Source organism: Schistocerca piceifrons, chromosome 7 (genome assembly GCF_021461385.2).
Source record: "Schistocerca piceifrons isolate TAMUIC-IGC-003096 chromosome 7, iqSchPice1.1, whole genome shotgun sequence".
NCBI lineage: Eukaryota > Metazoa > Arthropoda > Insecta > Orthoptera > Acrididae > Schistocerca > Schistocerca piceifrons.
This window is the reverse complement of record NC_060144.1, coordinates 75547354-75619442: the sequence shown is the minus strand read 5'-3', so window position 1 is coordinate 75619442 and position 72089 is coordinate 75547354.

Below are 72089 nucleotides of genomic sequence, written 5' to 3'. Positions count from 1 at the left end.
TTCCCCAATTTTCAACAGGACACTAGCAGAATTATATCAGAAGAGCTTCATAAATACTTCAGATAGGTTGAACATCGAAATTCAACTACAATAGATGAAACAAAGTTAAAATGTTAAAGCAGTGAGGCATGACACTTGGCAAGGAGTTGCTGTACAGAACCAGTCTACAATTTCAACACTTGAAACACATATTGCATGGGATAAAGCAGAATCTTGTTAAGTAAAGGGGCCGCTGATATGTTGTGACCGGAGAAAATTTTAATTTTTATTCTTGCTTTTGTGACCATAATAAGAGTCCAGGCTCCATAGGCAAACAGCCAGCCGACATTAAGAAATAGTCCACCAGGATGTAGGGACAAGATAAGCGGCGGCGGCTGCCAAGTATGGCTTGTTGATCAAATATCTTAGTGTTTGACTTCCTGCCAGAGGAAGCAACATGAATCAAACTTGCGCAATGAAAGACGCGTCCGCAGCTCGTGGTCGTGCGGTAGCGTTCTCGCTTCCCGGCCCGGGTTCCCGGGTTCGATTCCCGGCGGGGTCAGGGATTTTCTCTGCCTCGTGATGACTGGGTGTTGTGTGATGTCCTTAGGTTAGTTAGGTTTAAGTAGTTCTAAGTTCTAGGGGACTGATGCCCGTAGATGTTAAGTCCCATAGTGCTCAGAGCCATTTGAACCGTTTGAATGGAAGACGCAAACACCAGGGCGATAATACAGCAAGAGAGTGTGTCAGTCACATGCGGAAAAGACTCGTGTGGAACCAAATAAAGTTGTGTGCAGCTAGAAACGAAAGTGTCGTGCGGAACCGAAGGCATTCTTGCAAGCCGACCAATTAGAAACGAGAGTGTCGTGTGGAACCATAGGCATTCTTGTGCAATACGATCACTTAGAAATGAAAGGGTCGTGTGAAACTAATTAATTCGTGTGCACCCAAGTAAATGAGAAACGAAATAAAAGGCCAGGCAGCGGAATAGCTAGATGCAGATTCAGAGACAGTGGCGGCAGTTTGGAGACTCCGCAGCGAGACGCCAGTAGGGCCGAGTAGGCCCGTAGCAGCCGATACAGCTGATAAAGACTTCAGCTACGAGAAGACGGTGATAGACTCTGGTGGACACTCAGGAACTGCAGGTCGAGTAGAATTTTTAGAGTTTCATTGGAATAGTATTGAACAAAGGCTGTCAGTCTTTGTCTGAATTACTTAGAGAGATTTCAGTGCTAACCGGGAACAAGTGATTGCTTTGTACTTGTTTCTTATATGTACCGGCAATTAGCTTTGAAGTAGCAAGTCCGAATAAATAGACTGAAGCTTACTAAGGGGTTTATGGTCCAACACCTGACATAAGTACACTCCTGGAAATTGAAATAAGAACACCGTGAATTCATTGTCCCAGGAAGGGGAAACTTTATTGACACATTCCTGGGGTCAGATACATCACATGATCACACTGACGGAACCACAGGCACATTGACACAGGCAACAGAGCACGCACAATGTCGGCACTAGTACAGTGTATATCCACCTTTCGCAGCAATGCAGGCTGCTGTTCTCCCATGGAGACGATCGTAGAGATGCTGGATGTAGTCCTGTGGAACGGCTTGCCATGCCATTTCCACCTGGCGCCTCAGTTGGACCAGCGTTCGTGCTGGACGTGCAGACCGCGTGAGACGACGCTTCATCCAGTCCCAAACATGCTCAATGGGGGACAGATCCGGAGATCTTGCTGGCCAGGGTAGTTGACTTACACCTTCTAGAGCACGTTGGGTGGCACGGGATACATGCGGACGTGCATTGTCCTGTTGGAACAGCAAGTTCCCTTGCCGGTCTAGGAATGGTAGAACGATGGGTTCGATGACGGTTTGGATGTACCGTGCACTATTCAGTGTCCCCTCGACGATCACCAGTGGTGTACGGCCAGTGTAGGAGATCGCTCCCCACACCATGATGCCGGGTGTTGGCCCTGTGTGCCTCGGTCGTATGCAGTCCTGATTGTGGCGCTCACCTGCACGGCGCCAAACACGCATACGACCATCATTGGCACCAAGGCAGAAGCGACTCTCATCGCTGAAGACGACACGTCTCCATTCGTCCCTCCATTCACGCCTGTCGCGACACCACTGGAGGCGGGCAGCACGATGTTGGGGCGTGAGCGGAAGACGGCCTAACGGTGTGCGGAACCGTAGCCCAGCTTCATGGAGACGGTTGCGAATGGTCCTCGCCGATACCCCAGGAGCAACAGTGTCCCTAATTTGCTGGGAAGTGGCGGTGCGGTCCCCTACGGCACTGCGTAGGATCCTACGGTCTTGGCGTGCATCCGTGCGTCGCTGCGGTCCGGTCCCAGGTCGACGGGCACGTGCACCTTCCGCCGACCACTTGCGACAACATCGATGTACTGTGGAGACCTCACGCCCCACGTGTTGAGCAATTCGGCGGTACGTCCACCCGGCCTCCCGCATGCCCACTATACGCCCTCGCTCAAAGTCCGTCAACTGCACATACGGTTCACGTCCACGCTGTCGCGGCATGCTACCAGTGTTAAAGACTGCGATGGAGCTCCGTATGCCACGGCAAACTGGCTGACACTGACGGCGGCGGTGCACAAATGCTGCGCAGCTAGCGCCATTCGACGGCCAACACCGCGGTTCCTGGTGTGTCCGCTGTGCCGTGCGTGTGATCATTGCTTGTACAGCCCTCTCGCAGTGTCCGGAGCAAGTATGGTGGGTCTGACACACCGGTGTCAATGTGTTCTTTTTTCCATTTCCAGGAGTGTATATGTGAGAATAAACTTGATAGAAACTAACCAATCTTTTCTGCCTATTGCAATTCTGTAACCTATTTTCAGGAAACTTATTTGCTTCAAACCAAGGATATTCTCTCCCTCTCATCTCTGATATAAAGGTTGGCAGCAATTTATAACCAACCCATTGTCGTTAACGTCCCAATTGCACTACGCATTTCGCACGTACTTCATTCTGGTATAGTGAGGCTGTGCTGGGACGTGACAGATACTGCAAAATTTACTGATTCTTCCCAACACAGAGTACAAGTAATATACATGATAAAAACAGCAGGCTGGAAGTAGCTTCAGATATTCTTCTTCAGGAAAATACATGTAATTTAAGATAGGAAGATAAACTATAGAGACTCTTCAAGAGTCACGAAGTTTTAATAAAAAATACAACAGTGTCCAGTATCGCAACAATACAGCTTTATTACTATTTATGTTCTCGTAGTGAGTCGTCTTCAGAGGTTTGCACAGCCCACATACTTCGTTTTAATTTCTCTTTCTTGAAATGCATCGATTGATGTAAGTGGGAGTTACTTTGCTTCACGTCACACTTCTCAATTATTACTACTAAGCTAGTGTCAACTAAATTTATTAATTGTTTTCCGCACTGTTTGTCTCAGTTTTCCTCACCATCTAGTGCCTAAGATACGGAAGACCTCTTTGTACTGTTCAGCATAATATGTTTCTTGAGTGCATAACTATCTGTATTGTCGTTCTGGACTGTCTGCTGTAGATATTTCCAAGCATGAATATTTGACTGTATTTTAATTAATTACGAAAACGAATGGTTTGAAAATGTCTGAAACTGGTCACCACCAATAAATAAAAGATACTACTTAATGCGGCTTTCGTCAGAATGCCAATTTCTTTTTTCAATAAAGCAAAGGTTGACCTACTTCACCAGCAGCTTGCCAGAGGTGTGTAAAAAAGTTGAAAATAATTCTTTCCTTCGCATTCGCTTATTGTGCATTTGGAAACGTTTAGCGACTGCCTAACTTCACTGCTGTGAAGATATTCCTCAAGTCATGGATTTCACCATCTTCTGGCATGGTATTAAGGAATTCCGAAGTACCTAAATTTTATTAGTCATTTGATATTTTGTTAATATCCTCATAAAACTGAATAAATATAGACTTTCGACTCTACACTTTCTAGCTCTGAAACAAATTACTTTCATTGTTACAGAATTATACTATAACTCATTTAAGTGTACGTAAAACCACTTTTTCAGCGATATTCATTATTAGTCATACATACTAGTTTTAATAAATTTTTAAAATTTTCAAAATATATTTCACTGCTCGTGTATAGTAAGAAGTAACGGTACGAGGTGGTGCAGTGGTTATCACACTGTCCTCCTATTCCGGATATCCTGCTTTACGTTTTCCGTGATTTCATTAAATAGCTGCAGGCAAATGCTGGCATGGTTCCTTTCAAAGGGCACAGCCGACTCTCTTCCACATCCTTCCCTAGTACGATGGGACCGATGACCTCGCTGTTTGGTCCCCTTCTCCAAATCCACCAATCAATCTAAGACGTAAATGTTGAGAATCAGATTCATTGTATTCTTCACCATAAAATATGTACAATAAATAAGAAAATATTCTGCCGTAATCAAATGTAAAACGTTCAAAGATGTGAATAACTTGGGAGATGTACGTAGAAAATATCATTTACAAACTAATGACACGTTGTACAGTTGAAATAAAACACTTATTTTTTCAATAATCATGATCAATCATTGAATATCAGTGATGCACGTGCTTACAGTACCATGTTCTTGTCAGCTGGTAGGTTTCCTGTGACCGGTGCTATCGGACTTGTCAGAAGGGAAATATACACTACGTCATCAAAAGTATCCAGACACCTGGCTGAATATGATTTAGAAGTTCGTGGCGCCCTTCAACGGTAATGCTGGAATTCAATATGGTGTTGGCCCACCCTTAGCCTTGATGACAGCTTCCACTCTCAAAGGCATACGTTCGATCAGGTGCTGGAAGGTTTCTTGGGGAATGGCAGCCCATTCGTCACAGAGTGCTGCCCTGAGGAGAGGTATCGATGTCGGTCGGTGAGGCCTGGCACGAAGACTGCGTTCCAAAACATCTCACAGGTGTTGAATACGATTCAGGTCAGGACTGTGAAGGCCAGTCCATTACTGGGATTTTATTGTAATGGAACCACTCCGCCATAGGCCGTGCATTATGAACAGATGCTCCATCATGTTGAAAGATGCAATCACCATCCCCGAATTGGTCTCCAACAGTGGGAAGCAAAAAGGTGTTTAAAACATCAATATAGGCCTGTGCTGTGATAGTGCCACGCAAAACAACAAGGAGTGCAAGCCCCTTCCAAGAAAAACACGACCACAACATAACACCACCGCCTCCGAATTTTTCTGATGGCACTACACACGCTGGCAAATGACGTTCACCAGGCATTCGCCGTACCCACACCCTGCCATCGGATGGCCACATTGTGTACTGCGATTCGTCACTTCACACAACGTTTTTCCACTGTTCAGTCGTCCAATGTTTACGCTCCTTACACCAAGAGAGGCGTCGTGTGGCATTTATCAGCGTGATGTGTGGCTTATGAGCAGCCGCTCGACAGTGAAGTCCAAGTTTTTTCACCTCCCGCCTAACTGTCACAGTACTTGCATTGGATCCCGGTGCAATTCGGAATTCCTGTGTGATGGCCTGCACAGGTGTCTGCCTATTACACTTTAAGAGGCTGTTCAACTGTCGGCGGTCTCTGTCAGTCAACAGACGAGGTCGGCATGTACGCTTTTGTGCTGTGTGCGTCCCTCCACGTTACCACTTCACTATTACATCGGAAACAATGGACCTAGGGATGTTTAGGAGTGTGGAAATCTCGCGTACAGACGTATGACACAAGTGACATGCAATCACCTGACCACATTCGAAGTCTGTGAGTTCCGCGGAGCACCCCTTTCTCTTCTCTCACGATGTCTAATGACTACTGAGGTCGCTAATATGGAGTACCTGGCAGTAGGTATTAGCACAATGCACCTAATATGGAAAACGTATGTTTTTGGGACTGCCCGGATTCTTTTGATCACATAGTGTACGACGTTGGTGTACTCTGCTCTCGCTCGGTGGCGTGGAACGGAAAACATGTACATCATTATGTAACTTAATTCAAAGCTAGTAGATAAAAGACATCCATTAAAAAATTACACAGACTTATCAAAAGTTACTCAGCTATCCCGGAATGTAGTACACCCAAAAATGGTATCGCATTACAAACCAACCGTCAAAATCCTGTTTAAGTATCGGTAATTCCGTTTATTTCGATGTGTCAGTCCAAACTTTATCTCTACCCTTGTAGTAAAGAATACTGACTGCATTTACATCATCTCCTCCATTATTAGTTAAATATAAGAATCTCGGATACGACCAACAAACAACAACATTGTTGAAACTTCCTGGTAGACTGAACCCGATCATATAACTTTATTTTTTTCGGACGTAATTTTTACACAGCGAGTTGAGACGACGGGTCTTATTACAGCCTGGATGTCTCAGTCGGTAAGGCTGTTGCCCACGAAAGGCATACAGTCGTAATCAGCCAGGAAATTTCAAAACAGTTGACCGTTGTAGAGTAGAATTCTTTTTTCGGGAGCAACGTGGTTGAGCTAGAAGTGGACGTTTCGGGTTAGACTTAACCATAACTTCTAGTGATATCGAATGAAACAATAGGTTTTCTGTCACTACTCACAATTTATTTATTTCTACGACACGCTTCAGAGGTTTAAACATCTATCATATGGATTAACGCTGCGTAAAATATTTCATTCACCTTTAGACGGCCGAACTTACGTTACCTACCCCAATTGCAGGTGATATAAGTCGGGATGTCCATTTTAGGGTGAATTAAATATTTTCTGACTCGGTGTTATTTTGCAGATTACACATGTGTTGTGTGTACGACTCGGGGTACTATGTGGAACTGTCTCAAGTGGTCGCAGATTCTTTTCTTTACAATAGCCACTCCAACACATTCTTTAAAACTGACGTGGGCAATGATGTCATCTAGATTCTAGACGCAATCTTTGCTCGGATTTACGTTAAATGTATCATCACATTTTTAGATAAGAGAAGTGTGTTGGTGTATATGATGTTACACGACAGAAAAAGGAATCTGTGACCACTGGGGACAGTAACCCTGAAGTCGCATAAACACTTACTTGTATTGATACATCTACATCACTTGATGCTGATGGTTCACATCTGTATCTACATACAAACTGCGCAGGCTTTCTCTTTCCTGTTCCTCACGCAAATGGAGCGAGGGAAAAACTACTGACTATACGTTGATTGGTTGGTTGGTTTGGATAAGGGTCCAAACAGCGAGGACATCCGTTCAAACGAATTAGGGAAGCCGGTCGCTGTGGCCGAGTGGTTCTGGGCGCTTCAGTCCGGAAGCGCGCGACTGCTACGGTCGCAGGTTCGAATTCTGCCTCGGGCATGGATGTGTGTGATGACCTTGGGTTCGTTACGTTTGAGTAGGTCTACGTTCTAGGGGACTGACGACCTCAGATGTTAAGTCCCATAGTGCTCAGAGCCATTTGAACCATTTTTGAATTAGGGAAGGATGGGGAAGGAACTCAGTCGTGCCTTTTCAAAGGAACCGTCACGGCATTTGCCTGAAGCGATTTAGAGGAATCACTAAAAATATAAACCATGATGGCTGCACGTCGGTTTGAACTGTCCTTCTCCCGATTGCGAGTCCAGTGCGCTAACCACTGCGTCATCTCAATCGGCTTTTTGGTCCTTACGCGAAATGTACGTTGGCGGCAGCTGAATCATTCTGCAAATATCGGCTCCCGAAATTTTCTCGACTTTGTTTCGCTACAAGAACGTAGTCTCCCATTCAGAGGTTCCCATTTGAGTTCAAGGAGCATTTCCGTAGTGCTACAGTGTTGATCGAACGTACCGGCAGCAAATCTAGCAACATGCCTATGATTTACTGGTACGTCTTCCTTCAAACCGACCTGATCCCAAAAACACTCCAACAGTACTCAAGTATGGGTGGCTCTAGTGTTCTATGCGCTATCTCTCTCATGAATGATCTACCCATTCCTAAAATTCTCCCTTGTACGGAAGTCGAGTATTTGCCTTCGCTGCTACTGGTTTTAGGTGCTCGATCCATTTCATTTTGCACTGCAACGTTAGGTCCAGATATTTTACTGACGTGACTGCCTCAAATGGCCTTGCTGGGATAACCGTGCGCGCTGAACAGCCGCTTCCGGAACAGCGAGATGCGCCTATTCAGGATAGCATTTGCAGGGCGAATTAATAACGATGGTCGGTGTGCTGGACAGCCTATATCTGATTTCTAGGTGGTTTCTCTCATCCCACTAGGTGAAAATCGGCCGGTGCCCAAGTCCCGCCTCAATTAAAAGTTTCGCAAACATTTAGAAAACTTTCGCTGACTTTGACATGAATTATTAGAATAGATGCACTTAAGAGCTGCTTCTAATAATTTATCTTTATTCACGGAAAATCGTTTCGCCAGTGGTCAAGTACGTCTAGACTGATGTGACGTCCATATACATTGAAAATAAAGTATTAATTACGGTGTGATAGCATTTGCAAACTAACATTTTATTTTCAACGTATTTACATCATTTACACAACTGGCCATTAAAATTGCTGCGCCAAGGAGAAATGCAGATGATAAACGGGTATTCATTGGACAAATATATTATACTAGAACTAACATGTGATTACATTTTCACGCAATTTGGGTGCATAGATCCTGAGAAATCAGTACCCAGCACAACCACCTCTGACCGTAATAACGGCCTTCATACGCCTGGGCATTGAGTCAAACAGAGCTTGGATGGCGTGTACAGGTACAGCTGCCCATGCAGATTCAACACGATACCACAGTTCATCAAGAGTAGTGACTGGAGTATTGTGACGAGCCAGTTGCTCGGCCACCATTCACCAGACGTTTTCAATTGGTGAGAGATCTGGAGAATGTGCTGGCCAGGGCAGCAGTCGAACATTTTCTGTATCCAGAAAGACCCGTACAGGACCAGCAACATGCGGTCGTGCATTATCCTGCTGAAATGTAGTGTTTCGCAGGTATCGAATGAAGGATATAGCCATGGGTCGTAACACATCTGAAATCTAACGTCCACTGTTCAAAGTGCCGTCAATGCGAACAAGACGTGAGCGAGACGTGTAACCAATGGCACCCCATACCATCACGCCGGGTGATATGCCAGTATGGCGATGACGAATACACGTTTCCAATGTGCGCTCACCGCGATGTCGCCAAACACAGATGCGACCATCATGATGCTGTAAACAGAACCTGAATTCATCTCAAAAAATGACGTTTTGCCATTTGTGCACCCAGGTTCGTCGTTGAGTACACCATCGCAGGCGCTCCTGTCTGTGATGCAGCGTGGAGGGTACCGCAGCCATGGTCTCTGAGCTGATAGTCATGCTCCTGCAAACGTCGTCGAACTGTTCGTGCGGATTGTTGTTGTCTTGCAAACGTCCCCATTTGTTGACTCAGGGATCGAGACATGGCTGCCCGATCCGTTACAGCGATGCCGATAAGATGCCTTTCATCTCGACTGCGAGTGATACGAGGCCGTTGGGATCCAGGACGACGTTCCGTATTACCCTCCTGAACCCACCGGTTCCATAATCTGCTAACAGTCATTGGATCTCGACCAACGCGAGCAGCAATGTCGCGATACGATAAACCGCAATCGTGATAGGCTACAATCCGACCTTTATCAAAGTCGGAAACGTGATGGCACGCATTTCTCCTCCTTACACGAGGCATCACAACATTGTTTCACCAGGCAAGGCCGGTCACCTGCTGTATCTGTATGAGAAATCGGTTGGAAACTTTCCTCTTGTCAGCACGTTGTAGGTGTCGCCACCGGCGCCAACCTTGTGTGAATGCTCTGAGAAGCTAATCATTTGCATAGCAAACGTCGTTGAACTGTTCATGCAGATGGTTGTTGTCTTGCAAACATCCTCTAGCGTTAAAAGGTTTTTTGGCTTTTCGTATTTAACCAAATATAACATTGATAATGATAATTTATGGCAATGTTTGCCGACAAGATAAAGAATGCACCCTTTAACACTAGATTGCGTACTCACGGCAGTTCTCCTTGGCCGATTTTTGGTACGACTTGGAAAGAGAGAAAAATCAATTAATGATCGCCGACGCATCGGTTCTCGATTGTGTTCAGGAGACGTACAGATTGATTGCGCGAAAATAGTTTCTCAAATGACCTCTTAACCCGGATTGCTTTCACGCAATCAGACTCTTCAATAAAATTACCTAAGGGACCTATTTGAATAATAAAAAAAAATTGGAAATGAATGCAAAACAGTGGAATTTTGTAAAAAAAAAGTTGTCAGATCGGAAACTGAACACATTAATGGTCTCCCAAATACAATCGAGACACCGCAATAAAGAGCGAACTTGTAACAAAGTTCATTTAAACATAAACATTATTTGTGGTTAATTTAAAGAAAAGAACAAGCATAGATTTTCTATACAGTGAAGCATCAATATATTCTCAAAGAAAAAAGGCGTTAAACTATAAACATTAACAAATTTACAATGAATACAAATCTTACACTTTTATGTTTTTTCTCATACGTGGAACAGTCCAACAATCGCTGCTTTTGTATGTGTGATATTTTGTAAAAATTAAATGTCCTGTCGTGCGCGTAAGTATTTTTTATCGTCACAAAGTTTACAAAAGCGCTTCTTTTTTCTTGGTGATAACGTGGTTTTTCACACTAAATGAAATATAACTTGTAGCGGTGCTACACAACACGTCTTAACAAGTCGGCAACCAAACATCAAAGGTAATGAAGTACATGTTAACATATAGGCGACCAGAAGTACAACTAACTATAAAGACTCTAGAATTTTCCTAACAAATGATAAATTGTTCTTTCTTCTGTTTCGCAGCTTCTTGCTATCAAGCGCTGCGGCAATGATTTTAAATATCTGCGCCCAGCGAGTCATAGTGTTTAAAAGTACCTTTTAAACGCTGGCCGCGCGTCTTGGTATAGGCGCACGTTATAAACAGATTTCGTTTCTTTACTCTCGCGTTGTCATGCTTAGTATCATTCCAAACTACAGCTAGGTGGCTGTCCTTTTCTCATATGTGAAATGTCTGAAATCCAATAATATCACATTGCTTCCCGCGTGAGGAGCGATGACTCCGTCAGGAACATCGCGACTCACGCGTAGTCGTGATATTATTGCTTTCGTGAAACAAGTTAGTATTAGTTGCAAAAATTCTGTACAATAGATTTACACACTACATCAGACAAAGTGGTTAACATACAGAGAATCAGGTACGTATATTCGTACGACTGAAATTGATAGTAATTTGTCCATAGAGTAACTACATGACAATTGAACTGTGCTCTTTCTAATGTGTTGTACAAGGATAACAAATGTTCGTTTCTCGGTAAAAGATCATGAAATTAAGATAAAGATACACATACATAGATACATTATACATGGCATAAGAAATATTAAAAAATAACAAAGAAATAAATTACTTGACATCGCAGGAAGTCTGGGTGCCGTGTGCACTCGTGGAAAAAATATGTTACAAAAAATTGACATTCTTGTTTTACAATGACATATTACAGGAATATTTTTGTCGTTGTTTCGTCGAAGATTTCTTGCAGTAAATACGTAGCACTTTACTTATTTGTGGCTTTCATGGCCTGCAAAAAAAAATATTTCATTACACTTGGGTAGGTATGAGTTGCACTGGGAGTGGTAGAACTTCGGGTATAAATGATAGCACTGCACTTGAGTGGGGAAATTGTTTACATTTTCACAGTGGAGGAAAAGTAGGGCACCACTTTCACTGTGGAAGTTGGAGTAGTTGTCGGAGTATGATGTTGCGTTGGAAATACGTCGTGGGTCAGGAACTGGAAGATTGGTTCTGCAACATGTTGAGCCGTATGGCGGCGGTCTCTATTTCACTTGACACATGTCCGTGCTTCCATTTATGTTTTCGTACATGAAAAATACAGAAAAAAGATCTGTATTAGAATGTGCTTACTTACTAATAACTTAGTCTAAAAGAAAATTGGATTAGGTAAGGATAACAATTGTTTATGTACATAAGGTCTCATTCTCTTAGGAATGCTTAATTCTCACATTTATCTATTTTTCTGGTTTTATTTGGTTCGACACGTTTTCGTCATTACTCGGCCTGGTCAGTAAATTCGGTAACAATTGTCAAAATCGAGCTTAAGCCTCTTCCGATTAGTGTCTTTATAATTTCACAAGGTACATGAGTGCTTAATTCATTGCTTATCATATTTTATTTTGAATGCATTTCAAACACATTTGGCATCCGCGCTCGTTGTGCAAAGAAAAATTGATTGTTGAGCGCTCAGCGTACATAGTGTTACGTCCGTTGGTCACAATCACGTGATAATAACTTGACAGTTCCACAACGCTAGCAGCAGTATTCTGCGAGAAGCAGAGCGTTTGGTGTCTACTAGCCGTGGTGTGAGTTTTTACACAGTTTTTCATCGACTCTGGATTACGGAAGCAGCCAGATACGGCGACTCCCGCAGCTGTTTCGAAGAATGTGTCCGTGGAAAGGCGTACAGTACCGTTTGTGGTAAGTACAACACTTATTCACTTTCACTCTTCGGCTTTCTACATCGCGGTTTCGTGGTACAAGTACGCGGTATTTCACACGTGTCCTTGGAGTTATCACCTTTTCAGTTAACACGTTATTATTAATTCGTGTTCACATTTATTTGGTCGTCATGTTAAGTTTCACACGCACCACTTTTATACGTGTCCATTAATTACTTGTCTATAGTCGGTTCACACGCTGCAGCATATACGTGTCCATTTATTACTGACTACATTATTACTACAAAGTACAGTTAACATTTAGTATACATACCATGTCTAAAAATTATTTACAAAGAAATATTTAGTCTCTGTGACTACAAGGCCTGACGAAAAGCGTGTCTCTTGTTCGTAGTTTGTGCTTCCAAGGCACTTTAGGTTTACACTTTGTTTGAAATCTTGTTATTATTTTCTTTTTACAATAGTTACCCTTTTCTCAAGTTCAGCTCTTTTATTTTCTCTCTATTACGTCGTTAGTTTGAAGACATAGTCAATGTGGCTTCGTTTACGTGATGAACAGTTCGTGTTCAAACTACCATTAGGGATATTGGGAAGCTTGGTGTTCCCTGTCGTGCAATTGCACATAACAAATCTTAACTGAACTCGCAATTTTCGGAGAATAAGCATAGCCCGTCGACAACCAATGTGTCACGACTATCCATTCGTATAGCCTGTATGTATCAATCATGCAACCAGCTCGTAAAATTCACTTCTCTACTGGGTAAGGTAGGATGGTAAGGATACTGGTTAGAGGAAAACACAAAAGACTTTTATGGAGTGAAGAGATTTGAAGACACAGTGTTAATGACGTATGATATGATGAGCGTAACATAAATTATTATCACCTTAGTTTTTCATGACAAATAGTATAATTAAATCGATACAGTAGTTTCCTTGTCGTCTGATCCAGCTCTCTAAACAATTTTCTATGCATATCTAAAATTACTTAAACCATGCATTAGCAGTGAACTGTGTCCGTTAACTATCTTCTGTTCCATCTATCGTAAAATTGGTTTTCTAAAAAAAAAATCGTCGTATCTCGAGGACCTGAAATAGATATTTCTAGTACTAAATTAGTTTATTTATAAATGATCTTTGTAAGTATTTCAGCTGCACTGTGCCGTAAAATTGCTATGAGCGTATACGGTTTTCTCCGTATTATAATAAAATAATTGAGTTGCGCACTTCTTTCCTGCTACCTGGATCGTTATTGACTTATTTGATTCTTATATGCTAAGCTGCTGCTTTTTGCCTGCTGCGTTTCATAGGTGGTCTCATAAAATTTGTTGTCACACACTCCTTATGCATAACATAACATCTACGTCATTAGAGTGAGCGACCTTAATCAATTTCTTTTTAACCTACGAGCAATCATTCTGGTCTGAATGATCGTTTTAATTTATTTCATTCCAGAGGATAGAGCTTTGCTATACTTAAAACTAGTGATAGCAGGTGGCACTTAGCACGTCCCTACTATAATATCTATTTGTCAGCTCTTTCGGCTGTGGCCGTTCATGGCTCAATTAACTTAAAACTAACTTACATCTAAGGCAAATCTTGCTCTCCTACAATAAATGTGTTTTACTTATGGTGCTCATACAAATTACTTATCTTGTTGTGGCAGGTCGACAGGGTGTTAATCCTGTGCATTACTCTTACATACGTTGGTACTTCACACATAGTATGACAATTTATAGTGTGTGTATATTTTATTTTATCAGCTTAACAGATATCTTCAATGGTTGACTCGGTATTTCTGTCTGCGTGATGAAACAATCCTTTTATTCGTCCAGATACAGGGTCAGCTAATAGATAGCAACCAATGTGCGGCTTTCTTAATATAATATATGGTCCTTCATACAAGTGCTGCCACTTGCGATTCTTATGATGAATCAAAGATGGTTTGAAGTGGGTCTTTAATAGCACTCATTCATTTATACGATACGATAAGACTTTGCTAATGTGTTTGTCATGCGCCTTTTTTTCTAAGGTTGGCATGAGTGGTTAGATATGAGAGCTTATTGGTTCCGCAGCTTCCCCGTGTAGGCCTAAAGAAGCTGCTAATGGTTTTCCGACTGGGGTGAAGCTGAAATGTCAGTTATTTTTACTTGACTAGTACGTTGCGACCTACCAGGTCAAAAATTTGCGTTCGTATCCCATACGACTTGTGCATCTCTTGATTGCGTGTTATTTGACATCGCGTTTGGTGCTTGGTTCGCCTGTGTGTAGAACATGGTCGGATTTCCTTGGCTATTATGACCGGCGGTGTGAGGAAAAGCATGCGACGAATTGTCTTGACTATTGTTCCTGAACTGTTGGTTGGGTTGGTGAGAAAATGTCGCATTTTTCGGCTGTGCAAAATTCATTTGGTGAGAGGGAGTGAAGTGACTCGGCTGACTGTACTGTTGTGGTCTGTTATAATTGTTCCATTTCTTTCCCTTGTGACGATTTCCATTATTCGTCTTGTTGTTCTGGTACTGGTAATTACCGTTGTGATTTATCGGTGAATTACCGTATTGTTGCTGTGTGTTTTGATAAATCGGATTGTATCTATTCTGGTGTGGATATTTGTCATATTGTTTTCCATTACGGCCGTTGAAACTGTTATGATTAGCGTAAGGCTGAGCGTTTGGTTGTCCCGTGTTATGTTGGTACGACATTCCATTGACGCAATTTGTTATGTGCTGCTGCGGAGCGGGCGGTCCATTATTATAATTATTCCGCGCGCTCGCACGCACATCCTCATAGATCATATCCAAATTCTCAAGAACAGAAAGAAAGGCTTCTAGGTCTTCTTCACTCACATTAACTAGTTTTTCTCTTATTGACACAGGAAGTTTTGACTTTAAGATCATGATTACATCTTTGGTTGAAATGGGCGTGTCCCAATACTGAATTTTACGTAGATATTTTTCAAAATAACGTCTCAAACCTCCTCCTTTGGTGTTGAAAGGTTCGGCGTTGTAAACCTCCTTTCGGAGTCTTTGTTGTATACCTGAACTCCAGAATTTATTCACCGAGCGAGGTGGCGCAGTGGTTAGACACTGGACTCGCATTCGGGAGGACGATGGTTCAATCCCGGGTCCGGCCATCCTGATTTAGGTTTTCCGTGATTTCCCTAAATCAGTCCAGGCAAATGCCGGGATGGTTCGTCTGAAAGGGCACGGCCGACTTCCTTCTCCATCCTTCCCTAATCCGATGAGACCGATGACCACGCTGTCTGGTCTCCTATCCCAAACAACTAACCAACCAACCAGAATTTATTCAAAAAATGCTTTTCAAAATCTGCATAGATGTGACATTTGTCCATAATTTCTGTACCCCAAATTGATCCTTCACCGTGTACATAGCCTAAGATGAACTGTATCCGCTGCCTGTCGTTCCATGATTCTGGAAAAGCGCCTGTGAATGATTTTAGAAATACCATTGGATGTATATTTCGCTTTTCAGGTATAAAAGGCTGAAAAACTCTGTGTTTTAGCACACTCTCGTCTCGCATTAGTTCAACGAGTGTTAGTTGATCGGCATGACTACGTGACGTAGAAGTTTCGCCACGCGTATTATTTACTGTTGGTGAGAATTGTACCTGACACTCGGGATATTGACGATTATCGTGTTCTGGCGGTAGCGAATACTCACTTTGATTGTCACCTTGCAATTCCGTAACTTGTCGTTTCAGTTGATCTATATCATTGCTTAGCTGACGTTTCCATTCCGGAAATGCTCGTCTGATTTCACCTAATTCACTGGTTAAAGTGTCACCAGAAGTACCGGGAGCGGTTAAGATTTCTGCTGTAGCAGATTTAACCGTACCCTTTAGTTCAGCGTGTACCTTGCTGACAATGTACTGTTCTTTGGATTGCATCCACTCTTCAAATTCCCTATTAAGTGTATTGCTTATACCGGTGTTGACATCTGCGATCTTTTTGTCAATATTGACATCGGATATTTGCTGAGCAAGGTCTTCAACTCGCTCGCCAACGTGGTTGACACTTTCTGTCAATTGGCTTACTCCCTTTGAAACATCACTGTAATGTTTCAAAGAGTCACTCGCAGTTGATTTACACACATCTATTTGGGCCTGCATATCTATGAACTTGCTACCAATATTGGTCTCGGCGGATTCCGTCATCGAAAGAACAGTATCAATTTTTGCGTGTACGCTTGCGTTTAGCTCGCTTGCGTAAGCAGTGGTAATGGCTTTAATTTTTTCCTCCATGGTGGCATTCGAATTTTTGATTTGTGCTTGGATGTCCTCTATCCTTGATTCTAAACCGCTGAACCTGCTGTCGCTTTGATTTGCTAACTGACTGATTTGCGTTCCAAGATTGTCATTTTGGCTTGTTAACTGACTGATTTGCGTTCCAAGATTACCCATGTTTGCTTCAAAACTGGTTTTCATATCAGCAAACAATTTTAGTATATCTGACAGCGAGCATTCATGTGACTGCGACGCGGTCTGTGGCGCCGACAGCTCACGTGTCGCTTCGTCGTCTGTTGTTCCCTCACTACGAGATTCAGGTTTGTTTACACCCGCGCGCGGTCTAAGTTGCCTTGCTTGCTCATCAGCCATCGTAAATTTAAAGTAGTTACACTGCACGAGCTAGAAAAGATAATTTTTTTAAATTATGATTTTCACTTGTCAGGTGCGCCAAGAATTTAGCGTCCCGATTTCTCAGATTTTGCATGCGCGTTATAAACAATTGAAACTCTGACACACGAAAATGCCAATATGGCAACGGGAGTGACAAAATAAATGAAAAACACTTACAGAGCACTGAAACTGGCACAGATAGCGGCCATTGTGATTCACTAAAATGCACAACAATCGAAATTCTTGCTAACTATTTCTAACTATTGTAAGCGATATGATGAGATAGAGGCGGATGTAATAGCAAAAGGAAACAGAAATTTGGAAATTAAATTGCTTGAGGAAAAGGAAAAAAGCGTAGAGAGTGAATGTCACTAGCCGACTGAATGCTCGGTACGCAAAGCTTCAAACGTAATGAAAAATCGTACTCACATTAGTTGTCTTGCGCGCTGCTATTTATTGCTGTTGTGGATTCTTACTGCGATATTCTGCATATGTGTCCTTTTTTTATCACTGGTTTTGGCTTCCAATTTTCTCCAGATGGTAGCATGAAAATAGAAAGAACAAATTAGTTTTTTTAGTCAAGTCCCTGTCCGGGCGCCACATCTAGCGTTAAAAGGTTTTTTGGTTTTTCGTATTTAACCAAATATAACATTGATAATCATAATTTATGGCAATGTTTGCCGACAAGATAAAGAATGCACCTTTTAACACTAGATTGCGTACTCACGGCAGTTCTCCTTGGCCGTTTTTTGGTACGACTTGGAAAGAGAGAAAAATCAATTAATGATCGCCGATGCGTCGGTTCTCGATTGTGATCAGGAGACGTACAGATTGATTGCGCGAAAATAGTTTCTCAAATGACCTCTTAACCCGGATTGCTTTCACGCAATCAGACTCTTCAATGAAATTACCTAAGGGACCTATTTGAATAATAAAAAAAAATTGGAAATGAATGCAAAACAGTGAAATTTTGTAAAAAAAAAAGTTGTCAGATCGGAAATTGAACACATTAATGGTCTCCCAAATACAATCGAGACACCGCAATAAAGAGCGAACCTGTAACAAAGTTCATTTAAACATAAACATTATTTGTGGTTAATTTAAAGAAAAGAACAAGCATAGATTTTCTATACAGTGAAGCATCAATATATTCTCAAAGAACAAAGGCGTTAAACTATAAACATTAACAAATTTACAATGAATACAAAACTTACACTTTTATGTTTTTCTCATACGTGGAACAGTCCAACAATCGCTGCTTTTGTATGTGTGATATTTTGTAAAAATTAAATGTCCTGTCGTGCGCGTAAGTATTTTTTATCGTCACAAAGTTTACAAAAGCGTTTTTGTTTTCTTGGTGATAACGTGGTTTTTCACACTAAATGAAATATAACTTGTAGCGGTGCTACACAACACGTCTTAACAAGTCGGCAACCAAACATCAAAGGTAATGAAGTACATGTTAACATATAGGCGACCAGAAGTACAACTAACTATAAAGACTCTAGAATTTTCCTAACAAATGATAAATTGTTCTTTCTTCTGTTTCGCAGCTTCTTGCTATCAAGCGCTGCGGCAATGATTTTAAATATCTGCGCCCAGCGAGTCATAGTGTTTAGAAGTACCTTTTAAACGCTGGCCGCGCGTCTTGATATAGGCGCACGTTATAAACAGAATTCGTTTCTTTACTCTCGCGTTGTCATGCTTAGTATCATTACAAACTACAACTCGGTGGCTGTCCTTTTCTCATATGCAAAATGTCTGAAATCCAATAATATCACAATCCCCATCTGTTGACTAAAGGATCGAGACGTGGCTGCACGATCCGTTACAGTCATGCGGATAAGATGCCTGTCATCTCGACTGCTAGTGACACGAGGCCGTTGGTATCCAGCACGGCGTTCCGTATTACCCTCCTGAACCTACCGATTCCGAGAAGAGTTGTGTTCGAAAGTACCGAAGATGAATAGGTGTGATACGTGTTTCAATAGTTGTACCACACTTGCACGGTATATCTTAAGTACCATAGAAGGAGAAGCGGGATGGCATCATGGTTGGTAGTCACACTTTGTAATTAAGACACTTTATTGGCATTACGCCTTTAAAAAAATAATTTGAGAATTACAAAATGAGGACCGGCCACTAGATAAAACATTGCAAATACAATTAGAAACCCAAATGTACTCAGTAGTCTAGCAAACAATCCCAAATTAAGGAAATGGGATTACCGACAAACTCCCATATAGAACTTCCCTCAAAATAGATATAATGAAACAATTACAGGTAGAGGGTGACTTAATAACACTTGAACACTAATGCCAAACTAAGATGCCATTACATATCACGATAGAATCAGTTAATTAAAAAAACTACAACAGAGACACTGACCTTAAAAAAATAAATCTTTAAGTACTCAGACGTGTTAATAAAAAAAATTACTAGAAAACGCTGCACAAGGAACTCAGAGAATGCTATGCAGTTTAAGGTTTAGCCAGTTGCCAGTCCGCAATATTTAAGAAAACAAGTTCATATACAAACAGATTACATACAAAATATATATCTACCAGCTGAACCCGCCTTGACGGAAGGAAGATAAATACTAAACTTTGGAAGGGGATATGTGACAAACTCCGGTAGTAGCCAGGTTCTTAAACACTGCCAGGTCTAGACCTCGGATGACACTTCACTCCCCACCAAAGCACTGGCACAATTAAAAGTTTCAGCCCGAATCACAAAGACATTCCAATAACTCTGAAACATAGAAACACTGGGCAGAAACTTTGACTCATTTACACATGGACAACTGTATTGACAGAGTGCAGACTTTAAAAACAGCAACATAAAAATCATTTGATTGCAAGAGACATAAAAAAAACCTCTGAGAAAATTTTCAAATAACGGCCACCATTTAACAAGGCCAAGAAAGTCTCCCGTAACAATAATAAAGTTTAAAATCTCTGAGTGCGTCTTTGAACAAACAATTACGACGACTTACACCATATCAGGTACACAATACCAGGGAGCGGGTTCCACAGCTTCACCGCTTCCCTTCAAATTTTGTTCCCAGCGAAGTCACAGAACTTGTATCTCCAAGCTGCCCATGTCGGCAGAACGCCCAACCAGTTTCACACCACAACATGTAACGGTCATCACGCTAGTTCAGCAGCCGTTGACACTCGTCTCCCAGGCGAATGACACGAGATCTCGAGGGTTCGCGTCGAAGGCTAACAACCAATTCGCTTCGCCTGCGAAGCCGCAAGATAAGACACGCGAAAAGCAAAGATAGCTTACCTCAACTACAATCGATCTCAACGATACATGAACAAAATAAGATGGCGCCAGCTCGCTCGGCTCCAGGTGCTCATAGCTGTTAAGGTATGCATTTTAGAGCACATGTTTACTGGTCATTTTTTTCTTGTTTTTGTCCATACTACCACTTCCCAAAATATGGAAAGCAAAGAGCTTGCAGTAGAAGAGATTTGTTTCACAATATGAAAAATGTAGACTGTCTCATAACTCTTAAAGTATGCGTTTTAGAGCCCATTTTTACTGGGACATTTGTGCTTCTATTATCGCGTACTTTCAGCCGTGCAAGTTTGCGCCATCCTAGAAGATTTATTTTTCGTACTCGTCTTTCATTTTTTTACATTTAGAGCAAGCTTTTATTGATCACCCTGTATTATACTGCTGGCCCTAAAGAAGAAAAGTTTCACGTTGATAATACTACACTCAGGCAGTTTGGGTACCCAAATTCCGTCCCGGCGGGTAAAGCGTTGGCGACATGAAGGGCTTCCAGTCATACCTTAAATAAACCAAACCATATACCTAAATAACCATGTCGATCGTGTGCCGAAACCGCTGTATCAAGTTGCATGTCAGTAATAGTGTATTCGAATATTAGAAGATTTATTTTTCGTACTCGTCTTTCATTTTTTTACATTTAGAGCAAGCTTTTATTCATCAAACCAAATCTAAATGCTATATAAGTCATCCAGTATCCTTCTAAAGGCACTCAACAACGATACTTTTCCTTACAATAGAGCTTCACCGGTCCTATCGGACTTCTGTGGGGCATTCCCAACGATACCTGAAAGGTATGTGCTAAGGTCTGATCAAGGTAGCTCCAGAAAATAAAGTCGGTAGTTGCCAAACGCAAGGTGAAACGAGTATAATATCTGAGTAGGAGGATCTTTGATGGTTAAGAGAGCCGAGCGCGCGCAGTAAAGAAAACGGAGGAGTCGCAGTTAGGTGCCTGGAGGAAGCAGACGGATGGTGCCCCTGACCAAACTTTAGCACATAAATGAGAGAAGATATGCAATGATTTCAAAATGATTTTTGTTAAATAATGTTCAGAGGTAGGATTTGTATATCCAAGGTTCGACACAGTAAGCATTTTGTACAATTTTTTGTTAGAGTGATTCCTGCTAAAAAAGTGTTGGTAGTTTTTGTGTATGACTTAAAATTTTTACAATATATATATATATTGTGGTCAACATTGTGTTTAAATCAAACAGCCTGAATCATAATCCACATCCTTTGCTTGTATTGAATATGAAAATGAGTAGTGAAGTAAAGTTACCCACCAATGAAAGAACGTAAGGAAAATTAGGCCTTTACGCAATATATATGTGTAGTTCATAGTTTGAAATCGATTTTGGTATAACTAACGTTATCAGAGCAAAGTTATTTCAAAGAACAAATTTTGTGCCATTTCGCAACTGGCATTATCCAAGTCAAGATATAATTTCATTAAGTAAACATCAGGACCAAAAGTTAATTTTTCAGTACCATCTTAATGCCATTGCACAAACGGCATTATTCTCTTAAACTTTAATGCTGAAATAAATACATGTTGCATTTCTGGCAAAATGGAGGAGTGCAAGAAACAAGTTCACAGACGCAGTCAGATGCAGGTTTACCGAACAATTAATTTGGAACAATCTTATCATTGATACTTTCACAAATAAAAAAGGATACAATTTTATCTAAGATACTTTCATACCCTTGTCTCTCATAAGAACTCGCCGTCCAGGACAACGTACTGACATTTTTACGTAAAAAGTCTTCAAGGTATTCCCGTAACACTCAACCTATTTTTCTGAAACGTGCATTGGAAATAAGTAATCAGTGACTGGTAGCATCAAGCTTGTTATTTCAATCTAATGTAGTGAAGCGCAGAAATTTTATTTGGAGTAGTATCCCTCTGGGGTATCCGCAAATGTTGTAACCTGCACGTAGATTTGTGGTACCAACGAAAATGTCACAGTGTATAACACAACTGGAAGTTCGCCGCTAGCAGAGGGGAAACGATTGTCCATCGGCGAGGATGCGGCGATCGTTACGCGCTAGCGTCGGCGTTTTTCTCGACGTCCCGGAACGGCGCCGGCGGCCACTTACGGAGTACATACGGCGCCGACCAGCGGGAACGGCGGCGTCGCGACGCCTCGGTGCAGCCGGCATGATGACCCCATCTGGGGAGGCAATCTCGCTAACAGCGAGAACACGTTCAGCGGCGCCAAACGGGCCATCTGCATACCGCCGCCCTCCGGCCATCGCCCGGGCTTACCGGAGGACCGATAGCGGAATCTCCGCGCCCGCGGTCGCCGCTGCCGTTTCCTACAACTCTCTGCCCAGCCGCGAGACTCTCATCCAATACCAGAGTGCGACGCTTCCAGAAAACTCTTTTCCTTCCAATGCTCTTTCAGTTCCTCCAGAATTAGCCTCTAGCTACGTCGACTATCCAAGAATTCCCTCACATTCAGTATCTTCAGTACTTTTTGAAGCTAAATTCAGTCTTTACTTATTCATGTATTCTTCACAAATGGAGTTGGTGGTGTGGGAAACAAATATATAAGGTCATAACTAACCAAAAGAATGCAGAAATTTGTATAAAATGATTCAAGCAATGTGTGCTGGTCAGATAATTGTGAATGGGGAGAAATCACTTACGATGCCACATATGAGGTTCCACAAGGCTCAGTTTTACGCTCGTTGTTTCCTACATACGTAAAGGACTTTCTGTCAAATACAAAACTAACAGAATTAGTTATTTTAGTGTATGAAACTAGTGTTGTGATCAAACAAACATACATGCAACAGAGGAGGTGGTTAATTATGTACTTAACGTATTAATGAGTGGTTTTCTGCAAGTGATATCACTCTGAAATTAAAAAAAAGGTCACAAAATATTCAGTTTGTCACATGTAGTGGCACTACAAGGTCAGGAAATAACTAGGGTGGAAACTTAAAAAGTTTTAGGTGGCATCATTGATGAGAATTTATTCGGGAGAAAACGCATTTTGGAACTCCTAATCAGTTTAGTTCAACCACATTTACACTACGAATCAGTGCAAATCTTCGGGAGAAGCAAATCAGTAAGTTAACAAACCTTACATATTTTCATTCAGTAATGTCATATAGAACAATGTTCCGAGGCAACTCGCCTTTAGGGGCGAAAGTCTCCACTGCTCAAAAACTTGATGTAAGAATAATATGTAGTGATACCCAAGATCATTTTGTAGATATCTGTTTAAGGAGTTAGGCATACTGACTACTGCTTCACAGTATATTTACTACCTCATTAAATATGTTGTAAATAATCAGTAATGTACATAATTACTACACAGAAGAAATAATGATTTGGTTTGTTCGACATTAAAGTTAAGTTGGGCCCAAATCGGGTCACCGAATCTTTTAGTTACTTACCTCATGATATAAACTGTCTGACAGACAGCAAAGTGAAATCTGAGAACAAATTGCAGAAGTTTCTGCTGGACCACTTCTTCCGTTCGGTGAAAGTGTTTTTGTTCTTGTAATGTGTGGAATTTCGCGGGTAGGAATTACTAATTAAAATCTGTGTGTGAAACACATAAAAATAAGTTACAAATGTTCATCATGTAGCTACATTTCATACGATGTGTAATGTTAATGTAAAAAGACTTATTTCACACCATAATGATTAACTGCACGCACACTCTATGGAACATGAAACTAATTAGCTAATAGCTTATTATCTCGAAAGGGAACATAGGCCATTCAACTCATCGAATGTAAATGCAACGTATCGAAAGAAGCAAAGGTATTTTGTTACGTGTCTTTAACACACAAAGGAAAATGAAAAATCAATATGTCCCAGCCAAATAAAATCAGTGTTAATTTTTACTCATAAGGATGAGATTGCGCCGTGCGCCGATTATTTCCATCACTATGTATGTGTGTGTGTGTGTGTGTGTGTGTGTGTGTGTGTGTGTGTGTATAGCAGATACCCCCATCTGCAGATTCTTTGGTGTAATACAAAACTAAAATGCCAGCCATTGGTTCTTTGTCCTATTATACCCTGATGATAGTGTCACAAGGGAAAATATTCGAACTACCAAGCTATGTTTTCTTCCATTATCCAAATTTAATGAAATAGTCTTTATGTTGCCCCTGGCTAGACTCATTTTACCTGGAAAACCCTGTGAAAGTTCGTCTAACAGTTTCGGTGAGTAGCGTAAACAGGAAGACAATATTAAAAAAAATGGTATTATTATAATCTGTTACACTTCCAACGTCGCTGTTTTTGGCAAATATTTTCAGTTTACAGACACGACGGTTTTAAAGTTTTGTTATTACTATAGACACAGATGTCTTGCGTGACTTTACAGGCACTGTTGGTAAGACTTCCAGACTTCGTACTCTTCCCAACTATGTTCAACGGCACAGTGATACACCCTGTCCTTTCTGTGGACAGGTGTTAGGCTTCCAAAGACAGGCTTCGGAACCTCATTGCACGCAATTTGCCTAGAAGGAAGGTCACGCACACACTTAACGAATCACGCGATGGAGTTACAACGTGTAATCGTGGTCTAGGATGCATTAAAATATTCGTCAAGCTCCGCGTTTCTTTCCGTTGTTCAATGAAAGCATTTCTCACTTTGAATATTTGAGGTAAACAGTGACCAGGTAGCGTTAATAACTATTCTTGGATCAGAAATTTGTACAGAACGGGAATATTTGCGGGACACTTTACTGATATCACGTAACTTAAACATCGATTCGCATACGACAGCATGCGCCGTCTGACATGTTCGAAAACGCCGCGCATGAAAACGGGATTCTTCCGGAGCTCGTACCTCCAGTTCCGTTGGTAATAGAAGGGTAGGATCAACTGTTTGGGATCGCCCTTGAATTAGGGATCTTTTGTTTATGAAACAGGTGGAGTGTCTTAATGTAACTATCCAACAGAAGAGAGTCAATATATGAATACTACACGCTTCCTCCAGTTTAGGCAGATGGAGCAAACCGTTTGGTGTTTTTTGTATTTGATGTGGTCTATGGCGAGCCTTAAGCAGCTTATGGAGGCAACATAAATTCTTGGCCGGTTTTTCATATAAAACCTCAAAAAAAAAATTATTTTTACAAATTACTTCGTTCCAAAATCGAGCCGAGGATTCCACTCACAGCAAATGGTTAACATTGTTACGACATATAGAATAATCAACGAAAGGATAACGTTCTACGAGTCGGGGCGTGGAATGTCAGAAGCTTGAGCGTGGTAGGGAAACTAGGAAATTTGAAAAGGGAAACGCAAAGGCTCAGTCTAGATATAGTAGGGGTCAGTGAAGTGAAGTGGAAGAAAGACAAGGATTTCTGGTCAGATGAGTATCGGATAATATCAACAGCAGCAGAAAACGATATAACAGGTGTAGGATTCGTTATGAGTAGGAAGGCAGGGCAGAGGGTGTGTTACTGCGAACAGTTCAGTGACCGGGTTGTTCTAATCAGAATCGACAGCAAACCAACATCGACAACGATAGTTCAGGAATACATGCCGACTTCGCAAGCTGAAGATGAACAGGTAGAGAAAGTGTATGAGCATATTGAAAGGGTAATGCAGTATGTAAAGGGGGACGAAAATCTAATAGTCATGGGCGACTGCAATGCAGTTGTAGGGGAAGGAGTAGAAGAAATGGTTACAGGAGAATATGGGCTTGGGACGAGGAATGAAAGAGAAGAAAGACTAATTGAGTTCTGTAACAAATTTCAGCTAGTAATAGCGAATACCCTGTTCAAGAATCACAAGAGGAGGAGGTATACTTGGAAAAGATTTCAATTAGATTACATCATGGTCAGACAGAGATTCCGAAATCAGATACTGGATTGTAAGGCGTACCCAGGAGCAGATATAGACTCAGATCACAATATAGTAGTGATGAAGAGTAGGCTGAAGTTCAAGACTTTAGTCAGGAAGAATCAGTACGCAAAGAAGTTGGATACGGAAGAACTAAGGAATGACGAGATACGTTTGAAGTTCTCTAACGCTATAGATACAGCAATAAGGAATAGCGCAGTAGGCAGTACAGTTGAAGAGGAATGGACATCTCTAAAAAGGGCCATCGCAGAAGTTGGGAAGGAAAACATAGATACAAAGAAGGTAGCAGCGAAGAAACCATGTGTAACAGAAGAAATACTTCAGTTGATTGATGAAAGGAGGAAGTACAAACATGTTCCGGGAAAAACAGGAATACAGAAATACAAGTCGCTGAGGAATGAAATAAATAGGAAGTGCAGGGAAGCTAAGACGTAATAGCTGCAGAAAAAATGTGAAGACATCGAAAAAGATATGATTGTCGGAAGGACAGACTCAGCATACAGGAAAGTCAAAACAACCTTTGGGGACATTAAAAGCAACGGTGGTAACATTAAGAGTGCAACGGGAATTGCACTGTTAAATGCAGAGGAGAGAGCAGATGGGTGGAAAGAATACATTGAAAGCCTCTATGAGGGTGAAGATTTGTCTGATGAGATAGAAGAAGAAACAGGAGTCGATTTAGAAGAGATAGGGGATCCAGTATTAGAATCGGAATTTAAAAGAGCTTTGGAGGACTTACGGTCAAATAAGGCAGAAGGGATAGACAACGTTCCATCAGAATTTCTAAAATCATTGGGGGAAGTGGCAACAAATCGACTATTCACGTTGGTGTGTAGAATATATGAGTCTGGCGAAATACCATCTGACTTTCGGAAAAGCATCATCCACACAATTCCGAAGACGGCAAGAGCTGACAAGTGCGAGAATTATCGCACAATCAGCTTAACAGCTCATGCATCGAAGCTGCTTACAAGAATAATATACAGTAGAATGGAAAAGAAAATTGAGAATGCGCTAGGTGACGATCAGTTTGGCTTTAGGAAAAGTAAAGGGACGAGAGAGGCAATTATGACGTTACGGCTAATAATGGAAGCAAGGCTAAAGAAAAATCAAGACACTTTCATAGGATTTGTCGACCTGGAAAAAGCGTTCGACAATATAAAATGGAGCAAGCTGTTCGAGATTTTGAAAAAAGTAGGGGTAAGCTATAGGGAGAGACGAGTCATATACAACATGTGCAACAAACAAGAGGGAATAATAAGAGTGGACGATCAAGAACGAAGTGCTCGTATTAAGAAGGGTGTAAGACAAGGCTGTAGCCTTTCGCCCTTACTCTTCAATCTGTACATCGAGGAAGCAATGATGGAAATAAAAGAAAGGTTCAGGAGTGGAATAAAAATACAACGTTAAAGGATATCAATGATACGATTCGCTGATGACATTGCTATCCTGAGTGAAAGTGAAGAAGAATTAAATGATCTGCTGAACGGAATGAACAGTCTAATGAGTACACAGTATGGTTTGAGAGTAAATCGGAGAAAGACGAAGGTAATGAGAAGTAGTAGAAATGAGAAGAGCGAGAAACTTAACATCAGGATTGATGGTCACGAAGTCAATGAAGTTAAGGAATTCTGCTATCTAGGCAGTAAAATAACCAATGACGGACGGAGCAAGGAAGACATCAAAAGCAGACTCGCTATGGCAAAAAAGGCATTTCTGGCCAAGAGAAGTCTACTAGTATCAAATACCGGCCTTAATTTGAGGAAGATATTTCTGAGGATGTACGTCTGGAGTACAGCATTGTATGGTAGTGAAACATGGACTGTGGGAAAACCGGAACAGAAGAGAATCGAAGCATTTGAGATGTGGTGCTATAGACGAATGTTGAAAATTAGGTGGACTGATAAGGTAAAGAATGAGGAGGTTCTGCGCAGAATCGGAGAGGAAAGGAATATGTGGAAAACACTGATAAGGAGAAGGGACAGGATGATAGGACATCTGCTAAGACATGAGGGAATGACTTCCATGGTACTAGAGGGGCTTTAGAGGGAAAAAACTGTAGAGGAAGACAGAGATTGGAATACGTCAAGCAAATAATTGAGGACGAAGGTTGCAAGTGCTACTCTGAGATGAAGAGGTTAGCACAGGAAAGGAATTCGTGGCGGGCCGCATCAAACCAGTCAGTAGACTGATGACCAAAGAAAAATTGCTAGCATATCGAAATCGATTATCCTTGAAAATGCTCTTCATATATTTATCCGTTTCCGAGGTACAGAAGTTAAAAGTTACCACACTTTTATATGTAAAACATACACATAAAAACCGTTATAATATGAACTTTAAATAACAAATAACCACAATAAATTTTTCAAATTGTTTATTATTCTCTAGGCATTTATCTAGAGGTACCGTCTTCAAGTTTACAAACATCTTTATCCTTTATCGAGCCACACACCAAAATACGTGGTTTCAAGATACCAAGACCGAGCCCCTGCTTCAAGACAGCCATGCACAACTATGGATGTAATTTTTGAGATAAAATGTCGAAGATCCTGATCTTGGACAAACTTTAAAATATCTCTGATATCTTCATCCGTTCCCGAAATGCAGAGGTTCAAATTTGTACCTGTACATGTAAAAAGCATTGTGAGGCGAAAACGTAGTTTATAAAATAACATGTTGTTGTCGTTGTGGTCTTCAGTCCTGAGCCTGGTTTGATGCAGCTCTCCATGCTACTGTATCCTGTGCAACCTTCTTCATCTCCCAGTACCTACTGTAACCTACACCCTTCTGAATATGTTTAGTGTATTCATCTCTTGGTCTCCCTCTACGATTTTTACCCTCCATGCTGCCCTCCAATGCTGAATTTGTGATCCCTTGATGCCCCAGAACATGTCCTACCAACCGATCCCTTCTTCTAGTCAAGTTGTGCCACAAACATCTCTTCTCCCCAATTCTATTCAATACCTCCTCATTAGTTATATGATCTACCCATCTAATCTTCAGCGTTCTTCTGTAGCACCACATTTCGAAAGTTTCTATTCTCTTCTTGCCCAAACTAGTTGTCATCCATGTTTCACTTCCATACATGACTACACTGCATACAAATACTTTCAGAAAGGACTTCCTGACACTTAAATCTATACTCGATGTTAACAAATTTCTCTTCTTCAGAAACGCTTTCCTTGCCATTGCCAGTCTACATTTGATAACCTCTGTACTTCGACCATCATCAGTTATTTCGCTCCCCAAATAGCAAAACTCCTATACTACTTTAAGTTACTCATTTCCTAATCTAATTCCCTCAGCATCACCCGACTTAATTCGACTACATTGCATTATCCTCGTTTTGCTTTTGTTGATGTTCATCTTATATCCTCCTTTCAGGACACTGTCCATTCCGTTCAATTGCTCTGCCAAGTCCTTTGCTGTCTCTGACAGAATTACAATGTCATCGGCGAACCTCAAAGTTTTTATTTCTGCTCCATGGATTTTAATACTTACTCCGAATTTTTCTTTTGTTTCCTTCACTGCTTGCTCAATATACAGATTGAATAGCATCGGGGAGAGGCTACAACCCTGTCTCACTCCCTTCCCAACCACTGCTTCCCTTTCATGCCCATCGACTCTTATAACTGCCATCTGGTTTCTGTACAAATTGTAAATAGCCTTTCGCTCCCTGTTTTTTACCCCTGCCACCTTCAGAATTTGAAAGAGATTATTCCAGTCAAAATTGGCAAAAGTTTTCTCTAAGTCTACAAATGCTAGAAACGTAAGTTTGCCTTTCCTTAATCTAGCTTCTAAGATAAGCCGTAGGGTCAGTATTGCCTCACGTGTTCCAATATTTCTACGGAATCCAAACAGATCCTCCCCGAGGTCGGCTTCGAGATAAAGTGACATAGAACGGCGAAATATGCTGTAAAGTGTCTCCATTATCACAAGAATGGTTCTGGAGACGCAGTATCACAGTACTGAAGCACATGCGAAATTTTCGTGCACGTAAAATCCGTTCTGAGGTTTAAAATCAGTTTTGCGTTACGTCAGGTTCACGTAAGTAAACTAGAAAAATTTTATTGACCAATAAAGTTCTTTTCATGCGAGCGAAATGAGGGAACCAGTGAAAAGTCTCTTATTAGAGCAATGAAAGAGTGACTATGCTTGTGTGTAAAAGACTATGGCTGGAAAGGGGGGTACCAGCTGCCTCATTCTACTATCCTTAGCAACTTTACAAATTTTTCGAAATATTTTCACATGCCAACACATTAGAACTTTTTATACTAAGAAAGATGAGCCAGAGGCAGTCAAAACGAGATGGAAAAGTAATAAATACTGGAGGATTGTAGATAGTGGTTGTGGTATAGACAGAGCGAACGACCCAATGGCAGTGAGGGAGGAAAAGAGGGACACAGTGGCAGTATAATGTAGTTGACAGTGACAGAACACTGACAGGAAAAAGGGACGCACGGTTTGGCTGTGGGAGGGGAACAAAGACAAGGAGAAAGTCGGAGTGGATGAGTTTCAATGATGCTGAGGGAGGGAGTGTGTGATAATGAAAACGAAGAGGAAGTACACTATGTGATCAGAAGTATCCGGACATCTGGCAGAAAATGACTTACAAGTTCATGGTACTGAAATTCACTATGGTGTTGGCCCACCCTTAGCCTTGATGACAGCTTCACCTCTCTCAGGCATACGTTCAGTCAAGTGCTAGAAGGTTTCTTGGGGAATGGTAGCCCATTATTCACGGAGTGCTGCACTGAAGAGAGGTTTTGATGTCGGTCGGTGAGGGCTGGCACGAAGTCGGCGTTCCAAAACATCCCAAAGGTATTCTGTAGGATTCAGGCCAGGACTCTGCGCAGGCCAGTCCATTACAGGGATATTATTGTCGTGTAACCACTCCGCCACAGGCCATGCATTACGAACCGGTGCTCGACCGTGTTGAAAAATGCAATCGCCATCCCCGAATTGCTCTTCAACAGTGGGAAGCAAGAAGGTGCTTAAAACATCAATGTAGCCCTGTTCTGTGACAGTGACAACCAAAACAACAAGGGCTACAAGCCCCCTTCATGGAAAACACGACGACGCGGTAACACCACCGCCTTCGAATTTTACTGTTGGCACTACACAGGCTGGCAGATGACGTTCACTGGGCATTCGCCGTACCCACACCCTGCCATCGGATGGCCACATTGTGTACCGTGATTCGTCACTCCACAAAATGTTTTTCCACTGTTCAATCGTCCAATGTTTACTCTCACTACACCAAGCGAGGCGTCGTTTGGCATTTAGTGGCTTATAAGCAACCGTTCGACCATGAAATCCAGGTTTTCTCACTTTCCACTTAACTGTCATAGAACTTGCAGTGTATCCTGACGCAGTTTGGAATTACTGTGTGGTTATGTGGATAAATATCTGCCTACTACACATTACGACCCTCTTCAAATGTCGGCGATCACTGTCAGGCAACAGACGAGGTTGGCTTGTACGCTTTTGTGCTATACGTGTCCCTTCACGTTTCCACTTCCCTATCACACCGTAAACAGTGGACCTAGGGACGCTTAGGAGTGTGGAAATCACGCGTACAGACGTATGACGCAAGTGACACCCAATCACCTGATCACGTTCGAAGTTCGTGAGTCCCGTGGAGAGCCTCTTCTGCTTTCTCACGATGTGTAATGACTACGGGGGTCGCTGGTATCGAGTACCTGACAGTAGTTGACAGCAAAATGCACCTAATATGAAAAACGAATATTTTGGGGGTGTCCAGATACTTTTGATCACATAGTGTACACAGTAGTAATGAGCAGCGACTGCAGCAATGGGAAGGAATAAACGAGACAGTAGCAATAAGAGAGAGGAAGAAGGAGACAGTGACAGTAGGAGGAGACAGTAGTAGTAGGAGAGAACAAAGGATTCTGTGGCTGTGAGACAGGTGGCAGTGTGAGTTACACAGGCACGAAGAGATAAAGACAATCAGTTGCGCTTAATGAGTGCGCGAGAACGGACAAGCGGGAGTGGATTGGCATGAGTGACAGTGGTGGACCTAGTGGGTGTGAGCAAGTTACACTTAGGAGGCTTATAGGAGAAGGAGATGAGCTGTATGTTAAAAATAGCGCGAATATGTTTTCAATCCTTAATTTTTAGTAAAATCTCTAAAGTGCTGAGAAAGGTAGAATGAGGCAGCTAGTACTCTACTTTTCAGTTAAAGTCTTTTAAACATACGCATATTCTCTGTTCTATGTGCTCCGATAGAAGAGTTTATCTGCTGGTTCAGTGCAGCTCAAGAAAAGAAGTGAGAGGCTTTCAATCTCCATATTTCAGTTTCAGTTATATTATATTTTAACGATTAGCAGAAAAGACTTTATAAGGTGGATTTTGCAGTCTACATTCTTATGTAAGTTGAGCACTAGGAAATTATTTAATGCATTATCTGTGTTAAAGCGTACAGAAACACTATAAGAAAAAAACATGCTATATAGGCTCTGAAACTATGTATAATTGATGATGTTCTTTTTATATAGCACACAGAGAGGTACATGTCGTCTGTGAGTAAATTTATTTATCAGATCTTGTAGAAGACGTATCTGCATATTTAGTTTGTGTGTTTATTTCCAGATATTTCTAATCCAGAAGCTCAGATTGATTAGAGAGAAAATGCGAGTATTGACTTGAAAAATACTTTTTCCTTTCTGATCAGCCAACACGCACAGCTATACATCCTCTGTGAGTCGAGTTTTCATAAACAACGAAAGTGGCTATCACATTTCTACCACACCTGCGAGCAGTGTGCCGCTGTTTGCGAGCAGTGTGCGGCTGGTGGCAGATGCATGTGCGCACTGTCAGCGTCTCAAGTTTCTGCTCTCTCAACAACTGTATACGATTTTCAGTGTTCGGAAAATGTGTAGACGTATGAAATTCGACTGCTAAAAGTAACTAGCTAAAATGTGTCCGGCACGTGAGGCAAATTTTGTTTAACCCAATAAAAGGCTTCAAAGCAAACTACTCAACATTTGATCCCTTGAACACGAAGTCGCTCGAGTACGACTGTAAAATGATGTTACTGAGTGATCATTTTGTGAGTACTTTTGTGATAACTCTCTTTCATCACACGACCTGTCTTGCTTGCACGTGTGAATACATGATGGTAGAGGTAAGTAACTCCAGCATATGTAGAAAGAAAACTGTGCTCAGTTCTTACAAGATACTATGATAATTAGCTTTGCGACTTCCTTCGACGGATAAAAAGTCACTTTCAGGTTTGCAGAAAGCATAATCTGAGGTGGAGTAACCTGAACTGTTTGTTTAACGTTCCTAGAAGTCTTTGTTGTAACAAGTGCAGGAGTATTCGGTAACGGCGTCCACGGCCCGAGTAAACATAGCTGTCAGTGGCAGAATTAGTCGCTGCACAGTGCCGGTGAACCGGGAGAGCGGCAACAAAAGCAGCCGCGGTCAGGGTGGTGCACCCCTCGACGTGTCCTATCGCCACACCGCATCTCCGCCAGCGACCGTTGCGACATCGCAGCCATTCCCGCCCCCATTAACCAATGTCAGTTATTTGTACCCTTGAAACAAATTAGTGGAAACAATAAATTAAGCACTCAGAGCAGAGAAAACGTCGTGAATCTGGAACTGTGGCATTTTCCAAATATTTGCTCTGGGTCTCAAAGTCATCTTTGCAGGTCATCGTTTGTTCTGTAGTAAATGAGGTCAGTTAGCCCGATGTGTAATTGCATGTAAGTATTGACAACATGTGACAGGCAAATAACAAACCTACTACTGAACCCTGAAATTTGTTTCATTCATTATCTGTATCAACACTGTATTCAAAAAGACTGAATATCAAGAATTTTTGAGTCTGTTATGCAAAAGAATAGGTCCAGTAGCAGAGATGCTGAGTGGCAGGTAGGCACAACAGAAGGACATCAACATACCAACGACAGCAATACTCACATCATTTGACAACACATCCATGTACACCTATATCACCACCACAGAAACCATCAATATCATCAAACAACTATCAGAAGAACAGGAAGAAATTCCCAAACCCCACATAAAAGAACTAACTAGAATTCTAAAACTAATCTCAGAGCAAGCCCATTTCTCATTTGACAATCAGTTCCACCCACAAGAAGACAGGCTTCCAATGAAGTCACCACTCAGTGGATCCTAGCCAACATTTTTCTCGATCACATTGAAAATAAAATATCTGAAAAAGTAGTAAGACCCAAACAATAGTAGATGATATATTGGTATCGTTATGTAGAAGACATCATATGCCTTCTAGATGAAACACCCAGTCACATCCAACAACTCCACAGTGATATAAACAACGTACGCTCAAAAATAAAATTCACCACAGGAACAGAAAAAGGCAAAATGTTAAATTTCCGTACAATATAGAGACACAACCACCAACACCAATTCTCCATATTAAGGAAATTAACCACTACCAGCACAGCCATTCACAAACATTCTAATCATCCGATCACACACAAACTACCCAACTTCCCTATATATGTTGCATAGACTAAACAGAACTCCACTCACTGAAAACAACTATAACAATGAATTACAGACAATCAGACAAACAGCTGTAGAGAATGGATACGATACAAACACTATAGATAAACTGAACCACAAAATTAAAAAGGACATCCAACACACAAAAACGAAAGCCTTCTCACCAGCTTACAAACACACAGAACACACCCATATGAGTACACATGAACGAAAAACACCCGAAACAACAAACAAGTGGTTTCCTCTCACCTACAAAAACAAAGCAGCCCACAGAATAGGCAACATCCGCAAAAAGCAAGGGCTAAAAATGGCCTTCAGGACCGACAACTCAACACAGAGAAAACTAAGGACCACCAACATAAGCACAGACAAACACAACACATCTAGAATATACCAACTAACATGTCAGGACAGACAAGGAGAAACTTCAATAAAAGATACACAGAACACAAAAGAGCATTAAAAGGTAACAGCTGTCATTGCACATTTGCTGAACACCTTCTGGACAAAAAACAGACTTGAAAATTCTCAAATGCAGCAACAGCTCCCCACAAAAGATAACAACTGAAGAAAATTATCAATATAAAAAGTTATAGTTGAAGGAAAACAAGTAATAAATGAATACACAATTCTCTGTTGTGCAACTCTGTTCTCCGCACCCAAAGAATTATTAGATAACACCGACCTATAGAACTCCCCCCCCCCCCCCCCGCCCATTACCCTTCACACACCCACACCCACACCCACACCCACACCCATACATACACACACACATACACACACAAAACTAAATACATAAAATAATAATAATAATGAAAATTACTCAAATCTATCTCTCACTCTATGTCTCTCTCTCTTTCACACACACACAAAATGGCACATACACCTCTTAAAGATTCAAAACAACCGTCAGGGACACCTTCAACTACTCCTCTGTCCGCCCTCTTGTTTTTACTGCTGTTAAACAGTGAAACAGTGATGGTGACAGCTCCATATACAGAACTACACAGTGAAGAAGATGAGGAAACAAGAAAACGTTAATGACACATAATGTAAATACCTTTTGAAAACCACAGCATGTGGTAAAAAGTTGTGAATACATAACTTTTTGTGTTCTTCAAAAGTTGGTAATTAGAATTTAAAAACTAGTATTTAAATTTGTACAATTATAAAGAACTTTCTTTATGTTTAACAGCCATAAAATAAAAGCCCATTGATGGTGCTGCAAATGCAGTGAAACATGTTTGGGATATAAAACAAACAAAATTGTGTTTTGGGACCCCATCTGAAAACATGTATAGAAGAATAGTCATAGACTAATAATATTGTCAACTCCATCATGGATTTTTCATTCTTAGAATAGATCGAATGTTGCACCTGAATTGGTAAGAATATAGCACCTAATAATTTTGTAATAACTATTATGGTGTTTATGGGGAAAATGAACACACAATATCTATATAAAAAGTAAAATAATAATATCAACGATTTTAACGTATATGGAACTAGTACGTAACGTAGCTACAACCAATATTGCCTATGTTAGTCTGTGAAATTGGACTTCATAAGCAACCTGAGCTATCAGTAATCGGAATGTAACCTGCATAACACTGTGTGATGAAAAACTTAAAACTAACATTTGGATAAGCTATCTGACTGTGTATTTGAATAAGAATTTTCAAGTGATACAGAATCTTAATTAAGTAACGGAATCTCCTGGACTAGAGTACATGACATGTAGTGTGCGACTGTCTCTGTTTTGCCCCTAAATTTTGCACTCACGTCTTTAGACGACTGCCTTTTTCCATGTGGCTGACAGCAATGTACAGCAGCATGCAGCAGCAGCTGCTGCTAAAGCTTGTTGTTACTAAGACTGAATTTAATAAAAAGTAGTTTGATTGGGTCCTCTTAACTACTAAATAACTTTTGAGAAGGGATTTCATTAATTACGTCTATTTAAAACTTCAGAATCATTATGAACAAATATTAATAATGACAATGACAAATGACATATGTGTCAGTCGTGGCTGAGTGCTAGATTAACTAATTATTTCAAATTCAAAAGGGCATTAACATTAATAAGCACAGCAGATTATTTAGATGTGGAGAATAATTATTATTATTTGGAGGCTAAGGAGGCTTCTTACACTGACAAGCAAAACATGGGATTATTGCAAATTCCGACTAACAATCACGAGCCTAACCCTGCAATTACTTCTGCGCTATGCTTGCGAATTTTACCTTGAATTCAATCTTCAAACGTAGATAAGCCATCTAAATCTCTCCTAGCTACATACATGACATCAGGCCTTGAGTGTGGTCAGATCTGCCATCACCGACGTGAGGGCAGCGTGACACGTCTTCTGTCTCCGAGCTCCCGACGGACACCACTACTTCCACTCTCGCAGAGAGACCTCATCTCACAACAATGCTTAGAATCGTGCTTCCACGTTTCGCCCTCAGATTGTTACTATCGGTATGTGAGTGCTTACATAATGCAAAGAATAGCGTTAAGTTGGGCGTATTGTTTCATGTAATGGAGAGTTCTGACACACTCCCTACACGATAAAAAGTACACTCCTGGAAATGGAAAAAAGAACACATTGACACCGGTGTGTCAGACCCACCATACTTGCTCCGGACACTGCGAGAGGGCTGTACAAGCAATGATCACACGCACGGCACAGCGGACACACCAGGAACCGCGGTGTTGGCCGTCGAATGGCGCTAGCTGCGCAGCATTTGTGCACCGCCGCCGTCAGTGTCAGCCAGTTTGCCGTGGCATACGGAGCTCCATCGCAGTCTTTAACACTGGTAGCATGCCCCGACAGCGTGGACGTGAACCGTATGTGCAGTTGACGGACTTTGAGCGAGGGCGTATAGTGGGCATGCGGGAGGCCGGGTGGACGTACCGCCGAATTGCTCAACACGTGGGGCGTGAGGTCTCCACAGTACATCGATGTTGTCGCCAGTGGTCGGCGGAAGGTGCACGTGCCCGTCGACCTGGGACCGGAACGCAGCGACGCACGGATGCACGCCAAGACCGTAGGATCCTACGCAGTGCCGTAGGGGACCGCACCGCCACTTCCCAGCAAATTAGGGACACTGTTGCTCCTGGGGTATCGGCGAGGACCATTCGCAACCGTCTCCATGAAGCTGGGCTACGGTCCCGCACACCGTTAGGCCGTCTTCCGCTCACGCCCCAACATCGTGCAGCCCGCCTCCAGTGGTGTCGCGACAGGCGTGAATGGAGGGACGAATGGAGAAGAGTCGTCTTCAGCGATGAGAGTCGCTTCTGCCTTGGTGCCAATGATGGTCGTATGCGTGTTTGGCGCCGTGCAGGTGAGCGCCACAATCAGGACTGCATACGACCGAGGCACACAGGGCCAACACCCGGCATCATGGTGTGGGGAGCCATCTCCTACACTGGCCGTACACCACTGGTGATCGTCGAGGGGACACTGAATAGTGCACGGTACATCCAAACCGTCATCGAACCCATCGTTCTACCATTCCTAGACCGGCAAGGGAACTTGCTGTTCCAACAGGACAATGCACGTCCGCATGTATCCCGTGCCACCCAACGTGCTCTAGAAGGTGTAAGTCAACCACCCTGGCCAGCAAGATCTCCGGATCTGTCCCCCATTGAGATTGTTTGGGACTGGATGAAGCGTCGTCTCACGCGGTCTGCACGTCCAGCACGAACGCTGGTCCAACTGAGGCGCCAGGTGGAAATGGCATGGCAAGCCGTTCCACAGGACTACATCCAGCATCTCTACGATCGTCTCCATGGGAGAATAGCAGCCTGCATTGCTGCGAAAGGTGGATATACACTGTACTAGTGCCAACATTGTGCGTGCTCTGTTGCCTGTGTCAATGTGCCTGTGGTTCTGTCAGTGTGATCATGTGATGTATCTGACCCCAGGAATGTGTCAATAAAGTTTCCCCTTCCTGGGACAATGAATTCACGGTGTTCTTATTTCAATTTGCATGAGTGTATATACTACCCTTTGACCACCTTGCGCACAGATATCTGTTGATACGGAGTCCAGAAGAAACACGCTACTGATCTGTTGAACTATGCAGCAATGGTAGATCAAAAATTCTGTAATTTATAATTGTGGACTATACTACTATACACCACCACGCTACCCTGTTTGGTGTCACAATCTTGATGTATTTCTCATCTGTCTGGATGGTTAGCCCCAGACGCACTGATGTACAACTCAGGATTCACAGCGATGTTGTTGTGTACCCAAGGTGTAGAGATTGGGGGATGGCTGTCAAAGTCTCAGGAAATCCTTCCTCGTCCTCCCCGAGTATCATCTCCTCATTGCTTCCAGAAGGTTGTTGTAGGTGGATGTTCTAGCGTGGCGTGTCTCGTAATCATAATGTACGGCTTCTTCTTAGTTGTCTCTGAACAAAGTAGGCTTGCAGTTCATAAATTAATATTTTATCTGTCAGATAACGGCGATAACTGATAGTGGTCATTTGATATCGAACATCCCTCACAAGCATTTGTCACCTCCATAAAAGTGTCCGACACCCCGCATTTCCGCCTCTAACCTTGATAGTTGCTTCACTTCGTCGAGGAAAGAAGTCCACAGTCTATTCAGGCAGTTCACATCCAGCTCAACCCACTCATTGTTGATTAGATCCTGGAGAACTATCAAAACGAAGGGCATGTTGATTGCTACACTTCAATAACCGCTCCAAATAGTCCCACATACACTACTGGCCATTAAAATTACTACACCACGAAGATGACGTGTTACAGACGCGAAATTTAACCGACAGGAAGAAGATGCTGTGATATGCAAATGACTAGCTTTTCAGAGCATTCACACAAGGTTGGCGCCGGAGGCGACACCTACAACGTGCTGACATGAGGAAAGTTTCCAACCAGCAGTTGACCAGCGTTGCCTGGTGAAACATTGTTGTGATGCCTCGTGTAAGGAGGAGAAATGCGTACCATCGTGTTTCCGACTTTGATAAAGGTCAGATTGTAGCCTATCGTGATTGCGGTTTATCGTATCGTGACATTGCTGCTCGCATTGGTCGAGATCCAGTGACTGTTAGCAGATTATGGAATCGGTGGCTTCAGGAGGGTAATACGAAACGCCGTGCTGGATCCCAACGGCCTCGTATCACTAGCAGTCGAGATGACAGGCATCTTATTCGCGTGACTGTAACGGATCGTGCAGCCACGTCTCGATCCATGACTCAACAGATGGTGACGTTTGCAAAACAACAGCCATCTGTACGAACAGTTCGACGACGTTTGCTGCAGCTTGGACTATGAGCTCGGAGACCATGTCTGCGGTTACCCTTGACGCTGCATCACGCACAGGAGCGCCTGCGATGGTGTACTCAACGACGAACCTGGGTGCACCAATGGCAAAACGTCATTTTTTCGGATGAATCCAGGTTCTGTTTACAGCATCATGAAGGTCGGATCCCTGTTTGGCGACATCGCGGTGAACGACATTGCAATCCTGTATTCTTCATCGCCATACTGGCGTATCAGCCGGTGTGATGGTATGGGGTGCCATTGGTTACACGTCTCGGTCATCTCTTGTTCGCATTGACGGCACTTTAAAAAGTGGACGTTACATTTCAAATGTGTTACGACCCGTGGCTCTACCCTTCATTCGATCCCTGCGAAACCCTACACTTCAGCAGGATGATGCACGACCGCATGTTGCAGGTCCTGTACGGGCCTTTCTGAATACAGAAAATGTTCGACTGCTGCCCTGGCCAGCACATTCTACAGATCTCTCACCAACTGAAAACGTCTGGTCAATGGTGGCCGAGCAACTGGCTCGTCACAATACGCCAGTCACTACTCTTGATGAACTGTGGTATCGTGTTGAAGCTTCATTGGCAGCTGTACCTGTACTCGCCATCCAAGCTCTGTTTGACTCAATGCCCAGGCGTATCAAGGCCGTTATTGCGGCCAGAGGTGTTTGTACTGATTTCTCAGGATCTATGCGCCCAAACTGCGTGATAATGTGATCACATGTCAGTTCTGGTAAATTATATTTGTCCAATGAATACCCGTTTATCATCTGCATTTCTTCTTGGTGTAGTAATTTTAATGGCCAGTAGTGTAGTATCAATGGCATTAAGATCCGGTGATTCAACGGGTCAGTCTAGATGCATTTCAGTGTCTGTTGTCATCTTGGGAGCTTCCACAGCATACCTGTCATGAAAAAGTAGAAGACATGGTAACGCCTGAAAAGAGTCTAGTTCACTTTCATGGTAACCTGTCAACGACATAGTAAGGAAAACACACCCAAACAGCACTCTCTAAGACCTGAAAAAAATTAAGTCCACGCATTCCAGATTGACGACTTGCACCATCTCAAGGCAGGTGAAATCGCGACTGGTCGGAGAACACTACTAGACATCAGTCCGCTTATGTTTGGCCCGTGAAAAATGTGGTTCTCTTCGCAAGATTCGCACGCAAACTGGTTGAGATGGACCAGCATTCATTTACGGCAGCAACTCCTGTCGGTTGTGAAAGCGTTTTTAATAGGTAAGGACAGACAATACTTTCTTGATTGTTTTTTCTACATCTTCCGATCCCAACCCGTGAGGGCAGTGCGAACTGTTCTAGAACTTCGCCGGCCGTTGTGGCCGAGCGGTTCTAGGCACTTCAGTCCGGAACCGCGCTGCTTCTACGGTCGCAGGTTCGAATCCTGCCAGGGGCATGGATGTGTGTGATGTCCTTAGGTTATTTAGGTTTAAGTAGTTTTAAGTCTAGCGGACTGATGACCTCTGATGTTAAGTCCCATAGTGCTTAGAGCCATTTGAACCATTCTAGAGCTTCATTTTTTCCTCGAATTGTCCCAACAGGCTTATAAGGAATCCGAGAGAGTGCCTGTGAGATGGTTTCCAGTCCCGGACCAAGGTAAATGTCCTGAAAAGTGTGGCTGTACTGAGGACTGGACCATTTTTTATTAATCTCTGGAACTATGTGCTCTTCGTTTTCCGTCGGTTAGGATATTTTTACTACCCCAGTCGTGACACATAACTTCAAGTGGTACACCACTCCTTGTAGAAACTCTGGGTGCCCGCGCACTGGTACACCAACACATTGGGAAGTTTCACAGTGCGATGAAGAGCTCATCGAAATGCGTCTGTAATTTCGTACCATTTTGTCACATCCTTACTTGTTCATCTCGAGCAATCTTACTGCGGTAATTCCAAACAACCGACTGGAAAGTACACACCACACCACTGCTAGGGCTTGCACTACTGACGGAGGGTAACATGACCGCCGAGCACTAATTCTACGTCATATATATATCCAAAGCATCCACTGTACATAGTCAAGAAAGTTAAGAACAACCTGCAGTTATAATTAAAGTGCAGCCACTGAGGTCCAGTGTGGACTGTAATTATCGTATGGAAGCGAAACTCGGTTAATATTCTAATGCATTAATGCGGAACACGCTGGAAAAAATTAAGTCCCACTTTTGGTCGTCAGGTGCTAATCTGGCGGTTTGAATGCAATAAAGACGCATAGAAATGTTCCTATATGTAATGTATTAGAGACGGCACATGTGCAGAAAAGGTCATCAAGTGAGAAAGTCATAATGTAGATTGTATTGTAAACTGCCGCTTACACAATTTTTTCAGTATGAGCACCGGAGACGTCGGCGAGATGCGGCATACTTAAAACGACGAGGTCAACGGTGCTCACAACATCCCGGGTGTAATATCAGCAACCAGTTCATCTGTACTTGGCTTTAGATTAGGTAGGGACCGAACACGTCCCTGGTAAACGAATATTTTTAGTTATCACCAAATCAGATTCAGATCAGATGATCTATGCACTTCTTCCTCTGGGCGAGCGACATGAGGTGTTGCTCCATCTTGCTCCATCTTGCATGAAAACAGTGGTTACCACACAGATGCTCTTTCTCAAATCAGGAATCACATGCGGTCTCGATAACATGTAGACGTCATGATACACCTCACAGGCTCTCTGGGTGTATTCTCTTCAAAGAACAACGAACCAAGAATAAAGGTGCTTGTTAATCCACAGCAGACACTCACATACGGCGAGTACAATGGCTTCGGATTCGGTAATTATGTGTATTCATCGCACACTGTAGTGTATAATGCGCCTCGCTGTTTCATAGAATGTTGCCTGGGCACATGTTATGAACTTTGATCATGTCAGAAACCAGAGAACAAATTCATAACCTTCATGCTGATCATGAGATTTCAGTTGCTGCATCGTGTCGATCTTGTATGGGTACCGGTGTAAAATACACAAACTTTTCCTTGCCGTTGACAATGGGATGGAAATTATCGTGACACTGCATGCGCAGAAGCGCTAACCAAGGCCCTTGCTGCATGGTCAGCTACAGCAACAGCTTCCAGGTGCTACACCAGACTCATCCTTGTTTTAGAACTTCATTGTCATCTCCTTTAAACCGTTCAATGACGTTCGTCTCTCCTCAGACCTTCCAGGCGGCGATTCTCTCTCAATGCAGCACAGTAATTGCTGCCGTTCACACAAAACAATTTCGCTAACAACGATAACCATACTGTTCATTCACGTTATGGCTTATCAAACGACAGCGTGGATGTTACATCGTCATGCAAACTGTGTACTGTGCCAGATATGAACATGGTATCCAGAACTGGACCTAAATTTTTCTAGTGTAAATCGGTTCCGCATTAATGCATGGGCATATGTACCACGTTTCGATGCCCTATGAGAATTACAGCCCACAATGGTTCTCTGTCAGTAGCTGCACAGCCGGCCGGAGTGGCCGAGCGGTTCTAGGCGCTACAGTCTGGAACCGTGCGACCGCTACGGTCGCAGGTTCGAATCCTGCCTCGGGCATGGATGTGTGTGATGTCCATAGGTTAGTTAGGTTTAAGTATTTCTAAGTTCTAAGGGACTGATGACCACAGCAGTTAAGTCCCATAGTGCTCAGAGCCAGTAACTGCACTTTAATTACAACCACCCGGTATTTAATTTTCGATAGCGAGCTTACATTTACACGTTAACAGCTGTTAGTGAAACCGATGTTTAAATTTACGAGTAATTACCTATTTTACATTCACGACCAACTGCGGCACTGTTGCAGCAATAAGATGACATTGCAAGCTGTCGAGAGGCGTGCAGGCTCAGCAGCCTGCGAAATCCTGCCGTTGGGCATCAGAATAGCGATGTCTTATGATTCTGCAGTAAAGCAATTTGCTGTAGTGATGTGCCAGACTTCCACATGAAGTGGCTCAACGCTATAAAATCAAATGGCTCTGAGCACTATGGGACTTAACTTCTGGGGTCATCAGTCCCCTAGAACGTAGAACTACTTAAACCTTACTAACCTAAGGACATCACACACATCCATGCCAGAGGCAGGATTCGAACCTGCGACCGTAGTGCTCAACGCTATACTTACGCTGCCAACAGAGTGACAGGAGATAGGCTCGTGTCCCAACATAGCTGATCAGAACGACTATGAACGGTCTCCACTTAGCCGTTAAGCACTTATGGTCGGACTTCGTTTCCTTTCCGTACTTCTGTGTACAGCCGATGCCGCAAGCTGTCGGTCCAGTGTGGGGTTCAGCAGTTCCAACCTCGCCAAGCAGCGTCATCAGTTAGCTGTTGTCCTACGAGCCGCTGCTGGACCTGATGGTCCCGGGTGTCGAGCCAGTAGCAACGAGTGATGAGGACCACCTCCAGGGTGTTTTCATCTGTCACCCCTGGGGAAATCCAGCGGTCCTAGGTTCGGCGCATGGCATCTGCGCGCTTGACCTGCTATTCAACGCTCCCTGCAACCTAACCAGCTGCCGTTGGCGCCTACCTTGCATGAGTGCGTAATGCTTCCGTTGAGGGGCCCTCCCGCTGACTAATATACACAGAGGTGACAAAGGTCATGCGAAAACATCTACATCTACATCCATACTCCGCAAGACACCTCACGGTGAGTGGCGGAGGGTACCTTGAGTACCTCTATCGGTTCTCCCTTCTATTCCAGTCTCGTATTGTTCGTGGAAAGAAGGATTGTCGGTATGCCTGTGTGTGGGCTCTAATCTCTCTTATTTTATCCTCATGGTCTCTTCGCGAGATATACGTAGGAGGGAGCAATATACTGCTTGACTCCTCGGTGAAGGTATGTTCTCGAAACTTCAACAAAAGCCCGCACCGAGCTACTGAGCGTCTCTCCTGCAGTCTTCCACTGGAGTTTATCTATCATCCCCGTAACGCTTTCGCGATTACTAAATGATCCTGTAACGAAGCGCGCTGCTCTCCGTTGGATCTTCTCTATCTCTTCTATCAACCCGATCTGGTACGGATCCCACACTGCTGAGCAGTATTCAAGCAGTGGGCGAACAAGTTTACTGTTACCTACTTCCTTTGTTTTCGGATTGCATTTCCTTAGGATTCTTCCAATGAATCTCAGTCTGGCATCTGCTTTACCAACGATCAACTTTATATGATCATTCCATTTTAAATCTAATGCGTACTCCCAGATAATTTATGGAATTAACTGCTTCCAGTTGCTGACCTGCTATATTGTAGCTAAATGACGAGGGATCTTTCTTTCTGTGTAATCGCAGCACATTACACTTGTCTACATTGAGATTCAATTGCCATTCCCTGCACCATACGTCAATTCGCTGCAGATCCTCCTGCATTTCAGTACAATTTTCCATTGTTACAACCTCTCGATATACCACAGCATCATCCACAAAAAGCCTCAGTGAACTTCCGATGTCCTTGACAAGGTCATTTATGTACGAGGGGCGTTCAGAAAGTAAGCTCCGATCGGTCGCGAAATGGAAACGACTATGAAAATCCGATAAAGCTTTGCACAGATGTGTTGGGTAGTGTCTCTAGTATAACCCCAGTTAGCATCACGTCGCTCTTCTCATTTCTGAGCTCGCAGTGAGTGCGTAAAGATGTCTAGAAAATAGTGTCTGCCGCCAAGTACGAGGGGATGGTGAGAAATTTCGCCTGAAGCTATGCAGCTAACATTACATAACTGTCGTGCTGTTTCTTCTTCAAGACAATTCTCAGCCGCATTCTGCAGGGGCAATGAAGATGCTCCTGCATCGTTTTCAAATGGAAATGTGAGATTACCCACAATACAGTCCGCAATTGTCTCCCCCTCAGTTTCATCTCTGGTCACATGAACCGCTGTCTTTCAAGACAACATTTTGACACAGACAACGAGGTGTAGGCCAGCGTGGAGAATTGGCGGAAAGCACTGGCGGCTGCCTTCTATGATGAGGCTATTGAAAAGTTGGTACAACGCTATGACAAAAGTCTAAGTCAGAACGGCGACTACGTAGAGAAGTAGCGGAAAGGTGTAGCTAATTGTTACAAGTAAAACATTTCTGATGTTCACTGTGGTTTCAATTTGGCAATCAATCGGAGCTTACTTTCTGAACAGGCCTCGTATATTGTGAATAGCAACGGTCCTACGACACTGCCCAGCGGCACACAACATGCAGATATACAGAGGGCTGTAGTATAAAAGGGCTGCGTATTGGCGGAGCTGTCGTTTTTACTCAGCTGATTCGGGTGAAAAGGTTTTCTACATGATTATGCCCGCACCACGGGAATTAACAGGCTTTAAACGCGAAATGCTTGTTGCAGCTAGACGCATGGACATTCCTTTTCGGGAACTGTTAACAGATTCATTATTCCGGGATCCACAGTGTCAAGAGTTTACAAGAATACCACATTTCAAGCATTACGTCTCACCACGGACAGCGCAGTATCCCACAGCCTTCACTTAACGAACGTGAGCAGCGGCGTTTGCGTGGAGTTGTTATTGAGAGACAAATAACACTCCGTGAAATAACCGCAGAAATCAATGTGGGACGTACGATGAACGTATCCGTCAGGAAAGAGCGACAAAATTTGGTGTCAATGGGCTATGGCAGCAGACGCGTGGGCCTTTGCTGCAACGCTACTGGACACCTCACCATAACGTTTGCCCCTTAGACGACTGGAAAACCGTGGCGTGGTCAGGCGAGCGTCGATTTCAGGTGGCAAGAACTAATGGTAGGATTAGAGTATGATGGAGACTCCAAGAAGCCATGTTCTTAAGTTACCGACAAGGCCCTGTGGATGTTGGTGGTGACACCGTAATGGCGTGGGCTATGCTTACGTGGTATGGACTGGTTGCTCTGGTCTAAATGAACCGATAATTGATGTGAAATGGTTATGTTTGTCTGCCTGGAGGACGATATGCAGCCATTCACGGACTGCGTGTTCCCAAACAATAGTGGAATTTGTATGGATAACAATTCGCAATATCATTTGACCACGATTGTCCCCGATTGGTTTGAAGAACATTCTGGACAAGTCGTCAAAGTGATCTGCCCACCCAGCGAACATTTATGAAACGTAATCGAGAGGTCAGTTCGTGTACAAAATCCTGAGCCTCAAACACTTTTTTTTTTCCCGGGTTCGATTCCCGGCGGGGTCAGGGATTTTCTCTGCCTCGTGATGACTGGGTGTTGTGTGCTGTCCTTAGGTTAGTTAGGTTTAAGTAGTTCTAAGTTCTAGGGGACTGATGACCTGAGATGTTAAGTCCCATAGTGCTCAGAGACATTTTTTTTTCAAACACTTTTTGCAATTATGGACGGCTGTAGAGGCAGCACGCATCAGTATATCTTTGCAGGGGACTTCCAACGACCCGTTGAGTCCATGCCACATCGAGTTGCTGCACTACTCCGGGAAAACACAACGTCAGGAATTGTCCCAGTGTCTAGCAAGCCGCTGTCAGTAATGCTGAGGTAGCACTCTGCTGCCTGGATGTCTACACACGTCACCGTGACTCTAACAACAACCACTTGTATAGAGGTCATGTTGAATGAAGAATGTTTCTTTATACTGAAAAAGATGTCTTGACTTCGTGCTTCCCGTGGTAGTGGCAGAACGCTATCCAAAGTTCCCGCTCACACCGTTTAGTGGCACAACCGTCCATTGTTGTGGCTTGGCAAGACAGCCAAGCCACTATGAGGAAGCCGAAAGGCACGCGTTTAAGCTCACACAGGGTGGCGTGAGGTCTGCAACAGGACACGGAAATGAGAATAGCCAAAAACGTACGTAGCTGCTGGAATACTTAACTTTAATCCATAATTGGTGAACATCGCCCTTGACGGTACATGTTTTACAGCATCAATAGTGACTGGTAATGGCGCCTTGCTAGGTCGTAGCAAATGACGTAGCTGAAGGCTATGCTAACTATCGTCTCGGCAAATGAGAGCGTAATTTGTCAGTGAACCATCTCTAGCAAAGTCGGCTGTACAACTGGGGCGAGTGCTAGGAAGTCTCTCTAGACCTGCCGTGTGGCGGCGCTCGGTCTGCAATCACTGATAGCGGCGACACGCGGGTCCGACGTATACCAACGGACCGCGGCCGATTTAAAGGCTACCACCTAGCAAGTGTGGTGTCTGGCGGTGACACCATATCCATCATAGCTAATAATAAAGTTAAAAAAATATATTATCTATAGCCAGTACCATAACAGCACCAACAGTTCTCTGCTACGTTCAAATCTCTGACATTCCAAGGAAAGACTCGTAGAACGTTGTCCTTTCGTTGGTTATTCAGTCTTTTCCTCATGGTCACCACTTTTCTCCGCAGTCTCCTCCCGGAGATTCGAATGATTACATAGTCTATAAAAGAAAAGGTTTTGTTGCAGGCAAGGTCAACTATATCTCATAGTCCGTTATACCACCCAATGTTATGTTTCGGCTATTACTGAAACAATGATAATTATATTTGAATTTATAGCTATTATTATAATTAGTGATATTATGATTGTTACTTGAAATAATTATAATATTTTCATTAACACATGTATTCATCACAGAAAAACTGTTTGACCATAAAGGATGTCCGGCCTCGGTAGCTGAATGGTTGCCAACACGGTAGCTCAGCGTGTTCGGTCACACGGTTAGCTGCCCTCTGTAATAAAAAGCTGAGTGAATGGCTCAACACTAAACTTGAATGGGTTTCTTGGGACATCGGCGCCGAACAAATGCAACGAACAATATCGAAAAAAACAAAACAAAAAAAGGTTCAGCGTGATTGATTGTCAATCCTCTGGCCCTAAGTTCGATTCCCTGCTGGGTCGGGGAATTTTCTCCGCCCAGGAACTGGGTGTTGTGCTGTCCTCATCATCATTCTATCGTCCTCATCGACTGCAGATCACAGCCGGCCGGGGTGGCCGAGCGGTTCTAGGTGATACAGTCTGGAATAGCGCGACCGCTGCGGTCGCAGGTTCGAATCCTGCCTCGGGCATGGATGTGTGTGATGTCCTTAGGTTAGTTAGGTTTAAGTAGTTCTAAGTTCTAGGGGACTGATGACCTCAGGTGTTAGTTAAGTCCCATAGTGCTTAGAGCCATTTGAACCACTATTTTTTTATTTTTTTTATTTTTTATTTTTTTTTTTTTACTGCAGGTTGGCGAAGTGGCGTCAAATTGAAAGACCGGCACCCGGCGAACGGCCTGCCCGACGGGGGCCCTAGCCATACCATTAAATAAAAAATAAGCATAAAGGATCGTAACACACATCGTCCTTTTATTTTAGAATTAAAACAAGAACAGCCCACTGTGTAGGAAATGGTATGCGGTTATGTGCAGATGTTGCGGGTTTCATGGGCGCAGCATGTTGGCCGGGCAGAATAAGTAACGGGCAGTATCATTTTCTGAAGGGAGGAACGAGCAGCCCAAAGATGTGCTACGATCATGGAGCACCAGGCATGAATAATCCGTGGGAAGTTATAAAACCAGCAGAAATGACATTATTCTATTATTATTGGTGAACTCTATAGCAGGAGACAAGAACTTGTCTTCTCAAATAAAATACATCTATCTAAGGAAAAGAGAAAAATATATGGATAGTCAACTGAAGAAAAGCTTTCTTTATTTACTTGGATGCAGAAGAAAAAAGCCTTTTTCTTTGAGATTCAGAGCGCAGCCTAATTTGGCAGGAGAAGAAGTTGGATGTAACACGGCACTTCGGAACAGTGTATTTGGTCTGAAGGAGAAGAATTACAAGACAGAGGTGACCGATTTCGATTTAGTTTCATTACGGAACATAGGCGACAAGGTTATAAATCTAGATTTCTTCCACAGCAGAAGCGAGACAGGAACAGTTCAAAGACAATCACATTCATACAGACACACCAAAAGTTTTGAATTTTGGGGTAATTTTGCCTTAAACAGCGATTTCGTACCGAAAGAGCAGGAATGAATTACTTTCTTATGCCCGAAAGTGCCCTATAGTCAGCAGTAAATCACTTATTATTTCCGTTGTCTTCCAATCAGAGACTTAATTAGTAGCGTAGTTAAAAAGACGCACATCAGACTAGATCTTCTCCGGAACAGGCCTGAGTCGGTTCTCGTCAAGAAAAGCTACAGTATTTTTATGTTGACAGCATAATTGTCAGCCATTTTGCCCAGCTGTAAAGTGCTTCAGAGTGACCTTTAGCAATATTGCCGTATATACTGAAATACATTTAAAATCTACTATGTTGGCAATGAAATGATATTATTACTTATTAAGTAGCCTGTCAGCATAATATGTCTTGCAATGTTTAAAAAAAATAATAATAAATTGAAAAAATAAATCTGGAACTGTGAACCTGGTATCTGGAGAGCACTACTGAGAGTCCCATAATATTTTCTTCTTCTCCTTCTTCTGGTTCCTATCCGTTCCGGATGTTGGCAACCATCTTGGCAGTGCTTTTCCTGTCACTTGCAGCTCTAAATAGCTCTGTAGATGTTTTAGATGTCCACGTTCTGATGTTCTTAAGCCAGGAAAATCTTTTCCGGCCAACGCTTCTCTTCCCTGGTATTAACTTTGCAGGATGGCCTGGAGGAGATGGTATCTGTTGTTGTTTCGCATGATGTGTCCCAGGTACTGGATCTTTCTTGCATTCATGGTGGTCGGTACTTCTTTCTCTTTCTTCATTCTTCGTAGAACCTCAGCATAATATTATGCATAATACGCATTACGGAACACCTGCATTTCCGTCTGTTAATATTTACATAACATGCGTGTGGTACTGTTGTGAATCAAACAAAATGAGTGGTTGATGAACTTCCATCCTACGATCATCACTTTACTTGTTTATTACTCGATGTTTCTAATTCACTTACATAAATCAATTTTCGCGATATATTAGTATCTCTACAACTGCGCCTTTGGAATAATCGAAAAATAAAACACCTTCGACCCAATTACATAATCGTATTCCAATGTAGGTGTACAGCCTGGTGACGAATGTTGCCTGCAGTTTCTACTCTCATTGCAAAGCGCAAACTTTAAACATCCTAATCCAAACTGCCACTGTGTCACATAACCGTGCATCGCTCAGTGCTATTAATCATCAAACACCTTATAATTTTTAACAAACATTTTACGTTCCCGCTCATGTCAACACGCTTATGCAGTCACTCGTTCAACCAAACCTCCACTATCGACAAATTACAAAACACGGCGTGAATAGTGTGGACACCAGCCGGTTAGAACTAACCGTAAATGCCCGTCTGTGTTACATCTGCAGCATCTGTCAAATTGGCCATTTCACTGTTTGATTTGCCAGTCAGGTTTGATACAACCAGGCACTTCACCTGAGTACCATACGCTTTGTCTAATTCATCAACTCCACAATGCGCATACACACTAGTACCTCCCATCACAGATGAAATACGTCTCATGTCGTCATCAACGAAACACAAGATCTCACTTACCTAGTATCGCAACTGTACTCATGCATAAAACAAAAGCAACCGCAAACTCCATCTCTCCTGCTGCTGACCCTCTCTGGAAGCAATTAGCCAGCCTCAGCGCAGAATTAAATACCCTGTTTGCCTTTAAAAATAAGCTTCTATTACAATCACAATATCTTTCCTGGAAAATTAACTAAGCCATGCTGCGGCTCGCGTTGGTGCTGTTTGTAGGTTTCCGTCTTCTGTTGGAGGCCAAACGGTATCGTTTAGGTGTGCTTGTTTGTCTTCTTCTCGTCCTAACTGGCGCCACTTCGATTCAAGTAGAGAAACCTCCACCATTGTGAGATCTTGAGATTCTCCAGTGACTTGGGTTCGTGTTGCTGCTCGTAGTGTTGCCGAGGTGTAGAGCAGCAAATGGAGTGCGTGGGGATAGCGGATCTGATAATCTTTCCTGGCCTTCTAATTACTATTCATTGCATTCAGTTTGTTAGTATTTGTTAAATACAACCAGCGGTATTTTTCCTGCCTCGTGGGCACTAACGCTCCAGTTACCTGCCCTGGGGGTTGGTGTATGTTTAACATCAGTGTATTTCTCCTCGCCTTGCCGCTGCTCTCCAGTGAGGCGTGTAGTTTTGACAGCTTTATTGATTTTGGCAGTGATTCCTCTCTCGTTTAGGGCGCTGTATTCTGCGGTCAGAGTCCAGACCGCCGGTTCCGGATGTGACGTATTTTTACATCTTTCCATTTGGTTTATTGGACGCCAGGTAGCCTCGGCAAGATTATCATTAGTCATTCGTTAGACTGACACTAGCCTCAGTTACCATCTTGTGACGTAAATGAAACTCTTGGCTACCTATATCATCGCTTGTGAAAGTGTTTTTACCGGGCCTACTCGGAGGTCTGTCACTGGCCCTTGTTTTTTGTTCCTGTATTTGCTGTTTTATTGTATTTTTCTAAATTTTTTATATAATTGCCATTTTTGGTGTTACAGCAGGTTTAAATGATTGTGGTACCAAGTTTACCATCATTTTGCCTCACCTGTTTGGTGATCAGTTGCTATTCCTTTTAAATTAAGCTTTGCTGTTGTATTTGCTGTTTTACTGTATGTTACTTTTTAAATTTTTAATGCAATTGCCATTCTTGGCTTTACAGCAGGTTTAAATGGTTGTGCTACCAAGTTTACCATCATTTTGTCTCACCCATTTGGTGATCAGTTGCCTGTATTTTTAAATTAACCTTTGCTATTGCATTGTAGTAGGTTTGTTAACATTTTTTTAAATTGCCGTTCTTGGCGTTAAAGGCCTTCAGCCGCGACTGTGGTTACTTACCTTGAAATTCGGGATCACATTGGCTTGTTTTTAAAATATTATATGCTGTGTCTGTATTTTATGCTCATTTCGTAAATTGTAATGCTCTGAAAGCATTATTAATTACACAGTTGTTTATTCCTTGATTAATAACGTGTGATATCATGAACCATGGACCTTGCCGTTGGTGGGGAGGCTTGCGTGCCTCAGCGATACAGATGGCCGTACCGTAGGTGCAACCACAACGGAGGGGTATCTGTTGAGAGGCCAGACAAACATGTGGTTCCTGAACAGGGGCAGCAGCCTTTTCAGTAGTTGCAGGGGCAACAGTCTGCATGATTGACTGATCTGGCCTTGTAACATTAATCAAAACGGCCTTGCTGTGCTGGTACTGCGAACGGCTGAAAGCAAGGGGAAACTACAGCCGTAATTTTTCCTGAGGACATGCAGCTTTACTGTATGATTAAATGATGATGGCGTCCTCTTGGGTAAAATATTCCGCAGGTAAAATAGTCCCCCATTCGGATCTCCGGGCGGGGACTACTCAAGAGGACGTCGTTATCAGGAGAAAGAAAACTGGCGTTCTACGGATCGGAGCGTGGAATGTCAGATCCCTTAATCGGGCAGGTAGGTTAGAAAATTTAAAAAGGGAAATGGATAGGTTAAAGTTAGATATAGTGGGAATTAGTGAAGTTCGGTGGCAGGAGGAACAAGAATTTTGGTCAGGTGATTACAGGGTTATAAATACAAAATCAAATAGGGGTAATGCAGGAGTAGGTTTAATAATGAATAAAAAAATAGGAGTGCGGGTTAGCTACTACAAACAGCATAGTGAACGCATTAGTGTGGCCAAGATAAAGCCCATGCCTACTACAGTAGTACAAGTTTATATGCCAACTAGCTCTGCAGATGATGAAGAAATAGATGAAATGTACGACGAGATAAAAGAAATTATTCAGGTAGTGAAGGGAGACGAAAATTTAATAGTCATGGGTAACTGGAATTCGTCAGTAGGAAAAGGGAGAGAAGGAAACATAGTAGGTGAATATGGATTGGGGGGAAGAAATGAAAGAGGAAGCCGCCTTGTAGAATTTTGCACGGAGCATAACTTAATCATAGCTAACACTTGGTTCAAGAATCATAAAAGAAGGTTGCATACCTGGAAGAATCCTGGAGATACTAGTAGGTATCAGATAGATTATATAATGGTAAGACAGAGATTTAGGAACCAGGTTTTAAATTGTAAGACATTTCCAGGGGCAGATGTGGATTCTGACCACAATCTATTGGTTATGAACTGCAGATTGAAACTGAAGAAACTGCAAAAAGGTGGGAATCTAAGGAGATGGGACCTGGACAAACTGAAAGAACCAGAGGTTGTAGAGAGTTTCAGGGAGAGCATAAGGGAACAATTGACAGGAATGGGGGAAAGAAATACAGTAGAAGAAGAATGGGTAGCTCTGAGAGATGAAGTAGTGAAGGCAGCAGACGATCAAGTAGGTAAAAAGGCGAGGGCGAATAGAAATCCTTGGGTAACAGAAGAAATATTGAATTTTATTGATGAAAGGAGAAAATATAAAAATGCAGTAAATGAAGCAGCCAAAAAGGAATACAAACGTCTCAAAAATGAGATCGACAGGAAGTGCAAAATGGCTAAGCAGGGATGGCTAGAGGACAAATGTAAGGATGTAGAGGCTTGTCTCACTAGGGGTAAGATAGATACTGCCTACAGGAAAATTAAAGAGACGTTTGGAGAGAAGAGAACCACTTGTATGAATACCAAGAGCTCAGATGGCAACCCAGTTCTAAGCAAAGAAGGGAAAGCAGAAAGGTGGAAGGAGTATATAGGGGGTTTATACAAGGGCGATGTACTTGAGGACAATATTATGGAAATGGAAGAGGATGTAGATGAAGGTGAAATGGGAAATAAGATACTGCGTGAAGAGTTTGACAGAGCACTGAAAGACCTGAGCCGAAACAAGGCCCCGGGTGTAGACAACATTCCATTAGAACTACTGATGGCCTTGGGAGACCCAGTCATGACAAAACTCTACCATCTGGTGAGCAAGATGTATGAGACAGGTGAAATACCCTCAGAATTCCAATCCCAAAGGAAGCAGGTGTTGACAGATGTGAAAATTACCGAACTATCAGTTTAATAAGTCACAGCTGCAAAATACTAATGCGAATTCTTTACAGACGAATGGAAAAACTGGTAGAAATGGACCTCGGGGAAGATCAGTTTGGATTCCGTAGAAATGTTGGAACACGTGAGGCAATACTAACCTTACGACTTATCTTAGAAGAAAGATTAAGAAAAGGCAAACCTACGTTTTTAGCATTTGTAGACTTAGAGAAAGCTTTTGACAATGTTAACTGGAATACTCTCTTTCAAATTCTGAAGGTGGCAGGTATAAAATACAGGGAGCGAAAGGCTATTTACAATTTGTACAGAAATCAGATGGCAGTTATAAGAGTCGAGGGGCATGAAAGGGAAGCAGTGGTTGGGAAAGGAGTGAGACAGGGTTGTAGCCTCTCCCCGATGTTATTCAATCTGTATATTGAGCAAGCAGTAAAGGAAACAAAAGAAAAATTCGGAGCAGGTATTAAAATTCATGGAGAAGAAGTAAAAACTTTGAGGTTCGCCGATGACATTGTAATTCTGTCAGAGACACCAAAGGACTTGGAACAGCAGTTGAACGGAATGGACAATGTCTTGAAAGGAGGATATAAGATGAACATCAACAAAAGCAAAACGAGGATAATGGAATGTAGTCAAATTAAATCGGGTGATGCTGAGGGAATTAGATTAGGAAATGAGACACTTAAAGTAGTAAAGGAGTTTTGCTATTTAGGGAGTAAAATAACTGATGATGGTCGAAGTAGAGAGGATATAAAATGTAGACTGGCAATGGCAAGGAAATCGTTTCTGAAGAAGAGAAATTTGTTAACATCGAGCAAAGATTTAAGTGTCAGGAAGTCGTTTCTGAAAGTATTTGTATGGAGTGTAGCCATGTATGGAAGTGAAACATGGACGATAACTAGTTTGAACAAGAAGAGAATAGAAGCTTTCGAAATGTCGTGCTACAGAAGAATGCTGAAGATAAGGTGAGTAGATCACGTAACTAATGAGGAGGTATTGAATAGGATTGGGGAGAAGAGAAGTTTGTGGCACAGTTTGACTAGAAGAAGGGATCGGTTGGTAGGACATGTTTTGAGGCATCAAGGGCTCACAAATTTAGCATTGGAGGGCAGCATGGAGGGTAAAAATCGTAGAGGGAGACCAAGAGATGAATACACTAAGCAGATTCAGAAGGATGTAGGTTGCAGTAGGTACAGGGAGATGAAGAAGCTTGCACAGGATAGAGTAGCATGGAGAGCTGCATCAAACCAGTCTCAGGACTGAAGACCACAACAACAACATCTTTATTTTTTGCTGAGCCTGGAATTGCCGTTTTAAAATAATTGTGTGTAATTGGAAAAGGGAACCAATAGTAACTGATTACGACCCCGTCCACAATCGTAACCGAATCATGCCTTCCTTGACTACCATGTCTCATTAACTATATGACCAGGTCAACATTTGTTAAATAGTCAAGCAAATGCTCTCGTCCTCTCCCATATACATTCCTTTCGTTTCTTACTTCTCAGTCAGTGACGTCACTTTCTTTCCCATTATCTTGATTTTTTGTTTTTTAACGTGTGTCTTTTCTCTCTTATTGCCACACTTTCTATTGCCACACTTTCTATTGCCACACTTTCTGTCATGTCCAATACTGCTAGCTCTCATAGATAATATCATCCTTTAATCTTTTTGTCGGTGTTCTCCTCATATATATATTGTGTTTATTTTTCCTTCTGCACTGTAATAATTTTTAAATGTTGTACTCTTTATTAGACGCAATATGTCAACTGCATATCGTAATAAATGAAATGAACAATGTCCGATGGCCAGAATCTCGCCCGGTTAAATAAATAACTGAACAACTACGTGGGAACGAATTCCTACTAATTTGACAACCTGAGTCTGGCTGCTGAGTGGAGGTACACTGACGAGCCCGAACACTGCGACAACTCACTGTGCGATGCTTAATACTGCCTGGGAATGTTGCGAGAAGGTTACGCGGTAAGAAAAGGGGTTAAAATCGAAATGCAGGCACTCATGTTGGTCAAGTGTGGGCTCTGATTATCGTATGACAGCGAAACTTGATAGATATTATTATGCTTCAATGTGTAACCGGCTACACTGCAAGAGTTTAGTCCCAATTTTCGCCACCAAGTGCAAATCTGGCACTATGAATGCAAGAAAGACGTATAGAAATGTTTCCAGATGTACTTGGTTAGGAACACGACGTTGACAGAAAAGATCAAAGAAGTGAGAAAGGCACAATGTTATCTATCTCGCATTTATCGAGAATCTCTCGTCCAGCGCAAAGTCCCAAGCGACTGGAAGAAAGCGCAGGCAACTCTAGTACATAAGAAACGTATAAATCAACCGACGCGCAAAATTACAGACCAATATCCCTATCTTCGGGTTGCTGCAGAATTCTTGGAGATATGGTGATGCTATATGACTGCTGGTTGGCTGTATGCTCGTTCTTTATATATTTATAATTTATATTGAACCTGTGTGGCCATCTCTTCGCGTTACCTTAGAGAATTTTTCTCGACTTTGCGTCCTGGCTGCTAATATACCAGGCCCATAAATGGTATCTATATTTTGACCCTTACTTGGTTAATTTAGAAAACAAATTAATTATTTCAGAAATGCGCGCAACGGAAACTGGTGCGAGTTTCTCTAAGATAACTCGTTCTGGGATGGTTTTTCTTAAAGCCGTCACTATAGCAGCTGGTAGCCTATCTAAATTCACATTTCAGATTATTTCTGTCTTTCATTAACTTTAGAAAATCGGACTGAATAAGATACATCCTACCCATTTTATGTGTCAGGTGCCTGGGGGCATATTTCTTAACTGAAATGCTGACTCTCATTTAACAGATTCATTTTCTACTTTGATGTAAACTTTAGAAGCCGACACATTACAATTTTTCTTTAGTTACAAAACTTGTCCGAATCAGCGTTACCTCTCATGCGTAGGACAATGACAAAACGAAAACGCTACACGAATAATTTCATATATGACACATAATTTCATAATAACACAGAAAATACATAAGTGGGCCACACACACCTTCTTTAGCGGGAAAATCGTCATTCATTCTTTAAGACTCACTTATCGTCGTGCATGAATTCCACCACTGGAAATTTAAGGCAGGCCACTACTGAAGGTAGATAACCTCTATCAGAGAAAAAATTCTGGGCAAAAATGATGTACTGTTGGCGCCAAAATGAAGCGCGAACTGAACTCATAAAGAAAGTACCAAAAATAATTAAATTTCGCGACAGAAATTTTTCGATCTACTATCCGATACGCAATCTGCACTCGTTGAGCCAAAAGTGAAGCTTATAACTCGGGAAATAGCTACAAGAACTGATGTTTCCTGTTGCATGCTCACTACCTCAAAGCAAAATTTCACAAACACATTTAAGAGAAAACTATTGCAAATAAATTAACACCGCAACCTGTACCGATGAAGGTATGTTGAATGCGTGCTATGAGCATACCCTGTCGTGAATTTTTAGCCATATTACCTCATTTCTATCTCACCAAATCTGCGAGCCGCTGTCCTCCCGCGTCCGGTCCGTCTCATGGCTGGCCCCACAGTGCTCTCCAGGTGCCAAAATCCGACCAACGTTGCTATTCAAACGCGGTGGTGGGGAGACTCACCTCACCCCCGCACCAACTTTGTAACCTACCCTCGTGCCTGTTTTCATCTTTTCCTGCTGCTCTGGCCTACCTGCCGTTATTCTTGTAATGTTGGCAATGACTGCTATTCCCTTAAACTGTTCCCTCTGGTCAATTCTCCCTCTGCATTTGACTTCCATTTATTCCCATGCACACTCATACAGGATGGAACAAGGAGCTACGTATAAACGGCGTGTGACCTCTTTGTGAAATGATGAAAAATAAACAAATGCGTCAAATATTCCTTTAACCCAGCGAAGTATTGAAGATGCTAGCAATCAAAGAAAAACTTATATCTCGATATAGAAAACATAATTACTTCCTACTGTAACCTGAGGCTACAGAAAGATACAAGACGACAAAGACAAAATTTCTAGTTGGTATGATGAATAGCAGCAAGCTCTAAATGTGGAAAAGTGTAAGTTAATGCGGATGAGTAGGAAGAACAAATCTGTGACGTTCAGTCACAGTACTGGTAGTGCGATGCTTGAGATAATCAAGTCGTTTAAATATCTGGGCGTAATGTTGTAAAGCGATACGAAATGGAACGAGCATGTGAGGCGAATGGTCGACTTTGATTTATTGGGAGAATCTTAGGAAGGAGTGGTTCACCTGAAAGGAAACCGCATATAGGACGCTGGTGAAACCTACTCTTGAGTACTGCTGGAGTGTTTGGGACAAATAGCAAGTCGGATTGAAAGGAGACATCGAAGCAACTGAGAAGCGAGTTGCTAGATTTGCTACCGTTAGGTTCGAACAACGCGTAAGTGCTACAGAGATCTTTGGGAACTACAATGGGAATCTCTGAAGACGACGTACTTTCCCTGAAACATTATTGACAAAGTTTATGAAATCGGCATATGAAGCTGACTGCAGAACGATTCTACTGTTGCCAACATGTCAAATTGAAAAAACCAACTAATATTACAGGGTCATTCCTTCTACCAGACTCTTTCAGAATGTCTACATTGTAATCCCCACAAACCATAATTTATGAAGATAAGATTCGAGAAATTACGGCTCACATTGACGCGTACAGACAATCGTTTTTCGCTCACTCTATTTGCGAGAGGAACAGGAAAGGAAATCACTAGTAGCGATGCACGGTATCCTTCGCCATGCATCTTAGGATGGCTTGCGGCGTATCTGTGTAGATGCAGATGTAGAATTGTGTAGACCACCGCTTACGCAATTCGTTCAGTACGAGCACCAGAGATGTCGCCGAGATGTTGGACAGCATCAGGTTAGCACTTGGTGGCCATAATTGGAACTAATTTTTTTCAGCGTAAATCGGTTCCACATTAACGCAATATCATATCTGAGTTTCGCCGCCGTGCGCTAATTACAGCCCACAGTGCAGCTCCGTAAGTAGCTGCTCTTTAATTATAATCGCCTGTTATAAGTCAAGCAGAAACGAAGGGACAACAGTTCTAGTGACGGTACGAGCTGCAAATGGGAAAATCCACTGACATAAGCGATGTTGACAAAGGGCAGACTGTTATGGCCTATTGCATGGGAACGAGCACCTCGGAAACGCTGAACCTGGTCAACTGCTAGTGTGCTGCTGTCGTGAGCAGCTATGGAGAGGAACGGAAGGGCTGCTGAGAAACGTGTAGGCGGCGTAGGTGTTGGACATGAACGTAGGTTCGTTCGAGAACATTTTTACCGCGAAAGCGAAATACTGTTTTTAAGCACCCCCGCGTGTTTCCTCCGGCACGCTCCTCAGACAACAGCGCCTTTCCTAGAGATCTTGGTATGACCTTTAAAAATAAATCTGTGCAAGTGGGTTGTTTCTTCTCTTTACAATAAGTGCTACTCAAACATTAATGTGTAACAGAAAGAAGTATCTGAATCTTATTCGAGTGTTAAATATTAAAAGGAATTAAGGTAATTCCTGAGATCTTTAAACGCATTTAGTGAAAGTAAAATGAACTAAACCAACTGTGTTGTCCCATCTTCAATAAAAATGTGGTTCTTATTGAAATGAGTTGAAAGAATGAATACATAAAAATTCTGTTGAGTTATATTTTAACAACGAACCAGTTGTGTTGTCCCAGCTTCAATAAAAATGTGTTCCTTGTTGAACTGAGTTGAAAGAATGAAGCCATAATACTTCTGTTGAGTTATATTTAACAACGGAAATCTTTAATTTTTTTATTTACAAATTACTTAATTTTCCACTGGATGAAGTGAAACAGAAATACGAAACTACCGTCTAATTTTATACTGATTTGTTAAACACAAAGACACTGTTTATCAAGAGCTTTATCTCTGAAGAAAACTCACCAGCAACCTATTGAATTTTAGGAAATTTGCAGTGAAAGTAGTTGAAATTTAATAAACATATTCAAAACTTTTATGTAGCCAAGTCAGAATGGAAATAAAAATTAGTGATTGACATGACTTGCAGGTGAGTTTGACGGTGGAAGAAAGAATGAGCGCTCCGAGACTGAAGTGGTTATGTCACCTGAAGAAAATGCACTCGACTCGAACTGCACGTCATGGTACCAGGAAAAGGAGCCATTAGCCGCCCTAGGAGAAGCTGGACAGACCATGTTAATGCAGATCTTAAGAAGAGAGCAATAACTTTGGATGCAGGGGAGAGAGGAAAGCTGTAGCAGGACAGAAATCAACGGAGGGATGTCGTTCACAAAGTTCCTATCCGGCTCTCTTGAAAGAAATCCTGATGAAGATGATGAATAAAACTTTCTCGTTTTGTAAAATTTGATCCGAATTAGATGGAGAATTAATTAATTTCAAATGCATTGTACTAACTAGGGAAATATTTGATACTGATGTCAAAAAGAAAGAAGATTTGACTTTAACGGCCCGTCCTCAGCGCTTTTATTAGAGACGGTAGTGATGTCAGTGGTGGGTGGTAACCATTTACTCGCAGTTGCCTAACAAACGGCCCGTTAGCGGAGCCGTATTAGTGGGACATTTTGGCTTCTGTCATCGTATACTTTTAACCGTGCTACATTTTGGTACTATTTGTGATGCACCCCTTATGCAAATTTTGCATCTTGGCGTCTCTGGCACCCATGTCATTTCGACGTTGCAAGCGGCCGTTTGCATCGTCCGGGCCTTAAGCCGACACTGCAACCGTGGAGGTCGGCTAGGTATTCTCTCTATGGAAAAGGACCGGCGGGAATGTGTAGTACCTCTAACGACAGACTATGGATGGCAGTTATCGCTAAAGTAACCGGTTTTCGGTTATACCAGTTTCTTTCATCTCCAGTTCAACCTGATTGTTAAAACCGCTCAAAATAACCGGTTTCGAAAATAACGAATTTCCAGGTTTTCTTTAATTGCTAGTATATTATTTGTAGTAATTAACGTAGACATCGAACTGTGATTGAAAAATTCTAAGACTTACGCAGACTTTTGCATAACACGTTTCAAGTTATGTAGAATCAAAATATCAAATAAAATAGATACATAAAAGAAAACTTAATAGGTCAACCATTTACTGCTTTTCTCGAAAAGTAATGACAGGTTGAATTCTAGTATTCTCGTTTTGATCCTTGTTTTAAGGAGCATTAGAAATAAGGATCACTCGTTACAAAAGAGAATGTTTCGAAAACAAAACTTTTGACCCCGTGCTGTGGCAAATCAGTATACCGCTTTTTTTTAACCCGCTGTTACTAAAAGATATAAAACCTCTTCTCACCGGGACTAAACAAATACCGAAAAATACCGTTTATTCAGAACTATCTGTTTTAACCGGTCAATTTTTCCCGTCGCTAGTGCAGGCACAAGTGGTCCGGAGCGTACATTGTTGAACGTGAGCATTCGTAGAGGTGGACCCTTGCATCTTCCTCTGATGACCCAACGACATCGACAGTTACGATTGCAATGGTTGAAGGATCATTGTCATTCGACCGTGGATCAATGGAAACGTGTCGCCTTTTCGGATGACTCTAGTTTCTCGTTACACCAGGTCAACTGTCGTGTTCAGATATTCCGTCATTCAGGTCACCAGCTACTCTAATACCATGGTTACACACCCGTAGGGGCAGTATAAAGCCGTGACGGATATTCACCATGGTTTTCACGGGACTTGATGCTAATCTAAGGCACCATGGCAGCTGTGGACTCTCTGCTTCGCTTCATGCTGGGGTGGTGGGGTTTCGGGTTACGATGAATAGGTCAGGAGTTCACTACACTCAGCTAGCGGCTACACGGGTAGCGGAGGCTGTGTGGCGTGGACTGGGCGGTTTTTTAGGCTAGAAGGCCTCGGGAAAGTATGGGGTGGGCTGCAATCTCAAAGGGTGCGTGGCAAATACAGGACGTGCTTGGATCAAGGAACAGTCGGAATTGTAGGTTGTAAATTGTTGTAGTTCTGCTGGGAAAGTCCCTGAGCTTCAAGAGCTAATAGAAAGCACAGAAGCTGAAATCATTATAGGTACAGAAAGCTGGCTAAAGCCTGAAATAAGTTCTGCAGAATTTTTACGAAGTCTCAGACGGTGTTCAGAAAAGATAGATTAGGCGGAATTGGTGGTGGGGCGTTTGGGTCTGCCAGTAGCGGTTTATCTTGTAGTGAAGTCGAAGTAGATACTCCGTGCGAATAGGTTTGGGTGGAGGTTATACTTAACAGCCGAACTAAGTTAATAATTGGCGCCTTCTACCGACCCCCAGTCTCCGATGATATAGTTTCTGAACAGTTCAGAGAAAATTTGAGTCTCGTAACAAATAAATACTCCACACATATGGTTATAGTTGGTAGGGACTTCAACCTTCCCTCGATATGTTGGCAAAAATACTTGTTCAAAAAGGTGGTAGGCAGAAAACGTCTTCCAAGATTGTCCTGAATGCTTTCTCCGAAAATTATTTCGAGCAGTTAGTCCACGAACCCACGCGAATTGTAAATGGTTGCGAAAACACCCTTGACCTCCTAGCCACAAACAATCCAGAGCTAATAGAGAGCATCATGACTGATACAGGGATTAGTGATCACAAGGTCGTTGTAGCTAGGCTCAATACCGTTTCTTCCAAATCCACCAGAAACAAACGCAAAATAATTTTATTTAAAAAAGCGGATAATGTGTCACTAGAAGCCTTCCTAAGAGACAATCTCCATTCCTCCCGAACTGCCTATGCAAATGTAGAAGAGATGTGGCTCAAATTCAGAGATATAGTAGCAACAGCAATTGAGAGATTCATACCTCATAAATTGGTAAGAGATGGATCTGATCCCCCATGGTACACAAAACAGGTCCGAACGGTGTTGCAGAGACAAGGGAAGAAGCATACGAAGTTCAGAAGAACGCGAAATCCCGAAGATTGGCTAAAATTTACAGACGCGCGAAATTTGGCTCTGACTTCAATGCCAGATGCCTTTAATAGGTTCCACAACGAAACAGTGTCTCGAAATTTGGTAGAAAATCCGAAGAAATTCTTTTGTTGTTGTTGTCTTCAGTCCTGAGACTGGTTTGATGCAGCTCTCCATGCTACCGTATCCTGTGCAAGTTTCTTCCTCTCCCAGTACCTACTGCAACCTACATCCTTGGAAATGGAAATGAAGTCCCATGCTTCTTTACAGAGCGTAGGGGAACGATGCGGGAGACCCGCACCGCCTTACCAGGCAAGGTTTGCCGTTGCCTTCCTCCGATCGTAATGGGGATGAACGATGATGATGAAGACGACACAACAATACCCAGTCATCTCGAGGCAGGGAAAATTCCTGACCCCGCCGGGAATCGAACCCGGGACCCCGTGCTTGGCAAGCGAGAACGCTACCGCGGGACCACGAAGGGCAGACACCTACATCCTTCTGAAAAGAAATTCTGGTCGTATGTAAAGCACACAAGCGGCAAGACGCAGTCAATACCTTCGCTGCGCAGTGCCGATGGTACTGTTACCGACGACTGTGCCGCTAAAGCGGAGTTATTGAACGCGGTTTTCCGAAATTCCTTCACCAGGGAAGACGAATGGAATATTCCAGAGTTTGAAACACGAACAGCTGCTAGCATGAGTTTCTTAGATACCTTAGGGGTTGCGAAGAAATTCAAATCGCTTGATACGGGCAAGTCTTCTGGTCCAGATTGTATACCGATTAGGTTCCTTTGAGATTACGGTGATACAATTGCTCCCTACTTAGCAATCATATACAACCGCTCGCTCACCGATAGATCTGTACCTACAGATTGGAAAATTGCGCAGGTCGCACCAGTGTTTAAGAAGGGTAGTAGGAGTAATTCATCGAACTACAGACCTATATCATTGACGTCTGTTTACAGTAGGGTTTTGGAGTATATACTGTATTCAAACATTATGAATCACCTCGAAGGGAACAATCTATTGATACGTAATCAGCATGGTTTCAGTAAAAATCGTTCATGTGCAACGCAGCTAGCTCTTTATTCGCACAAAGTAATGGCCGCTATCGACAGGGGATCTCAAGTTGATTCCGTATTTCTAGATTTCCGGAAAGCTTTTGACACCGTTCCTCACAAGCGACTTCTAATCAAGCTGCGGGCCTATGGGGTATCGTCTCAGTTGTGCGACTGGATTCGTGATTTCCTGTCAGGAAGGTCGCAGTTCGCAGCAATAGACGGAAAATCATCCAGTAAAACTGAAGTGATATCAGGTGTTCCCCAGGGAAGCGTCCTGGGACCTCTGCTGTTCCTCATCTATATAAATGACCTGGGTGAGAATCTAAGCAATTCTCTTAGGTTGTTCGCAGATAATGCTGTAGTTTACCGTCTAGTAAGGTCATCCGAAGACCAGTATCAGTTGCAAAGCGATTTAGAAAAGATTGCTGTATGGTGCGGCAGGTGGCAGTTGACGCTAAATAACAAAACGTGTGAGGTGATCCACATGAGTTGCAAAAGAAATCCGTTGGAATTCGATTACTCGATAAACAGTACAATTCTCAAGGCTGTCAATTCAACTAAGTACCTGGGTGTTAAAATTACGAACAACTTCAGTTGCAAAGACCACATAGATAATATTGTGGGGAAGGCGAGCCAAAGGTTGCGTTTCTTTGGCAGGACACTTAGAAGATGCAACAAGTCCACTAAAAAGACAGCTTACACTACACTCGTTCGTCCTCTGTTAGAATATTGCTCCGCGGTGTGGGATCCTTACCAGGTAGGATTGACGGAGGACATCGAAAGGGTGTAAACAAGGGCAGCTTGGTTTGTATTATCACGTAATAGGAAAGAGAGTGTGGCAGATATGATACGCGAGTCGGGATGGAAGTCACTAAAGCAAAGACGTTTTTCGTCGCGGCGAAATCTACACTCCTGGAAATGGAAAAAAGAACACATTGACACCGGTGTGTCAGACCCACCATACTCGCTCCGGACACTGCGAGAGGGCTGTACAAGCAATGATCACACGCACGGCACAGCGGACACACCAGGAACCGCGGTGTTGGCCGTCGAATGGCGCTAGCTGCGCAGCATTTGTGCACCGCCGCCGTCAGTGTCAGCCAGTTTGCCGTGGCATACGGAGCTCCATCGCAGTCTTTAACACTGGTAGCATGCCGCGACAGCGTGGACGTGAACCGTATGTGCAGTTGACGGACTTTGAGCGAGGGCGTATAGTGGGCATGCGGGAGGCCGGGTGGACGTACCGCCGAATTGCTCAACACGTGGGGCGTGAGGTCTCCACAGTACATCGATGTTGTCGCCAGTGGTCGGCGGAAGGTGCACGTGCCCGTCGACCTGGGACCGGACCGCAGCGACGCACGGATGCACGCCAAGACCGTAGGATCCTACGCAGTGCCGTAGGGGGCCGCACCGCCACTTCCCAGCAAATTAGGGACGCTGTTGCTCCTGGGGTATCGGCGAGGACCATTCGCAACCGTCTCCATGAAGCTGGGCTACGGTCCCGCACACCGTTAGGCCGTCTTCCGCTCACGCCCCAACATCGTGCAGCTCGCCTCCAGTGGTGTCGCGACAGGCGTGAATGGAGGGACGAATGGAGACGTGTCGTCTTCATCGATGAGAGTCGCTTCTGCCTTGGTGCCAATGATGGTCGTATGCGTGTTTGGCGCCGTGCAGGTGAGCGCCACAATCAGGACTGCATACGATGGAGGCATACAGGGCCAACACCCGGCATCATGGTGTGGGTAGCGATCTCCTACACTGGCCGTACACCACTGGTGATCGTCGAGGGGACACTGAATAGTGCACGGTACATCCAAACCGTCATCGAACCCATCGTTCTACCATTCCTAGACCGGCAAGGGAACTTGCTGTTCCAACAGGACAATGCATGTCCGCATGTATCCCGTGCCACCCAACGTGCTCTAGAAGGTGTAAGTCAACTACCCTGGCCAGCAAGATCTCCGGATCTGTCCCCCATTGAGCATGTTTGGGACTGGATGAAGCGTCGTCTCACGCGGTCTGCACGTCCAGCACGAACGCTGGTCCAACTGAGGCGCCAGGTGGAAATGGCATGGCAAGCCGTTCCACAGGACTACATCCAGCATCTCTACGATCGTCTCCATGGGAGAATAGCAGCCTGCATTGCTGCGAAAGGTGGATATACACTGTACTAGTGCCGACATTGTGCATGCTCTGTTGCCTGTGTCTATGTGCCTGTGGTTCTGTCAGTGTGATCATGTGATGTATCTGACCCCAGGAATGTGTCAATAAAGTTTCCCCTTCCTGGGACAATGAATTCACGGTGTTCTTATTTCAATTTCTAGGAGTGTATTTACGAAATTTCAGTCACCAACTTTCTCTTCCGAATGCGAAAATATTTTGTTGAGCTCAACCTACTTAGGTAAGAATGATCATCAAAATAAAATAAGAGAAATCAGAGCTCGAATAGAAAGGTTTAGGTGTTCGTTTTTCCCGCGCGCTGTTCCGGAGTGGAATGGTAGAGAGATAGTATGATTGTGGTTCGATGAACCCTCTGCCAAGCACTTAAATGTGAATTTCAGAGTAATCATGTAGATGTAGATGCTCGACGTCTTCCCCAAAACCTATAGTATCTTCCAGCAGGATAACTCTCCGTGTCACTAAACGAAAATTATGCAAGAATGGTTGAAGCAACATGATAGTGAAAGCTCTATGTCGTCTTGGCCACCAAATTCACATGATTTGAACCTGACAGCATACAGCTGAGACACTCCACGCCCACAAACCTCTGGCTATTAATTTCCGGAAACTACGTGATTTGTCCATACATATATGGTGCCACATACCAATGGAAACTTACCAAGGAGTTACAGAGTCCGTGCCAATTTGAGTAGCTGCTAGATTGCGTTCCAAAGGTGAGTAATTTCCAAGAATGATTGCCTATGGAAGTCGCGGTGTCCAAACGATACATATCGAACGTGAGATCGTATACTGGTGATGTGACTCCAGTGGCGGGCGTTGTGATCAATTATGTGTGATCGTCATTTTTAACTGTTTGCCGTTGTTCACGTAGTTGCCCTAAATTACATACCTCCGCGAAATATTTGTGAGTTGCTAGGGAAACACAGATGATTTATGTCGTTAGTGAGTGGGATGTCTGCTGTTCTTGATGTTTCTTCGGCGGATTCCCTCACATGGAAAAATCTAATGCCATGTTTATCCAGCGTAGAAAATTGTTTGACTTTTTGTCGCAGTACTACCAGAAGAGGGAAGAGGGGACTGTGTAGACTGTGGTGGTGTGAAGTGTGTAAAACTTCGCAAGAACAGTTTCGATGCTGAAATACCGTTTACAATTTCATTGCGGACAGTGCAGAAAAAGAACGAGTATCAGGAAAAATACATTGTTCGACTCTTCCAAATGTCGGTTGTGGTGGCCGAGCAGTTCTAGGCGCTTCAGCCTGGAACCGCGCAGCTGCTAAGGTCGCAGGTTCGAATCCTGCCTCGGGCATGGATGTGTGTGATGTCCTTAGGTTAGTTAGGTTTAAGTAGTTCTAAGTTCTAGGGGATTGATGACCTCAGATGTTAAGTCCCATAGTGCTCAGAGCCATTTGAACTAACTCTTCCAAATCATCCATCCAGACCACCGTAATGGACTTCAACATGACGACAACACCGACGACGAGTAAGGTAAGTCGTCTCCTTTGCAATTGCAAGTATTTTTGTAACGCTCTTTTTTTATCATTGCTGTAGTGTCCACTGTAAACATACCCACAACGCCCGCCACCAGAGTTGAATGATTGATTTAGATCGCGCGTTCGATATGTATCGTTTGGACTACGCGACTTCGATAGGCAATAATTCTTGGAAATTACCGAAAGGTGAATTAAACACCATGTTAAACGAGTGGTCACTATGTTTTGACTCATCCGTGAATCGAAAATATTTCCTACGCCTTTCGTCGTACACGCCGGAAAGAGTTATCGGCTTTAGGGAATAAAAACAGACATACACAACTGGAGGATTGTCGAACTATTCTATACATTACGTCTTTATAGCAGTTCTTGTCTCTGTGTGTAGAGAACATGCCTGAGAGGTACATTCAATATAGAAAGTACAGATGAAGATATTTACTCCAAAAACATATTGTGATATTTTTCAGTAGAAGCTCATTCGAAATGATAATATTGTTCTGTAACAGACAGAACACTCTGTTTCAGGCTTCAATAACACTTAGCTGAGGGCATCCAAAGTTGGAGAGACGTCAGCCATCCGACAAGGCCGCTATGCAAGGCGTACAGCAGAAAACGCAATTTTAAAATTTAATTAAAAGCCTTTCTGTTAAGGATATAAGCTATGAGCTTCACTCCTTATTAGAACGTTCCAGCAGGATATTGCAGACACGAAGAATTCCGCCAGGCGGCAAAACGAGATATTAATTCTATAGCTGCCGTTTGAGGGGCCCCTCAAAAGGAAGTTTCTCGAAATGCCCGTCGGATGCGCTCATGCAAAAGCGATAACTGCGGAATTCAAATGTGTCTGTATTAATTCTTGCATCGTGGCGGAATATACGTCTGGAAACATTGGGCGCATTCGGGAAAGAGAGCGTATGAGAGCAAATGAGAGACAGTTCCAAATACAAAAGCCAGAGCGAAATGCAATTACCGTTTTCTAATTTTTAGTATATGAAACGCCAGTCTCTCACGTTGAAATCTAAAACTAAGCAGCTTATAAAGATTTATATTCTGAAACGTCAGATGGTTGTCGTTTCCAAAATAGATAACAACATTTCCAGGAGACATATGTTAGTCAATCTAGTCGTCATGTTGTTAGTAGATGAAGGAAATATATAGTAATTTCTTTTCAGTTCTTTTCTTCTTTCGTTGGCTCACACGATTTCACTGCTTATCCCTCCCTCAGAACGTTCTAAAAAGAGTCAAGGTGTGCGGATAGTACAAATTCATGGATATCATTGTTTGACATGTTACTCCTACAGTTAGCATTAGTGATTGCACTGCAAATTTTCCCCGAAAATCACTGTAGCACTACACAAAGACCACCAGCGTCCAGTATTTAGAGATTATCTGGTGATACGGATGCAGTAAACCACAGTGTAATGGCGACAGCACCGGAAAATATAATCAATCTCGAATATCCTTCTCAAAGAGAATATTTTCAAAATTTTCTTAACTAGCTTGCTACCTAGCGTAGACAGGTTTCTCATTGCAACCGGTCGTGTACTGGACTGGAGAACGAATCAATCTCGCCTCTAGCGTAAAAGCAAAGCTTTTATTTATTTGTTTATACTCATATCACAAAACTTACGGTATATTGACAATTTTTACTTATGGACCGTTGAAGATATCACAAAACGTTTTGCATCACACCGGTTTCCAGAACTCCTGAACAAAGACGTTGACTGTGGATATTGTATCACAGACACAGTCCCTTTAGCTGTTCAGAGACGACACTGAACCCGTCCAGAGACGTAAACAACCATGCATGAGCAGCGCCTATTAGTCGGAGAGGGTCCGACAGCCGATCAGTTCCAGTCATTCCACCAGGAAGGAGGTACACGGCTCGTGTTGTCTGTAGCTCAACTATGCCTGTCGGGCAATAACGTGGTTGATCGCGTCCGCATTGCTCTGAACAAGGGAAATGTCCAGGCGAGTCGGAGTGAACCTGAGTGATGATGTTCGGTCATGGAGGAGATACAGAGAGACAGGAACTATATATGACACGCCTTGCTCAGGCCACCCAAGGCTACTACTGCAGTGGATGACCGCTACCTACGGATTATGGCTCGGAAGAACCCTGACAGTAACGCCACCACGTTGAATAATGCTGTTCATGCAGACACAGGATGTCGGGCTCTACGTCCGTCGCGAGTTCCATGTTGCAACGCCAGCACCATGCAGGGCAGTACAGATGGGCCCAACAACATGACAAATGGACCGCTCAGGATTCACCGATGAGCGTCGCATATGCCTTCAACCAGACAATCTTCGGAGACGTGTTTGGAGGCAACCCGGTCAGGCTGAACACCTTAGACACACTGTCCAGCGAGTGCAGCAAAATGGAGGTTCCCTGTTGTTTTGGGGTGGCATTATGTGGGGCTAACTTACGCCGCTGGTGGTCATGGAAGGCGCCGTAACGACTGTACGATACTTAATGCCATCCTCCGACCGATAGTACAACCATATCGGCAGCATATTGGCTAGGCATTCGTCTTCATGGACGACAATTCGCGCCCCTATCGTGCACGTCTTGTGAATGTTTCCTTCAGGATCACGCCATCGCTCGACTAGAGTGGCCAGCATGTTCTCCAGACATGAACCCTATCGAACATGCCTGGAATAGATTGATATTGGCTGTTTACGACGACGTGACCCACGAACCACTCTGAGGGATCTACGCCGAATCACCATTGAGGAGTCGGACAATCTGGGCGAACAGTGCCTTGATGAACTTGTGGGTAGCATGCCAATGCAAACACAGGCATGCAGCAATGCAAGAGGACGTGCTACTGGGTATTATTGGTTCTGGTGTGACCAGCAATATGGACCACCACCTCTGTAGGTGCGTGGTTTTCATGAGCAATAAAAAGGGCGGAAATGATGTTTATGTTTATCTATATTGCAATCTCCTGTACAGATTCCGGTACTCTCGGAACCGAGGTGATGAAAAACATTTTTTGATGTGTGCAGAAACAAATTATACAAATTGAAAGCTTAAATTTTCAAATGAATTAAGATAAACATTTAACTCCAAAGAGTTATAAAAAATTATTCGTAATTTGCTATTCATTTCTTCATAATCTTTCTAACGTCTAGAAATAAACGCGTTTCTATTTATATACGTTCGTAGAAAGACGAATGATATAGAAAGACGAAAGATACCCGAAAAATTTGCTTTACTGGCAAATGATTCCTTTCATTGTAGGTTCCTTTCATGAAATTCTTCGTAGTTAAACTCTTGACTTAATGCGGAGTTGAATCGTATCAACACTGTTTTCAAACAGCGCAGCAACTCTGAAAACAACGTTTACCATTATTTTTACATACTCCCCAATCTTTACGGTGTTAGAAGTTTCTTATTTTTAGTTACTGCGTCATAAGTATAATACATTGATTTCCTATGAACCAGGGACTTTATTTCCTCCTCCATTCCCAGGGGATTAAAGGTGTGTCTCTGAGCCATATTATTAATTTTCCACATAG